We start from the raw sequence: 72,089 nt of genomic DNA, 5'->3' as shown, positions 1-72,089 counted from the left end.
GCACCATCCTAAATCAAGTTCTATCCTCCCAGAATGCTTTATGTGCAGGGAGTTACAGTATATAGTCGAGTATGAAATCCCTGATCTCTGAGTGAAGAGGCTGTGCTCACACTGGCAGGCTCTGATTAATAATCACTCATTATTCACACCCACTACACTAAAATTACTCCTGAGGGGGAAACAGTATTTGTTCCCCCGGCAGGGTGCCCAATCCAGCCTCTCCCCCCCACTCACCCCCTACAGCCAATCACGCAGCAGAGCCCAGCCCCTTCCAACTACACGCTGAGAAGGTGCTCCTAATCTACAAAGAAAACAATGGAGACTAAATAACACGTTTGTGTCTGCAATCTCGTCTTTGAGTGTAAATACACCACAAGGAGGCACCACAGGAAGGACAAGGGGTGTTCCAACAGTCCAATGTCAAAAGCACTCAAAAGGACACTAATGAGTACACTAATCTTCCAAGCGTTATACAGACATACCTGGACCTTGGATTAAAAACACTGTTAATACGCATTTCCATGCGATAAATACACTGTGTAGGAGTCTACAGCAAAACGTCACAGTACGCTGACATTCTAACAAAAGGACACAAAAAAATCGCATATTTAAAAAATGACACATATCCCCCCTATAGTCTTCCCATACTTCTGCCCTTTTGTTGTTTTTCTTCATTCTAATCATTAACTCACATCAGTCAATAGCTTTATTATCTGGTAGCCTGGGAGCCTCTATCTTGCTATCGCCCTGTAGAGTAATTGCATTGTGACAGGGGATGATGGAGCCTGAAGAGCCTTTCATTTGCAGGTTAGCGTTTATCAGTCAGAGCCATCATGCAGCTCTGTCACTCTGCCATGGGCTTGCTTGTCCTGCCTACCTCATGTCCTTCACGTAACTTTGGGCTATGTCATTTTTACATTTTGGCCTTTAATATATCAGTGTTAATCTCCATGAAAACGGATTATGAAAAGGCAACCCTATCTTATTCAGTACCTATAGCTGACTTACAGTTTTAGGTCTCTATCTCTCTCTGATCTGTCTGTACAGAATTTTGAGTTTATTGTAATACTTGTGGCCAAAAATGCTTGATTTTGCGGAGGCTTTTTTAAAAATTTGCAATTAAATTTTTTTTGAGAGTTTTTTGTGTGTTTTGTGGAAAACTACATGAATTGGCGAAATTGCAATTGCACTAAATTGTTTTGCATAGTCTTACGCAGTGATGTTTGTTGGGAAATGAGACCTGTACTCATGTTCAATGCACGTGAATTGAAGAGGGCTTTTGCTGAATGTGTGTTGTGATGTCACATGACGCATCTTGACATGGCCCAAATCTGCGGAAAATTTTTAAAAATCGCAAGCACCTCTGAATATTGTGGTGTTTGCTTGGTTGTGTGTTAATTTATGTGATCGCAAAATCGCTAAATCCTGGAGGGATTGTGATTACATGTTTGAGAAGTCTGAAAGGATGAGGTCTGCAGACATCTCAAATAGTCAAGGCACATGTTCATGTTAATATCCACCGGTACAATTTATTCACATCATCAAAAAGCATCCAGTCTTTCCTATTCAACTCAAACCTACCTGTTTACAACCCTCAGTGATGGAGGAGCTTTGAACCATGAACATAACTCTGAAACTGTATTGTTTATGTGACATTAACACTACTAAATAAATGTCCAAAATCCCTTTAAATGATTAATTTGCAAGTATAGAGTCCTGGAGTAAATGGACTGTATATTGGCATCTAGTAGACACACTTATTGCTTTAAATGCCTGGCTTTAATCAAATCTCAAAGACACTATGTACACTGGTTTCCTCTTCTTCTCCATCCCTGGGGGAAGCACAACATGCAGCCACAAGTGAAATAGAAGTGCAAGTGAAAAGCTTTGATTTTGTGGGTTTCATTCTTTAGACAGTAGTTAATTCCAGGGCTTATGAAGAGAAGTAATTGATTTCCAGACTTCCACCTGTGTGCATCTTTCCCTTCTGTGAATCCTTTCGATAGTCTACACTTCTTTTTTTTTTTTTTTGTATTAGTGCCCTTTAACTGTGCCAGGGTTCAAAAGAATTAACCTTGATTGGGATAATTGAGCCCAGGCCAGAGTGGATTGATTATGTTTTATAAACCTATTCTTGTCCTGTCAGCACCCTCCCCTTGCCCATCCTCAGCCTTTCTCCACATCTCTCCCCTGCTGACAATTTCGCTGCCCCCTCTTCCATGGTCATCAACGTTCCTTACATTTCGACTCCTTCCTTTTGCATACAGTTGGAACAATTCAGTGGCAACAGAAGCAGCCGTAAAGAAGACATCACTGTTAATATGGATAAGGCTTCTGGTTAGGGTTAGGGTTACAGGTATCCACTTGATTTAACGGTAAGGATAATATCAATACAGTAGAATAACACCTCCGACACAAGCCGAATTACCCCGAGTGCTCAGCTGACTGCCAGCTGATAGCATTAATCAATAGTCAATGCAGTTCACTTGACAGCATAAGAGAAGAGAGCAAGCTCTCTGTCAGCCCTCTTAACTTCCAGAGGCACTCTGTCGAAGGGTTGGGGGACAGATTGCCTCATGAGGAAGGTTTTAAGGATGTGTGTGTATGTGTGCGTGTGTGTGCGCCCATCAGCAGCTGAGCCACACTGAAAAGGAGAGGAGGCAAGCAGTCAATATCATAAGCGGCTTACAAGGAGGCGTCCACTGCTTCTCACAACAGATAGAGACTGACTTGTATAGCAGCCCTCTCTGTCAGCTCAAGATTAGCTGCAGCGAGAGGGATTTCATCACCTTTATTCAGAGCGGAAAAAGGACGGGAAGATTGCCACTCGGGAAATGTGCATGCACAAGCTACTGTAACACCCGAGAAAAACTGCAGGCTTTTCAACACTCTGGCCCTATCCTTCCTCCACAGAAGCTGATGATTGCTCCACACTCCACTGGACTCGGTGTGTGTGTTAAAGCCGACAGCATAATAACCTCCAGCAGATACATTAAAGGCCCTCTAACATGGCACAGGTGACTGGCAGATGAGTCTCTGATAGCAGAGAGAGGAAATGGGTGAAGACAACTTTACTGCATATATGTGATTACGGCGTTCGCTGCCTACCTCAGACACACTTACAAAGCTTCGAGAGGTCTGGAGTGATTTGGATTAGAGATGGCGTCGAGGCAGAGCTATAAACAGTATCCGCCACACACAGCATTCAAATCAAGGTCAACAAAAAGAGTGGGTGGTCAGCTTTATGAAATATAAGTAGCGTTAAAATGTAAATTTTTTTTTTTTTTTTTTGCCTGGTTAAGAAAAAAGCTTAGCTTTTGAAAAACTTCATCCAGTCTGCTTGGCAAAGCACATCCTCAAACACTGGCAGGCTGAAATCATTTCAGCTTTGATAAGCTACACACATGCACACACCACCATCTGAGAGAAGCCAAAGGGATTGTTCACATCAGCTTGGGTTAAAGCAGCGAGGTGTGAGTGTGTGAGGCCTGGAGCTCTCTGTGCTAAACACAGACACGGCCCTCTGTGTACCAGAGCTGACGGCCACCATATGCCCAGCTGCCCCCGTCTTCACAAGCCTCTCGCCATTTTGAACACAACACTCTCTAATCTACACCAAGTTCCCCAGCCCTGCAGGTTCCAATTTCTCACAACTGCTTTGTCCACTCATTTTAACAGTGCTAATCTTCTTAAAAGGTTAAATGTCAAAACATTTTACAACCTGTTACCGGATCACACAGTGCACATCCTCAGTCCAAAAAAAAATAAATAATGGAAAAATAAATAAATAAATAAATAAATAAATAAATAAATAAAAAGAGACAGCACATTTTCTTGGACCTCTCTGGTTAGACCGTGTCCTGATATTCTGAACATTTCATGACAGAGGGGCAAAGATCAGCATATTTAAATGGGATACATTCTAATCATAAAACCCATCATGTACTCTCTCCTCTATTCTCTTCCTTTCCATTCAGGTTAATTTCTTGTTAACCCTCCACTTACTGTAATTACTGTCCCCAATTATCTTTTAACAACAGTGTAGGATGATTTAATTAGAACATCTATGTTTATTCTGACTTGCCTTTTTTTTTTTTTTTAACTTTGACTTTTACACTTTTGACTTTTGTCTGACAAACGTTCCTACACATCTCATACACTCAGCACACCAGCAGTTTAATTTCTTGTTCAAATAGTTAAGAAAAGCAGCATAGTAACTATTTTACAGCTGAACATTTGGTGCTAGAGCATTACATTTTCATCATGGTTTAAAAAAAACAAACAAAAAAAAACAAATATTAATAGTAATCCACCTTGCCATATGATTCATCCTATAGTGCAATACACATTAGATCTTTAGCATAATCTATAAGAAAATATTTTTAAAAAGTATGGTTTATATATAAATATATATAACCCCAATTCCAAAAAACTTGGAACAGCATGGAAAATGCTAATAAAAACAAAGAGGAGTGATTTGAAAATGCACAAGTTATCTGATGTTTTACCTAATCAAATGCACAGTTTTTCTGAAAGTAAACCTTTATTTGGAAATTGATGCATGCAACAAATTCCAAAAAAGTTGGGACTTTAAATTTTAAATTTAGGACTAATAGTGATGTGTTGAAATAAGAATGTGATGTGAAACAGGTGAGGCAATCGTCTTGTCATAGTACAGTTGCAATCAAAATTATTTCAACCCCCATTCCAAATCAGGTTTATTGTCAAATTTTCAACTGTTTGCAGTGAACAAATCAATCAAAAGCAATTGAAATAGTTCAACACAACGAATGCTTCAAGTGGTTTCCCCAAATTCAACTGAAAATGCAACTTCTAATGATTTCTCCAGTCTCAAATCTATTTAATCCCCTGAATAGAATCCGTCACAACAGCACAAATATGCAAAACAGGTGTTGTCTCAAGCACACCTGATGTATTTAATCAAGAGCTTCATTAGTTGCATCAGGTGTGCTTCAGCTGGAACACATGAAATACCTGAACTGGCTAGGGGTAGAAAACATATGAAATACCTGGATGGGGCAGAAAAATGAAGTCATCAACGGCTGGAACCAGATTTCTGAGAAGGCAGGTTGTGAGAAACCCTCGAGTGAGTGCAAAAGACCTGCAGCAAGACTTGGTGGCAACAGGCACTGAGGTTTCAGTGTGCAGTAAGGCGCGTACTAAATGCAGAAGGTTTCCATGCCAGAACTCCAAGACGTAAGCCACTACTGACCCAAAAAGCACAAGAAAAGTCAGCTCAAAATCATATCAATAAGCCACAGAAGTTTTGGGATTCTGTTCTGTGGAGCGATGAAACAAAACTGGAACTTTTCGGCATGATGGTCCTTCCAACAGGACAATGATCCCAAGCATACCTCAAATTCCACCAAGGCTTGGTTGCAGAAGAAGTCCTGGAAGATTCTATAGGGCCATCACAGTCACCTGACTTGAACCCCATAGAAAATCTCTGGTGGGATTTGAAGAAGGCAGTTACAGCACACGAACCCAAGAATATTACTGAACTGGAGGCCATTGCTCATGTGAAATGGGCTAAGATTCCTCAGGAACACTGCCAGAAACTATGCATCTTGTTTGCAGCAGTTCATAACAGCAAATGGGTGCTCTAGTAAGTACTAAAGATGCTTGCCATGAAGGGGTTGAATAATTTTGAAATGGAGAAGTCATTAGAAGTTGCATTTTCAGTTGAATTTGGGGAAACCACTTGAAGCATTCGTTGTGTTGAACTATTTCAATTGCTTTTGTTTGATTTCTTCATTGCAAACAGCTGAAAGTCTGTAAATTTTGACTCGCCAATCTGCCAACAGATGCGAAAGCAAATAATCCAACATTTTGACAACATCATTCCAAAAAAAAAAATCAGTGGGATTTTGGGCATTTCACCTTCTACAGTGCACAATATAATTAAAAGATTCAAGAAATCCAGTCAAATCTGATCTCTGTGCATAAAGGGAAAGGCCAAAAATGACTTCTTAATGCGCATGATCTCTGCCATGAAAAACCGTCATGAGTCTGTAATGGATATCCTGACATGGGCTCGGGGATACTTTAGTAAACCTTTGAGAGTCGACACTATTCGCTGCTGCATCCACATATGCAAGTTAAGGCTTTACTATGCAAAGCAGAAGTCATATATCAACACTGTCCAGAAGCACCGGTGACTTCTCTGATCTCTGTCTCATATGAGCTGGACAGTAGCACAGTGAAATCGTGTTTTCTGGTCCGACGAGTCAACGTTTCAAATAGTTTTTGGACAAAACAGTCATTTTGTTCTCTGGGCCAAAGAGGAAAAGGACCATCCAAGCTGTTATCAGCGTCAGGTCCAAAAGCCAGCATCTGTCATGGTATGGGGGTGTGTCAGTGCTCATGGCATGGGTAACTTGCACATCTCTGACGGCCCCATTAATGCAGAAAGATATGTACACATTTTGGAGCAACATATGCTGCCATCCAGAGCAGGACAACGCCAAACCACATTCTGCCCGGATTACAAGAGCATGATTGCGTAAGCAGAGAGTGCGGTTGCTAGCATGGCCTGCCTGCAGTCCTGAACTGTCTCCAACTGAGAATGTGTGGCACATTATGAAGTGCAAAATAAGGCAACGAATGCTCCTTACAGTTGTGCAGTTGAAGAACTGTATAATGGATGAATGGGGGAAAATTCTGCTTGCTAAACTTAACCAACTGGTGTCTTCAGTGCCCGAACACTTAAGTGTTATTAAAAGAAAAGGTGATGTTACACAGTGACAAATAGTCAACTGTCCCAGTGTGTTTGAAGTGTGTTGCGGTCATCAGATTTGAAATGAATGTATATTTTCAAAAATAAATTAAATTCATAAAGTAAAACATCAAATAATGTGTTAATAATTCATTTTTAATATAGTACAGGGTGAACTGAATTTTAAGATTTATTTTTTTTTTTGCATTTTCTATACTGTCCCAACTTTTTCAGAATTGGGGTACAATTAATATGATTTTTTTCATTGACTTCCAGGCAAAACTGTAGTACGTAGTACAAAGTCCATTTAAACCCTCATGTTCATGTGTGCTGTCTGCATCACCTGACTCGATTTGTTCATTACTGCAGTTACACCTTGATGTTGTGGCCTTGCTGTCCATCTGTGCTTTTTATAATAAAGTAAAGCTCAAAGCAGAAGGCAGGAGCAGTGAGGGGGAAAAAAGCAAGCTGTGGTAACACAAGTGAAAGCAGCTAAAGAAATGTGTACAGAGATGAAAATATTATATGAACCTGAGGGGACAAAAACACAAAAGTTCCCAAGTGTTTACTCTGACATTAAAAAGACTCTATAGAGAATATACGGTTTGTGATTTAAAGCAAAAAATATGCTCTTTAAAATTTTTTTATATTTTTTTACATTATTTGTAAAAGTACTCAAAATGGCCCGCAGGGACCCTGAAGCACTTTACCTTATCCTGGCTGCTATTCCCTACAGATTCCTGCCACTTCTGTTTGACAGGTCCAAATATCTGAATCTCCCACCTGCATTATTTCTAATTATCACAGAAAAAAAATATTTAAAAGCCTTAAAGGAATAGTCCAGCAATTCTTTTTCAACATAATCTCTATCTGCACCTTTAGCACACTGTATGTGTGATTACAACCGGCAAGAATTTGAACATGTTTCCCTGTACTGAGGGAAGAACAAAAAGAAAAGAACAAAAAAAAAAAAGAAAAAGAAAAAAAAAAAACCCTGCTTACTCCAAACTCAGTTATAAGAGTAGTTGTTGAGCACGGTCAAAAATTATTTATGTCAATGAAGTTTTGAACCTGTATAATCCTTTCAGAGATGGGACTGCTTTTTCAGAGGGAAAACTTGTGGTTATTGTGAATAATCTAATAGTAGTAGTAGTTTGGAATTTATAGTTGTATATTTTATCATGTTTATTGATGAAATTCAACAGCTGCCTCTAGATTTCCATTAGACGTGAGCTTCCAGTAATCAGGTTTGACACACAATAAATCAAATAATAATCTAATAAGCAAATCATAATAATTTGATAGTTGTAATACATTTTGGTTTCTACACTAACATCTAATTCACAGGTTCTGAAATGGCAGACACTCAGAGTATCGAAGAATAATTATAAATCATTTAGAATAACTTAATAAATGTGCTGTTATTTAACAGGAAAAATGGATAATCATTGATATGGTGAAGACTTTTATTGAAGGAAACGTTTATGGAAGGAGTCTCCAGTGTCAGTCAATATATTTTCCAAACATAGGAAAGACTTTGTGTTCTCCGGTTTTCCAGTTTCTCTCCAACATGACAGTTTTTTCCTCCTTTTTTTGGTGTTATTATAAACAACTGTTTACAGCTTCTATAACAGGTGTTACACAACTTTAAATGGACCTACACCAATCAGCCATAACATTAAAACCACCTGCCTAATATTGTGTAGGTCCCACATTTGCTGCAAAAACAGCTCTGACACATCGAGGCATGGACTCCACAAGACCTCTGAAGGTGTGCTGTGGTATCTGGCAGCACACCAAGACGTTAGCAGCAGATCCTTTAAGCCTGTGAGTTTGAGGTGGGGCCTCCATGGAGCAGACTTTTTTGTCCACATCCAACAAATGCTCAACTGGATTGAGATCTGGGGAATTTGGAGGCCAACAAGTTGAACTCTGTCACGTTCCTCAACCATTCCTGGTCAATTTTTGCAGTGTAGCAGGGTACATTATCCTGCTGAAAGAGGCCACTGCCATAAGGGAATAACGTTGCAATGAAGGGGTGTACTTGTTTGCAACAATGTTTAGGTACATGTCAAAGTAGCATGAATGCCAGGACCCAAGGTTTCCCAGCAGAACATTGCCCAGAGCATCACACTGCCTCTGCAGGCTGGCCTTCTTCCCATAGTGCATCCTGGGGCCATTCTTCCATTGCTCCATGGTCCAGTTCTGATACGAACGTATCCATTGTAGGCGCTTTCGGCAATGAACAGGGGTCAGCATGGGTACTCTGGCCAGTCTGCGGCTATGCAGCTCCACACACAGCAAGCTGCGATGCATTGTGTGTTCTGACACCTTTCAATCATAGCCAACATGAACCTTCTCAGTAATTTATTCTACAGTAGCTCTTCTGTAGGATCAGGCCAGACAGGTTAGCCTTCGCTCCCCATGCACATCATTGAGCCTTAGGTGCCCATGACCCTGTTGCCGGTTCACTGGTTGTCCTTCCTTGGACCAGTTTTGGTAGGTACTTACCACTGCATACCGAGAACCCCCCACAAGACCTGCTGTTTTGGAGAAACTCTGACCATCAGAATTTATCCCTGTCAAAGTCTCTCAGATCCTTATGCTTGCCCATTTTTCCTGCTTCCAACACATCAACTTTGAGACATGACTGTCTAATATATTCCACCCTTTTACAGAGGTGTCATTGTAACGATATAATCAATGTTGTTCACTTCACCCATCAGTGGTTTTAATGTTATGGCTGATCTGTGTACAAACTAATAAAATCATATGATGTATTCTTTAATTCCTGAAAAATTTAACTGATAAGACATTTTTGTGGTCTAAGTGGAATAAAACATTCGGGGAAGTGCTGTTATAGAAAAATAAAAATTTTAGGGTGGTAACACTAACTCTACTTCGCATCCTTCCTCAATCACACGAGACCACCAATTATTCTCCTAGAACAGCGCAGCCCATTGTATTTAATTTCTTATCAGTTTATTCATCATCCAACACTAAATAACACAGAGATAACTCCCCCAACAGTAAATAGCAAAAAGCATTTCTGAAACCAATGGTTGTGTGTCATACCCTTGTGCTGTGTTTAATAGCCATGGAGGAAAACGTCAAATTTAACTTCAGTTAAATCAGTCTAAGATTCTCTATTATTATTAGATTTTAGATCCATTGCCAAAGTGACAGCATTTCCCAAAACCTCACACAAGCTTAATGGAGTTGCATTTATCTGACCCTCTTAACAAGACTCCTATTGCCAACTGTTTATCGAGTCAACTGCCTATGCAGTACAGCTTTTACCAGACCAGAGCAATATGTACTCAGTAGCCGTCTCATTTTGGCTTTCTGTGACTTTTAGCTGCCTCAAATTGCTGTCGCTTTATCCATATGCATTTTATGCTGGTGAGAATGAAAGGCTGGAGCTCTCCATCAAATGCATTACAGTGCTCTTCTTTTGCCCTCAGTGCTGAATGAGTCCAGTTTCCAAAGAGCTCTGCTAAATTTTTTTTTAAAAAAGGCACACTGTTAACAGGTTTCCTTTAATTCTGTAGCTGCACTTTGTGGGGTAGTTCTCTAGAATGAATTCTCAGTCCACAAATACATAACTCTGTTTGTGTAACGAAGAAAAGAAAGCCTCAAAGCTGGTGAATGACCATATGCACATGTCATCTGTGTGACACACACACACACCCCAATCAACATCCAGCAGCTTTCTGTGCCCTCCCTCCTAGTTCAAAGGCAATTGCACCTGCAGTGGTGAATATGAAAAACAAACAAACACTCAAATCACTTCCAGCAGTAAATTACCTGCGTTCCGATTGCATCTGACCCTTAACCCTACCTGTCAGCACTTAATTATAAACCCTCTCACAGCTATGTGTACTCCTCTGAGATTGTCCGGTAAGTGACAGTCACCTGGATTTACAAAATTTAAGAGTGTTGCTTAAACAATGTAGGGACTATTAGCTCTATCTGGCATCTTCTCTAGCAATCAAGGGAATTGTTCAGACCAAGGCCCATGTATGTGCTTATGACTGGTGAATTTTCCTACAGCCTTTACGTTAACACACTCAGTCATATGTCAACGGTCATATCTACTATATAATCTCTGACTTCATGCGACTGTCATCAGTAAAACAAAACAATTAACCTCCTCAACATCTTCATCCCCCCCCATCCCCTTCTGGCACTAAAGTGATGCATTAATCATCTTAAGTCTCTGGTCAATATTCAGACAGCGAGGAAAGCAGCTCAGCACTCTGCTTATTTAACGGCTCACTGCTTTCGCACCTCTGTGGATTAGAGAACAACCTGCATTTACGTATTTATTCCCTCCGCCGAGACCTGCTCATCCTCCACTCTCCACTATCAGACAGACAGAGGCAGCAAGAGAAAGAGAGTGGGAGAGAGGCGAGCGACCTCGCTGGTCTTCCATGTCCACCTGAAAACCATGTTCTCCTGCTTCAATGCACCTGTGCATGTTTGTATATACACTTCAATTGATACTGCATGAGAAGTCAGTGGATTGAAACCACAGTGTATTAAAGTGCTCGGCTATGAAATTGCCATAAAACCCATAAGATGAGCAGCTAAGCAAGAGACATAATAGCAGATTGATGGACAGCAAAGCTCTTAAAACATAAGAGGCACTTAAGAGAAATAACCGAGTAATGTCTTCAGGCTTAGTCTTTTTGATGAGCTTCAACTGGCACATCACTTTAACAATGTGGGGAACTTTTTTGCATGACAGCTTCATTTTCTAATTGGGTGACACTTTATTGCTTTATTGTCCACATTGCAGCAACTAGGAATGATTTCTGAATGATGAATTTAGAACTTCAGCACCTATAATGATGGTCATATGTTTTAAAACTAAGCACATCAGCCATGCTTTAAAATGCCATGGACCAATTTTCCAAGTTGAAATTCTTTTCTCAAATACAGGACAAGATTAATTCATGTTGGGGGGCGGGGGGGGGGGGGGGGAGGGAAAGCTATAAAATGTACACAAGTATGGACTGTCACATTGATGTCAGTACTGGGTCATCAGTAGGTTATAGCATGTGAAGGTAAAGGTGTCTTTTCAATTGAGGCATGAAAAGAAGCGGGGTCAGCAGTCAGGCCTGTGTGCTGACCCCCAGGAATAGAGTTCAGTTCAACCCAGGAAAATGGACCAGCTGAGGCAGTGAAGGCCAAGGAAGATGGAGGGTGATGGGGCAACACTGGGCATAGCAAAGAGCTTTAAGCTGAATGGAGGGGTCAGTTACTGAGGCCATTTCTATGAATAGAGCTGCCATAGAGACTGTCATGAATGGCGAATGGCAGGAGAAGAGCTGGCACACAAAACCAGATGAGGCACAATCACCAACAAGAATTGACATAAGGTTCTGTCAAGGGCCATTTCAACTAACGGCTTCACTGTGTCACAATTCTCCAAGCTTTTACATTCTATACAGAAAGGGGAATGGAATGGACCTGGTACATTTTGTTCATAAGAGGTCAAGATTTCAATGCAATCTCAATGGGTTTTTTCCCCCTTTACATAGTTTGAGTGCCCAGAAAGTGCATAAGCTCAATCAGAAGCGCTAAACAGTCTGGTGAATAATGAACAATATTGGTGCTCTCCAAATTAAAACCCCATTACTCACATGTAATATTCAGAGGCTCTAATCCAAGCTTTTAGCGAGTGGCTAGATGGCTTTGTACATTCACCGGGTGCCCCAGGGCAAGGGCAATCTGTTCAGAGGAAAGGCAGAGACAAGTCCTACTTTAAAACTATCCCAAGTCTCTAGACACATCATCCACGTGCATCATGCGCACAGTGTTACATCGCATGCAAAGGTGAGATCAGACACTGCATTAGTAATCTGATTCATTTTGGTGGCAGGTGTCTGTAAATACTGCGATGAAATATTGTAAGTTACATACACTCATTTAATGGGATGACCTGTATTAACTCATATGGTAGTTCTCCCTGCCAATGATGAGGGTTGAAGGAGCTTTGCTTAATCCTGCCCCATTACAATATGAAATTCATCACAAAAAAAGGACACAATTATATCAATATGGTCTTTTTGTCATTAAAAGGGGCCACACCTGCAGCAAACCTAGCCAGGGTGACCTACAGAAATGGACCAGTCCTTCATAACCAAATTACACTGAAAATAATGGGTGGTAACAATAATAGCATAATCTCTAAATCCACAATACTGATTGAGAACACCTTTCAGTCATGATTGCATTATGATGGACAGGCTGGCAGGAAGCTTATGGAGACGGCTCAGAAGTTTAAACATAGCCGAAAGAGGACATCGTTTGCCGGATCAATCAATCCCACAGAATTTCTACTAACAATTGCATGTCATTAAAGAATGAATAACATCCTGACTCTTGTCCGTACTGTATCCTTGATCTATGGCCATGATCTGACCCAAAATCTCCAGCTAGGCCCAGACACACCTTCCACTCCAATTAAGAGCTACATCCGATCACTAGAAAATCAGGGATAATCCTATAAAACCATACCAACAAAGCCAGGCCTATGATTATACAAGGAGGTGGATAGCAAAAGACTTGAATCAGAGGTGTTTTTTGAGTCATGAAAAGGTGATTGAGAAAAAGTAAGAGGGAACAGACCCTGTCTTCTGTTACTATTATCCACAAAGCGGTGGTATAAATAAAGTGTATTAAGACTAGGCCTTGTATGAGTGCTACTATTCACCTATGCATTAGTTCCCATCTTCTGTGCTACACTCATTACCATCATTACAGTCATTAGTGTCAGACATGCATCAGAACTACTGCACTCACGTTTACACACAAATTACATTAATTACATCCAATGCTTCCAGAACACTCACCTTTCACCCATGTCTTTTGCATTTTGAGACTCAAGTGCTTCTACAGCAACTGTTGCTTTTGTTCTTTAAACTGATTGCACTGGCTTCAAAGCTACAGGAGACATCTGGAGCCGTCATGCCCTCCTGAAATTAGAGCATTGCATAGTTACACAGCTGAACTTTCAGCTTCTCAGAGTCAAAGGACGTTTAGAAGGACGCCTCATGAAAAGTGTGGAGATTGCTGCCACCCACTGGTAGACCAGACTCTGCTAAGTTCTGTTTATGATAACACTTGCTTTCCTTCACTACCAGTCTAAACATAGAGTGGCTCGGTGCATTCTCTTTTAGCTGTAGAAAACATGTTTCACAGCCACACAGAAAGCAAAACTGTTTTGCATGACTATTCAGTCAAGATCAAGGTCAGTGGTTGTTTTTCAGTTTTAATTCCAAAACATTTCATTCTATTCAATTTGAACTCATTTTGAACAATTGACCAAGTCAACAAACAGATCTAAATCCCTGATGAACAAGCCAGAGATGGCAGGAAAAAAACCCTGAGATGGAATATAGGAGAAACCATGGCAGAAACCGGACTAGCAAGGGAAAGTAAAAAGAATAAAAGGACGAAATGCACTGGAAATTTGCAGAATTTAGGTACAAGCATATTGGAAAGTCCTACAATATTCATAAATGAGAGTATACAATAATAAATGATAAAAGCTGCAGCAAACACCCCCCACACACTTTTAAAAAAAAAAAAAAACAATCAAAGACATTAAAGACCTATTGGTCAAAACAACAATCGTTGTAAAATTGAGGAAAGAACTAATATTGTGAGGAATGACATTGCATAATTTTCTGACAGTATCACAAATGATTGTTGGTAACTCTGATTACACGTTAAAATATTTTTTTGAGCCTAATCTTTTCTTGCACCTTATTAGCAAACCTTAATATACTTATATTCATATAGTGAGACAATATTTTGGCCATATCACCCACCACTACTTGGCATAATTAAACTCTGGTCGATTTACAGTGGGGGAAATAAGTATTGAACGTGTCATCTCCTCTTTCCACTGAGGCTATTCACATGAAATTTTCACCAGACTTTGGTATCAACTCAAGAAATCCACACATAAAGAAATCCAAACATTAAAGTCCATAAATGAAGTTTTGTGTAATAAAGCAGAAAGACAGGGGAAAAAAAGTATTGAACACGCTAACTGCACTTTCTTTTATACTTAGTGGAGAAGCTTTTGTTTGTAATGACAGCTTTAAGACTCTTTAAGACTCTTTAAGGAATTAAATAGCCACAGTATCCAAGTGTGATTTTGGCCCATTCTTCTAAACATATTGTCTTTAAATCTTGTTCAATTGGATTCAAGTCAGGTGATTGACTGGGCCATTTTAACGCCTTGATTTTTTTCCCCCTCTGAAACCAATTGAGAGTTTCGTTTGCTATATGCTTAGGATCGTTATCCTGCCGGAAGCTCCACCCACGTGTTCATCATCCTGGTGGATGGCAGCAGAATCTTTTCAAGAATAAAGGTAAAGGGCTCCATTCATCGTTCCTTCAATTATATGAAGGCTGCCACTACCATGCGATGAAAAACAGGCCCACACCATGATGCTCCCACCTCCAAACTTCACTGTTGGTATAGTGTTTTAAGGGTGATGTGCAGCGCCATTTCTTCTCCAAACATGGTTTGTAGTATGACAGCCAAAAAGTTAAATTTTGCTCTCGTCTGACCAGACTACACTCTCCCAGTATTTCATAGGCTTGTCCAAATGAGTTGTAGCAAACTTTAAACGAGCTTCAACATGCCTTTTCTTTAGCAATGGAGTCTTGCGGAGTGAATGTGAGCAGTGGAGTGCATTGCCTATTGTTTTCTCTGTGATGATGGCACCTGCTACCTCCAAGTGTTTCTGGAGCACTTTCCGAGTGGTCCTTGGCTCTTGGACTATTCATCTGACTCGCTGGTCAGAAATCTTGCAAGAAGCTTCTGTGCATGGCCTGTTGATGATGGAGTGATGTTGCTTCCACTTGTGGATAATGGCCCCCAATGATGTTCGTGGAAGATTCAGAAGTTTTCAAATATGTCTGTATCGGATTACATCAATATGTTTTGCAACAATAAGGTTGCAAAGGTCTTGGGAGAGCTCTATGCTTTTACCCATCATGAGATGTTTCTTGTGTGAGACCTTGGTAACGAAAAGCCTTTTTATAGACCATCAATTTACTAACCCCGCTGATATTAATTTGCACAGACAGAAGGTATAATTACTTTCTAACTACTTATGGATTTCAGCTGGTTCCTTGCCTTACCCTGCCTTGAAGAACTGCTCTATCTTAGTGTGTTCAATACTTTTTTTTCCTGTGTCATTCAACTTTATTACACATAACTTCATTTATGGAAGTTAATATTATGAATTCTTTATATTTCCAGATTTCCTGGGTGAATACTGATGTCTGATGAAAATTTCATGTGAATAGCCTCATTGGAAATATATTTACTGAAAAAAATGTTCAATGTTGACGCGTTCAATACTTATTTCCCCCACTGTACACCAACATAAGGTTATATTACTTCTCTAAATAGATAACAATGCGTGTTGTCACCCTGCATAAAAGCCTATTGATGTTAATGCAAATGCACATGTAAAGGAATGCTCTGTGACCTTGGAATGAACCTGGACCTTGACTTGCTCCAAAGCTGGAATTAGTACAAGTTTATATACATATAAATATACAGTTAATTCATCTAAATGGTTTTTAATGCTGTTCATGTTTAACCCTGTTTAACACCAATTTGTTGTATTTGTGCAATCATTTTATCTAGAGGACTGCGCATCAGTCAGCTTCCTTTCTTTTTACATGCAGCCATATCTACAATGTTGCACCAGGTGCATGCAGTTCTGTCTCTAAACGTCCTCCACAAGTAGCTGAAGCTGCTCAAAGAACATCCCCTCTCACTGATCCTGCGATCATTCTCTCCTAGACTCTCATCCACCAATCTCCCAATGACACCCATGAGCTGCTGCAATCTCTCTCTACCCCCCCCCCCCAATAAGTTAAATGGTCTTGTCTCAACGCTCGACTGTCGGTGTCTAAATCATACTGCTCAAAGAAGATAGGGTGCATTGTGCTTCACAACAACTTCCCAAAGGAGCACACATTGAGTCCAGATAATGCACATACACAATTGGGCAATGTGTATTACAACAGTGGATTAAGAGTATTCACAGAAATGGCCTGAGGGGAACTCCAGAATTAAATGCTTCACTTGATCTGAATCAAAACTCTTCTTATAGCCCTGACCTTGTGGTGTTTCTCCTCTCTTCAGCTGGGTGCACTCAAAATGATTGAGGGACAACTTATAGCACTTTTGATAAACAAGAATCAAGATATCAAACCAAAAACTAATCCCAGAGATCTGTCACTGGAGATGAACCATTTCAGCTGAAATTCGTCAGGAAGCACGTGTGTTTGTGGTAGTGTGTTGTCCTAGTCCACATTGATCCAGCAGTAATCTGCTCCACTCAGCATAGAGAGAGAGAGTGAAGCAGGGAGAGGTGGCCCCAAGCTGTGATTACTCCACTTAATTCAACAAGGTTTCTGAGGCATGAAACATGCTCAGGCCGTAAATGACTTCTTCCTCTCCTGCACTTTACTCCACTCTGCTGCATTGCCTGCAGTCTCAGGATCCTGCACCTGATCCTACCCCACTCATGTTCCTTGCTTACAAAAGAGGAGGCATAATCTGGAGAGAGATATTAGGATAACACGAGTCTTTCTCCTCAGGGCAATGTACTTCTGTCAAAGGGAATGTGAAGGAGAAAAAGTTTTACTATTGTGATCCCACATTTAACACTATAGAACTAATATTGCTGGAGGCTTTCTGAACCATATAAACATGTCCTTTACATGTCCTATACATGCAAAAAGTAGTGTGTGTGTGTGTGTGTGTGTGTGTGTGTGTATTTTATATATATATATATATATATATATATATATATATATATATATATATATATATATATATATATATATATATATATACACACACACATACATACACACACACACACACACACTACTTTTTGCATGTATAGGGCTTCTTGGTGCCACAAAGAATTACAAAAGAACTTATAATTACAACAAAATTGCTGACCAACTAGAAGAGCTAGACATGCTGAGGTACAAAGCTGCATCTTAATAGGCAGGCTTGTAATTGAAGCCTGCTATACATGTAGGGCTTAACCTGATGTCCTGAACTCCAAAGCCCAGCCATGGCCTCCTGGGGGCTCTGAGGTGTCATGTTCTTAGCCGTTCACACAGACATTCCTGCTCTTTTCACTCGACTTGACAGTGTTTTGTAGTGAATTGCATAATTAACACAAGGATCTCCAGAACTCAGTGACTAAACATAATTACTTCTCCCCTCCTCTCCTCCTTTAATTCCTTCCTGTGGCCAGGCTTTTCGGCCTGGCTGCACAAACACAAAGAGCCGTCATGTCAGGACAGCGCCGGCTGGTGGGCCGGTGGCTAAGAGAGAGAGGACGTTCAGAGATGACGTCTCACGCTGAGAAATGTAACATGTATACACTTGCATAATTAAAATGAAGTGTTAATTTGGAGGTCTATAACGGGATTTGTGGCTACAGATTGCCATCACTTGGGCCTGTTCAAACTTAAGTTTCCTTCTGCTCAAAACAAAACAAGCATACAATCAGAAATCTGTTACAAACCAAACACTGGCATTTGAAAATACATGGAATAACATTATGAGCAAATATTGACAAATAAGAGGAAAGGTTGGGAGGAAAGCATGCAGGTTGGTGTGTTTAATTAGAGATGTATTACCTGACTTTAGGTCCCCTGCTCTGTCCTCTCATTTCCTCTGTAATCCTGCCACTCGGCCTGTGCTTAAGCTCCGGCCCCCAGGACGCACAGCGGTTCCACCCGTGTGCATTCTTTCAGCAGCTAATTCTGCAGTGTAACCAAGGTTTTGGAAAGGGGAGTAAATCCCTAACCCCCTGCTCAGTATACCTGCTAATCAAAGCAGCACTGCCACTTCCACACTCACAAAAAGACAGATTTTAAAAACTAGAAACTGTTAAAAAAAAAAAAAACCAAACAAACAAACAAAAAAAAACCTACTTAGATTACAAAAATCACAAAGTTACACCTCACTCATGAAGCTCTCTGAAGTTTTACAACCCCAATTCCAAAAATGTTGGGACACCATGTAAAATGTAAATAAAAAGAATGCAGTGATTTGTAAATCTCATGAACCCATATGTTATTCACAATAGAACACAGAAATCATATCAACTGTTTAATGTGAGTAAATGTACTATTTAAAAAAAAAACAAAAAACAGGTAACTTTGAATTTGATGGCTGCAACACATCTCAAAAGAGTTTGGACAGGGGCAACAAAAGGCTGGAAAAGTAAGTACTGCTAAAAAGAAACAGCTGGAGGTTAATTGGCAAGAGGTCAGTGACATGATTGGGTATAAAGTATACCTTAGCGAGTCTTTCAGAAGTAAAGATGGGCAGAGGTTCACCAATCTGCAAAAAACTGGGTCTACAATTTGTGGAACAATTTCAGAATAATGTTCCTCAACATAAAATTGCGAAGACTATGAATATATCATTGTCTACAGTACATGATATCAACAAAAGACTCTGGAGAATCTGGAGAAATCTCTGTGCACAAGGGAAAAGGGTGAAACTCAATATTGCATGCCCGTGATCCTCGGGCCCTTAGGTGGCACTGCATTAAAAACAGGTGTGATTCTGTAATGGAAATCACTGCATGGGCTCAGAAACACCTCCAGAACTCATTGGCTGTGAACACAGTTCACCGTGCCATCCACAAACCACTGCTTAAAGCTCTATCATGTAAAGAAGAAGCCATATGTGAACAGGATCCAGAAACAATACAGTCGTCTCTGGGCCAAAGCTCATTTAAAATGGACTGAGGCAAAGTGGAAAAACTGTTCTGTGGTCAGACGAATCGAAATTTTTTATTCTTTTAAGCATCCACAGAGGCCGCGTCCTCTAAACTAACGGACCGTCCGGCTTTTCATCAGTGCTCCGTTCAATAGCCTGCATCTTTGATGGTATGGGGTGCATTATTGCCTATGGAATGGGCAGCTTGCACATCTGGAAAGGCACCATCAATGCTGAAAGGTATATACAGGTTTTAGAGCAACATATGCTCCCATCCAGATTGCATCCCATCTTTACTTCTCAAAAGACTCTCCAAGATACTCCTTTCATACCCAATCAAGTTACTGACCTGTTGCTAGTTAACCTAATTAGTTGCAAAATGTTCCTCCAGCTGTTTCTTTTTAGTAACACTTATCTCTTATATGTCTTAGGTAAACAGCTTGTTTCACTGAACATCTGCAGCACATTGGTGAAATGTTTACTTTTCTAATAAGGACTTGTTCAAGTGAGAGCTTGTGGACAGAATGCATAAACAGTCACAAGGGCTAGGATTCTGAGTTAAAGCTCTGAGTCACAAGCCAGCCAACTCTTTAAAAAACAAAAACAAAAAAAAAAAAACCAATTCGTGGCCATGTAATTAACTCTGCCGAGTCCTGTAAGAATTGAGCAGAATTCTGAATTTAATGGAGTCATGAACTGCTATGTGGCAATTTTAGGCATAATCAGCAAGCATTTTCACCCCTCTTCATTTACCCTCCTACTTTACAAAGCATTATGCAGTGTTCAATAGTTTATCCTCCCAATCCACAAACTTGAGGATGTGTGCAATCTAATCAGTTGCCCCCTACTGTTCCAGCCTGAAAAGTGAGGATTACCTTAATCCACACATTTGCCATTGTGATCCAAGGAAAACAAGATAGAACTGCCAATACAGGAAAGTTTTTTTTTTTTTTTTAAGGAAACACTGACTTGACCATTAGCAGGATTTGGCCTCTGCTGGGGTGGGGGATCTGTAATGAGGAGCAGAAGTAAAAAGCTCAGACCTGGCTCACCAAGGTGACAAATTGCAGCACAGCCTGTTATGCAAATTTCTCATTTCAATAACCTTTTAGCAGATCAGACATATTGACTGTCCATAGGAGGTGATGCACTGACAGAATTCTTAAAAATCAGGTCAATTTTCCAACAATCTACACATACATGTACAGGGCCCTCCACTAATATTGGCACCCTTGGTAATTATGTGCAAAGAAGGCTATGAAAATTTGTTTTTATTGTTCAACCTTTTGTTAAATTTATTTATTTATTTTTTTCAATCACAACATACTCTGCTCTCATGGATATCAAACACTTTCAAACAAAACACAGGTTTATCAAAACAATATATATTTATTAAATGTAGGTGTGCAAAAAATTATTGGCACCCTTTGTGTCAATACTTTGTGCTACCTCCCTTTGCCAAGATAACAGCTCTGAGTTTTCTCCTATAATGCCTGATGAGGTTGGAGAATACATGGCAAGGGATCTGAGACGGTTCCTCCATACAGAATCTCTCCAAATTTCGAGGTCCAAGCTGGTAGACTCTCCTCTTCAGATCACCCCACAAATTTTCTATGGGTTACAAGTCAGGGGACTGGGATGGCCACGACAGGACCTTGATTTTGTGGTCAGTAAACCATGTTTTGTGTTGATTTTGATGGATGTTTTGGATCGTCATGCTGGAAGACCCAACCACGGCCCATTCAAATCTTTCCAATTAATATCTGTTGATATTTGATAGAGTCCATAATGCCATGTATCCTAACAAAATGTCCAGGTCCTCTGGCAGAAAAACAGACCCAAAACATGAGAGCCACCACCATATTTAACCGTGGGCATGAGGTACTTTTCCATATGCCTACCTCTCTGTATGCGCCTACCTCTCTGTATGCGCCAAAGCCATCTCTGGTGTTAATTGCCAAAAAGCTCTATTTTGGTTTCATCTGACCATAGAACCCGATCCCATTTGAAGTTCCAGTAGTGTCTGGAAAACTGAAGATGCTTGAGTTTGTTTTTGGATGAGAGTAGAGGCTTTTTTCTTGAAACCCATCCAAACAACTTGTGGTGATGTATGTGACTTTGGATCATAGTTTTGGAGACTTTCTGACCCCAAGACACAACTAACCTCTGCAATTCCCCAGCTGTGATCCTTGGAGATTTTTTTGGCCACTCGAATCATCTTCACAGTGCGCTGAGACAATATAGACACATCCAATTTCAGGTTGATTACAGTTGACTGAAAACTCCTTAATTATTGCCCTGATGGTGGAAATGGGCATTTTCAATGCTTGTGCTATTTTCTTATAGCCGCTTCACATTTTGTGAATCTCAACAATCTTTTGTCGCACATCACAGCTATATTCCTTGGTCTTCCCCATTGTAATGAATGACTAAGGGAAGTTAGGCTGTGTGTTACCTCATATTTACAACACTGTGAAACAGGATAAACCTGTGCTTGAAATTGTTTGATATCCATGAGAGCAGAGAATTTTTGTGAATTTTTTTTTAACAAAAGATCAAAAGGTTAAGACAATTTTTCACAGCCTTCTTTGCTCATATCTACCAAAGGTGCCAATATTAGCAGAGGGCACTGTAATCTCAGAAGAACCAGAACTTTGAGAACATTTGAGCAGCTGGAATTTGATCACAGATTTTCATTCTCTTGCAACAAAAACCTGAGAGGATTATGCTAAATGTTAATAATAAAAAAAAAAAAAATGCATTGACATCAAACACAGCACTGAACAGTTGGGCTCCTCGGCCACCCACCTCCTGATGAGTGCAATTAAGCTTCAACAAATCTCAGTGCAGTTACAGTACCCTCTTGTGTCTCAAAATTGACATAACAAACTGGAACATCAAGACCCAAGACATCTTAAATTTGTCCTACATTCCAGAATTTGGCTTGAAGTAAACTGTTTAAGAGGAAAAATAGTCCAAATGGAATTACCATCAAAAACAAACTTCACACAATCATATAGCCCTAACATAAAAGTCAATTTCTGAAAGGATTTTGGAAAAGAAAAGAAAAAAATCCAGTCACAGTATTAACAAACCTTTAACAATCCTTTATTGATAACAGATCATGTTCACTGAATCCTAATGAAACACAACATTGTACTGGGGACTATAATTACACGGATGTTAGCAGGTGGATAGAGAGGGTCAGAGAGATAGAGCGAGGGAGGAAGAGAGAATGTGGTAGCAAGAAAGAGTGCAAGAGATTAATAGACTGAGGAAATAAAAAAAGCTAGACAGTCCTCCAACACATCTCAAAAACAGATTGGGCCAGCAATCTCCCCCCTCCCAACTCCTCTCAAACCCTCCTCCCTCTCACAAAGCACATCTCATAAAGCCACGTCTTCTGAATAAATAAAATCTGTCGCAACAATCAATCTAGTCATCAACCATTTTAGATATACAAAAAAATAAAATAAAAATAAAAATATGATCGGGTGCATGTCCACGAGCACCCACAGCACAAAATATATATCTTTTGCCATTTCAATTCAGTTCATTTAGTAAATTTATTTCCTAGTTCTAACCATCATAAAATTAAGCTTTCCAGCATATAGCTACAATTTATTTGTACCAGTGGGAATTAAAACTGCAAATATATATATATATATATATATATATATATATATATAAATACACACACACACACACACATATTAACAATAATCTCAAATTGAGCGACACATTTTAAAGCTGCACACCAGATCAGGTGAGGTCAGTGAAAAATCAGTAGGGAGGGGAAAGAAAACATCTTTTAAGAAAGGCCTTGAATGCAAATCATAGTTTCGGTAGATTGGACATACATTTAGCTCAAATGAGCATAAATGACAAGTGTGTATCAAGATCGACTGATTATCACACAGACAAGTGACAAATTAAAGGTACCAAATATTTTAGGAAGATGTTAGGCCACCTCAATCTGCCAGAAGAGCTCATATAGGCTTTGGCACAGATTCACCAAGTCTCTGAAACTGTACAGATGAACATTCTTACAAAATATATTACCTCAATCAGTGTTTTATGATGATGATGGTGGTGCAGAGTGATGTCTAGAACATGATTCCAGTCTCCCATACGTGTGCAAATGGGTTGAGATGTGGTCACTGTGATGGCACAGTGAGTACTTATGGGCTATGGATGGGGCGGAGTCATTCCTGAAGTAACCACTCCCATACGAACAGAAATGTTTCATACCAGCAAAATGCCCTCCACGGTACAAGTCTATAATTTGTCACCCGTGTGTGTGTTGATACACTTGAACATATTTGAACACATGCATGAGAGGCATAAGCAACATGTAAGTTGTTCAACACTACACATGCATGTTTGCATGTATGTGTAAACAAGGGGTACATTCATCCATAGCAAAGTGTCCTGCAAGCAAACCCTTAATGCCAAGGATCTTCCAGTCATTCTCACAGGCACAAATTAACATGTGAAACCAAAAATACTGTTAAGTTAAATAACCATCAATTCACTGCCAGACACAAAAAGGGGGTGCTAGAAATTAGAGGTGTGGAGAGGAGGGGGGAAAAATGATTCACCCATGAAAAATTCCAGTACCTACTGGAGCATTACTGGAGTAGTGTTTGCTTGCTGTTGTCTTAGCAAACATGACGATATTATATGCATGCATGCAGTTCAGCAGTTTCGCTGTAGAAATATTTTACCAACCTCAACCGTCACAATTACTTTATTTAGGTCATGATATTCCCCTGTAACCAAATCTAGCTGCAAACAATACCAATTATACCATTGATCATAATGAATAAAAAAAGCTTTAATAAAAAGCTTAAAAATGCAGAATTGTTTAAAAATTAAGTTAAAATGTTGTGTGTTAAATGGTTCTACATAGTACACTGTTTTTAGAGAAAAAAAATCAGAAGGCAAGCCACAAGTCAGGACCACAAGTAGAGAAATGAGAGGACGAGCAAAGGTAAAAGATTTGGAGGTTTTAAAGGAGAGGTTTTGCAGCCGGTTCTTCTCGATCCCCAACTTGTTCTAAATCATCTACTGCACAAAAATAGATTTCACTTAGTAAAACAGATTTAAATCAAAGGCTGCAGAACATGATAAAAATTCTGAATTCGTCTGAGGGTCCTTTAGAACTGGATTGTGAAGCTCAGTTTCATCATGAGTGCCACAGGAAGTGGAAGGTCAGCGCACAAGGCCACCCAAAACCCAAACGCTCACTATATTTACACTCCCTACAGTAGTTCATTTTCCCTCGAGTTGCTGAGTGCACATGTCCTAGTTAATGCTAGTACTAATGAGTGCTACTACTTTTTTTGTTTGTTTGTTTTACTACAAGCACCAAAACTAGCATCTGACAAAATATAACCGCTAACAAAATGCAAAAGGATATATAAGGCTATTCAAGCAGCAGGATGACAAACAAGAGAAAAATCAGAAGAGTGTAAATGCAGGGTTTAAATAGAGTTGGTGGCATTTGGTGGCTGAACATGGTGAACACTCTGAAATAAGTAATGCCTATCGGTCATGTCTCTGGAAAGCTATGCATGCGTAGAGTGAGGAGGAGAGCCATGTATGAGACAGGTGAGGACGTGCAGGGGAAGCTCATCATGCTAGAGCACTCTGCACCATTGACGGAGGTCCAAACACCTTGCCTCTCCCTCTCAGAGCTCTCGCTGGTGCTGCAGTCTGTCCACCAGCCATCAAGTCCAGAGTCTCTCCTACAGCTTAAGAAGCCACAAATCCTCAGTCTCATCATCACTCTTAACTTACAGTGGGAAAGGGGGAAAAAAAAAAAAAAAAAAATATTCATAGAACAAAAAGTGAAATTATTTCTCTCTACCATACAATGGTGCAGTTCTAAAAAAAAAAAATCTTGCCATTTCTGTAGATTCCTCATCGTCGAAAAGAAGTGTTTTGATGCATTTGTGTTTTCGTTCCAGGCTTTGAATATTTCCTATGAATCTCTCGGAATCAAAACCAAAAATTGTGAGTAAAGATTTTCGTTTTGTGTGAACTGAGGACATTCTCGTGTGAAGACTGCAGTCAGGGGTGTCTCTGGCTACCACGGGTCATCCAGGTCACCTCCACTCTGCGACAAGGAGAAAACAAGAGAGGAGAAGAAATAAGATATCTGAAAGAAAAAAAAAAATAATTATGGAGAAATAGCTGCCTAGGAAGAAGCAAGGAAACAGCAGTATGGGCAAAGCATGTGGATAGGACCAAAAATTTAAAATAAATAAAGAAATATTATTTTATAAAATGCAAAATGGAAGTTCTGCAACTTAAGCAAGGGTTATATTTCAAAAGCACTCCAATCATTCTAGCAGTTGATGACTTATAAAGCCTCCCCAGAGGAACACCCAATCAGAAGACTATCATATCAGGGCCATAAAATATTGAGGAACATGGTTTAAAAAACAAACAAACAAACAAACAAAAAACCTCAAACTGCCCAGGCATAGTTTCAATACAACCAGGTACCTCAAAGGAAATGTGACAGAACCTGCTTCAGTGGAAACAAAGTGGAAAGAGAAACAGACAATTACACTGAAACAGTGCTGATGAAAACAAAACATCTCCCCCATAAATTTAAATGCACTGCTGGTTCAAAATATGGTAAAATGTGTTAAGTTCATCGATCATATTTATATTTCTCAAATTGTAGTTTGTGATGTCCAAATGTTCCACGAATGTATTTAACATACCTACCTGTCCAATGAAAGCATAAAGAAAAGAAAATGGTGCCAGTATAGCAGAAGTTTCACAACCACTTACCATATACAGTCATTGTGTTTTCACCAAGAAACCAAGCAACAACAAACAAAAGAAAACAATACAGATAAATTGTTCAATGCAATTTATTTAGAAAATAACTGCAGAATCAAACAAACTGAACTAACACATTGTCTTGCTAAAGCACAAACCCAAACCATAAAAATAATTGTACTGATTATGGAGGGATGGGAAGTCAAAAGATTAAAGGGGTTAAAAAAACAAAAACAACAACAAAAAAAACCCAACAAAAACAAAAAACCAAAGCAATTATTACACATGCAGTTATGCTCACTTTTAGGAGTACTACAGCGTGTATTATGCATTGATTTCAGTATGCAATTAACTCAAATGTCAACATTTCCACAAATTATTTCCATATTCCCCTTTTACATCAGAGAAAAATAATAAGAGAAGGCAGAAGCAATAGTATCTTTGGTCATGACACGTAATCTTTGTAGACAGGATCACAAAATATCCAGTTCACATACTGATATAAGCATTTATGTGCAAACTATGCAAAAGACAGGTATCTTTGTAATAGTAACGGTCTGTCCGTTAACCTGAGGATTGTGATGTGATGAAGAAGCTCATCCTCCTCTAGAGGTCCTGTCATCTGTGTTTTTATATGAATGCATGACCATGTACTTGAATTAAAAGACAAGTTTTTCCATTATTATTATTATTCCATTTAGAGCTTTTAATAGTGTGACTGCATTTACGATGATGTGCTTTTAATGGCAACTCCCTGGAAAGTCCTTCTTCCTCCCCAAACACTCAGAGACAACAGCAAACAAATGAGACTTTGATCATACACACATGTAGGCAATGAAACAGACAGACATGTGTACGCAACCCAATACAAACTGATATACTGTTCAAAACCATACCCAACAATGTCCATACTTGTTTTGTTTTTGTCTTTTGCTAGACAAACTAATTAAACCTCATATCCAGCATCATAATGAAGCAAAACCTATGAATTCTAATTCTATGCACACAGACACACTTCCTACAAACAAAATGCAACATACACATGCAGTGCATGGCAAGCTGCGTGTGCTGTTGTGCACAAGAGCAAAATGCGACCAATGTCCTTGGCAAGCTCCAGTTTGTATAATCCATTTTTATCTTGTCCAATAGTGTAAACACAGAAATAACACATCCAAAAGGGTTGCAAGGTTTTTTTTTTGGGGGGAGAGGAGGTTGTATTTAGATCACAAAGGGTCGATTCCATGGCACCGCTGAAATTCTCACTTATGGCTAAATATAGATTCCACAAGGTCAAGATTAGATCAATTCTAAGTGCTGCACATCAGAAAAGTACTGACTTGTAGACAGTGCTGGAATATGCCAAGGATATCATTTACAGTTACTGGGCAGGTTTTCAGTTACAAGAATAGTGATCTAACCTTTCCCTTTATTGACATTCCTACTGAGGAATGACTGACCCTGATTTCGGGCCATCAAATTCTCTCTCCTCATTAATACTTAAATACAGCCAAATAATGAACCAAAAACCTGCACTGGAACTGTGCTGGAAGGGAGACGTGCCATGGGGTATCCAGGACGCTAACTAATGCCCTGAGCCAGGGAGGAAGAGGGAATTTGGGGTCTGAAATGACTAAATTGGTATCAAGGGTTATGCGACAGGAGGATTGGAAAGCTCGTCAAGTGCTGCCGGCATGGCTGCCTCCTCTGCGCCGTCATCAGAGTTTAGAGGCTCGCTGGGAGTGGATGGCGGGTGTAATGGACGCTCCTCCTGAGCACTGGACAGCCGATAGGTGGAGAGGGCTTGTTCCAGCGTGTGGCGATACTCGCCCCGGTGACTGAGGCGGAACTGCCGGAGCACCTCCACGAGATGGGCAGCAGCACTGCTCTTTTCATCCTCGCCGGCCGCACCTCCCTGGTCGTCCTGGTGCAAGATGCCAGCGTCAGTGGACAGAGCAGGTTAAGATAATCGGACCTGATTAGCACAGTCCACCTGCCCGAAATCTTACACTGCCCTCATCTTGGCTCATATTAAATGACTCAGAATAGGGTTCAGCAACAAAGTTGTGACAGAACCAATTCTGAGAAAGCTGACAGCTGCAGTATGTGTGCGAGTGTAGGAGTGCGAGGATATGTTCTGAACACAACATGTGCAAGCCTCTGTTCAATAGCAAAAACAAACTCTCAAACTCTCAAGCAACCCAAATTTCCTGGCATTCTGAATTTAAACCAAGTATCTGACAGATGAAATGCACAAACAAAATATTTACAGGCAACACGGGAACATTGAAATAAAAGAAGAGACAAGAAAAGGACAAGGACTGTCAGGGAGGACATTATGAATTCAAGCTATTTTGAACTGGCCTGTCTTAAAGAGGGTATACACTCTACTTTCCTCAAATCACATACTCCTATTTTGAAAACATCCCATCACCAAATCCTCACTGTAAGTGTAAATTCATATACACGTGCTTCGCTGATAATGTCTGAACTTGACAGATGATCTCATATCTGTACTGACAGCCAAGTCTAAAGCACCTAAACACAAGCCTATGCATCATGATGTATTTGAAGTGTTTTAAGATTAAGACTAAAAAGACCTACTCACCCCATCATCTTCTCTATGTGGGTTAAGCCTGTTGTACACGGCCTCAATTACACTGCGTCTGGGAAGTGAAAACCAAAATGTGCTTCATTAGTATCGTAAATGATGAGGGAAAAAAAAAAGTTCTAATCACTAACTAAACACTGCTAATCACTTCCAAAAAGATAACACAAGAACATTCAAAGATCACCTCAATGATCTGTGGCATGACATAATATTGAGCAATACTAATATTTAGTAGAAGTTCTCCTACTTGCTCGCAAGACCACCTCCTGGTGGTAAGTTTGGGATGTTCTCAGCAGAGAGGTTGCGCATGACACAAGCCAGGTCCGGGACGCCTTCCTCTCCTGACTTCTCCATGACCTCTGAAGGGTCAGACAGGCAACAAGATTGTTACACAGACAGGCACTGCCAGCGACCCATATTAACAGATAATTTTATACACTCGGAATGGAAACACACCCGGATGCACACTTGAACCAATCTCACCATTCCTGCAGACACAGCACTTGACATTAAAATGTTTCCAGTGTTGTGTTAACAGAGCTGAAGATGACAGAATACTGCTCCTAGCAGAACAGAGTGATGAATGCAATGCATCACTGATCCTCCACTAATGTCTCCAGTGTCTGGGCAACATCTGCGAACTGGTGAGGAACTGATGACAGGATCATAAACCTCCACATCCAAGAGACTTTCTATGACTTCTGGGGTAACTCAGAATTTCTTCAACTTGCCAAAGATTAAAATTGAGAAAAGGCAGAGAGGGGAAAGAAGGGTCTCATGTAAAAGGAATGCAATCTAACCCTAATTTACGTGGACCATCAGAGGAAGATTGTAAAATGTTTACATTACCAGGCCATGAAGAATTGTCCTGGACGCTACGTTACTATAATGTATACTATACTTCTTTACTCCACTTCTCACATCTAAAGACATCTGACCGTAGACAGAGTAATACTTTCTTGAGTTTATTGAATCTCACAGATGAGCCTGGCAAGGTAAGCATCTTTACATGCAACATCCTTGTGCAGTGGTGGCTCAGCGGTTAAGGCTGATCAGAAGGTCAGGGGTTCAAGCCTCAGCACCGCCAAGCTGCCACTGTTGGGCCCTTGAGGAAGGCCCTCTCTGCTCCAGGGGCACCATATCATGGCTGAACCTGCACTCTGACCCCAACTGCCTAACAAGCTGGGATACGTGAAGAAAAGAATTCTATTGTGCTGTGATGTATGTGTGACAAATAAAGGCTGCTGCTTCTTCTTTTGACAGGACATAACAGTATGATATACAATGGCTTAGTGAGAGATTTCATTATGATGGTCAGTAGTCATGCTTACTGATTTAGCAAAACTCAATAATAGCAATTAATATTTGTGTTTAGATAGAATGCTTAAATCACAAATGTAAGCAAAACTAAAGCAAAATATGGAATATCACATAGGTGTTTGATTTAATCAATTAGAGATCATTAGCTTCAGTTAACGGCAAGGGGAAAGGAAAAGACGTGTCTTAATTATGCAGTTTTTAAATTTGTTTTTACTGCAATTACACATTTCTACTGTCTGATGCATATAGCATTATATCAGCACCTACTTTGGTGTTGATCAAAATCGTACAAATTTGTGAATGTTATAATGACCACGGAGTTTAAAAGGTATAATATTGTATTAAATAACTTTTTATGATTACAGTTGTAATGCATGTTTATAATAAGCATGCTTCACTTCTGGTTTAAAAGGGCTTTGGTGTCTTTTGATGTTTAAGACTAAGACTATCTCTCTCTTGTCCCACAAGCTTCACTATTGGCCCGTTCACATGAAAGTGGAAACTGCCCACTCCTGAGGTGCTGTTAGTCCTGATGTACACCTCTGACAGTACTGCTCTCTGCAACAAAATACTTCCATATACGACTTTTCTTTTTCGTATATTCTCACTGACTCCATGTCAAAACACGACATAATCATACAGTAATAGTACTGTGATTTCAGTATTTGTATAAGGTTGCCTTAAACAATTAACCAGGCCTTCGAAAGTCTGGACTAATCCCTGCTTCAATCATAGATGTTTTGGTGATTGGTCATACGTTTGAAAGACCTGCCACTACAGGCTGGAGTGCAGCTGTTAAATTAGTCATGAATAATTAAAACAAGCCAATGCACCAGTCAAAAACAGATTTTGTCAGAGCCACCCTTCCAATTTAGGGTGCAAGGGACGGTTATGAGGAACCAAGTGACCATCTTATTTCAAATCACATGCAGAGCCGTGAGCAAATAATTTGTTCGACATTAAATGTTACTTATAGGTAATCTGCAAAACTGCTCACCTGTATTAACATGTTAATCCTAAAAGAGTGAGGAGTTTCTCTTACCCTCAACACGAGACTCCAGAAACTTGTCCAGCTCTGCCTCTCTCTTCACTGCCTCCTCCGATATCTTGGGTGCATTGGGCAAACACACCAGCACAACACTCATGTTGTCACGACTGCCCTGGATAGAAAAAAAACAGAGCGGGAAAAGTCAAAACTAAACTAAAGTGTAAACTACTGTAAATCTCTGTTGCCTCCATTTGGCAGTATTTACTCTGCATGGAAATGCATGACATCTATTTATACTGAGACACTAACCAGAATATTTGAGAGAGAAAAAAAAAAGATTTTCCAAAATGAATGAGAGGGGAAAAAACAAGCCTTCAGACAAAACAGAGGGAACAATGGCTAGCTTGACCATCTATTCTTAGAAAGTGATGAGGAAAGAGGAACAGCTACATAAAACCGGATGAAAAACAATTTTTTATTAACTAATGCATTCATGCACTGCAAAAGCTCCTTTGGTGACATTTAAGCAAAACAATTACTAAAAAAAAAAAAAACCCTCCACTCTTACTTTGTGTAGACACGTGTCCACTACAGAGTTGCAGACTTTCTCCAGGTCATCACACACCTCCAGCCGGGAGTGCACAAATTCACACAGCTCCTCATTGCTCATGACGTCCCAGATGCCATCACAAGCCAGCACCACAAACTCATCCTCATCTGGAACACGAGGAATCTCGAACACCTCAGGCTCAGGCGACACCAGCTGCTCCGTGGGTCCCTTTCCATCCACGCACTTGTAGTCGTAGTCGCCGAGGGCACGCGACACTGCAAGGGAGCCATTGACACGCTGGATCATAACAGAGCCGCCAGCATTCTGGATGCGCTCCTTCTCACGAGGGTTGCAGGGCTTGTGGTCCTGAGTGGAGAAGCGCACTTGACCAGCACGGCACAACACGGCACGAGAGTCGCCGCAGTTGATGAAATAGAGGTGCTCGGGTGAGAGCAGCACGCCCACAGCCGTCGACCCACTACGGTCCATACCATTACGCAGCTCAGAAAAGTTGCGCATGTACTCGTCTATCTTCAGAAAGCCAGAGCGGATTCCGCTCTTCACACCCTCCACAGAGTCACGACCAGGCCGGAAGTCCTCGTTGCTGCTGATAATGTGCTCCAGTAGGTGTTTTGAGCAGTAGTTGGCCACACGTGAACCGGCATGCCCATCATAAACGGCAAAGAAAGACCAGTCATCCAGGCCATGAGGGAGGCCCACCACTGCTGTGTGAGCGTCCTCCATCTCCACTCGCCAGCCCTGCATGCTGCTCAGGCCAAAACGCAGGCCGTTACCTGCACCGTGGGCATTGTGCTTCTCCGTTTTCGGCTTGTCCAAAAATGCCCCCATGGCTTAGGACACAATCTGCAAAGAGAGAGGAAATTATATAATATAATTTTATATATATATATATATATATATATATATATATATATATATATATATATATATATATATATATATATATATTCCCCCCCCAAAGGAAATTTTATTCAATTGCAATTAAGGCTTGTATGGCAAACAAATAATTTACATTTAACTTAGAAAATTTACCCAAAAATGTTTGAACATTTTTACAATATGCTCCTAATATTTTAGTTATTTCATCATTACTTGTTTCCAGTGTCTTAACAACCCACTGAACTGAATGTCAAGGGTAGGGATGTGATGGTGAGGAAATTTTCCCACCGGTTAATCGACGTGCGACAACACCGGTAATACCGGTATCTTCTGAATGCCCGTGCGTCAGTGCGCATTTCACTTTCACTTTTAAATTATCTGCAATTACTTGAATGGTGGGTTCATTATTATTCTTAATGAAAAACACAACAACTACAAAACAGTACAATGAAAAACGCTCATATTAAAGCATAGAACTTTTGAAACCAAATCTTCTGCCAACGCCTTGTCAGTCAGCTCGCCTCAGTCTCGTCACGTGCTAAATGAAATCTGACTCCTGCTGATCTGTGTTGTGACTGGGACTCGTTCGGCTCATGTTGAATTGAGCAGAAGCGTTCCGTTTTTAATTGTAGCGTCTGTTCCCTAAGAGAATTAAATGATTTTTATTACTATAAAACGGCAAACTGATGGCGGGGGCGGTGCCGCAGTGGACGAGTGATTTAATCGGTGTGCGGCCCCAATGCCGGAAACACCGGTAACACCAGCTATCGCAGCAAGCCTAGTCAAAGTTGATACTGCTTTGCTTGAATGAGCAACAGGTATTACATGAGCCTTACATACATGTCGGATGAAGATGCAGCGTGGCAAAACAGCAAGCAATGATGTTCCTATTCAACTTCTTCCGACCTCAGGAGTATTTGGATGGAATGCTGTTATTAACAGGATCAATGTGTATGAATTAGTTATTATATCTTAGGCAACAGTTTAAAAAAAAAAGAAGGCTAATCTAGGTGAACATTTACAAGACAGACAGGTCTAAAAGAGCTCACTAAAAGCAATCAAAACTGCAGCACTGAGCAAAAACCATTACCTGAAAGAACCTCGCGTCATTTGAAACATCTAACAGAAGTAAGTCAAAGCCATTGGACGTCTCAATTTATAATCTACTCTGTGAACGGTCTTTAAATATTTGGTCTAAGTTAAGGTGACTAATATAATTTTGAATATGATAAAGTCAAATGACCTGTATAAAAACCTTCATGGACACCTTGTCCAGACTGACTGCTGGTCTGACAGCTTTGCCAAAAAAAAAAAAAAACCCCAAAAATATAAAATAATTTATATTTATATATATATATATATATATATATATATATATATATATATATATATATATATATATATATATATATAAGAGCTGCAACAACTAATCTATAAAATTGATGATAATCAATTATGAAAATTGTTGTCAACAAATCCCATTATCCATTAGCTGGTCTGCGCCACTTCTGTTCCGGAAACACGCTTCGGAGAGTAAATACTAAAGTTGTGTTCCAAATGACGTACGATACACTTACACTATGCACTAGTGTGTGGATTTTAGAAAGGTAATATCATCTCAAATTATAAATAACACTAGGGTTTTTTTTTTTTTTTACTAACCGGAAGTATAAGCCACTTCCTAGGCGACAGCGCATGATGTCATATGCATGCTAGCATTAGCAGACACCCGAGTCACAGACAATGGCTTTCTTCAGTTAACTTTCTGTCAGCATTAACTTTTATTCCCAACATGACCTCAGTCTCCATCAGACGGACGCGAAATAGTCACGTGACTGAGGAAGAAAGTCCTCTAAAGCAAGGGAGCATTTTATATTAAACACTGCAGAGATCAAACAGTGCTGCATGAGCACAAACATGTTTATATCCAAAATGCTCCACTGTGTGTAAGGGGCAGGGGAAAGTGGTGCAAGCTGCTTAAAAGGTTTAGTTTAAATTAAGTTTATTGTGATTATATGCAGTATTTGCGTGCTTGCAGTGTAACTTCTGTCATTTATTATAACGGAAGTGATGTGTTAGTAATGAGGCCGCGTTGCTGATCACGTGCAGTGTAGAGTGTGGGAGCGCGAGTAAGATCTGTAATGTCTAATTAAAACATGATCAAAAGTAAACACAAATAAAATAATATTCCTAAAGGCAGCGAGTTACAGAAATCACAAGGTGCAGTGAAAGTGAGTTTTTATTATTAATTTAGGACTGTAGTTTAATTCGGTAATTTTTGTGCATCCATAAAAGAATTATGTGTGTGTGTGTATGTATGTTTATATATATATATATATATATATATATATATATATATATATATATATATATATATATATATATATATATATATATACATACACACACACACACACACACACAAATATATACATACATACACACATTTATTTCATTCATGTATTTTAGTTTCTATTGTACATAAGTATTTATGCATTATTTTTTATGGACGCATAAAAAGCACTGAATTAAACTACAGTCCTAAATTAATAATATATATTCTGGTGTGTGTAGAGTTATTTTCTGTTTTGGACAAAAAGTTGTGTAAAGTTTTAGTCTGAAGTTTATATCTGTAACACTCAGTTTGCGGATTTTATTATAAATAAACAAAAAAAAGGTACTGAAAGTTCGCCCCGCCCCATCCGATTAATCGAAAAAGTAATCGGCCAACTAATTGATTATGAAAATAATCGTTAGTTGCAGCCTTATATATATATATATATATATATATATATATATATATATATATATATATATATATATATATATATATATATATATATATATATATATATACATACACACATACATATACATATATACACACATACACACACATATATACACACATACACACACACATACACACACACATACACACACACATATACACACATACACACACACATATATATATATATATATATAAAAATAATGGCTAAAAGTTTGTAGACACCTGACCAAATCACAACCATATGCGCTTTCTGAACATCCCATTCGAGATTTAATCCAACCCTTGCTGCTCTAATAAACTCCTTTCTTTGGTACCCCAAGAAAGTTATCCCAACTTTGGCAAACCATGTCTTCATGGACCTTTCTGCACAGGGGCATTGTCATGCTGGAGCAGGTTTGGTCCTCTTAGTTCCAGTGAATGAATTTAAAATAAATAAATAAATAAATAAATAAATAATTCTACAGCATACAAAAGACATTCTAGGCAACTGTATGACCCTATATTAATTTGTGGCAATGGTTTGGGGAAGGTAAAATTGGTAATATTTGGACATTTCTCAGTAAACACATACAACACTTAAATAGTTTAATGAAAATACATAAATGACTGATTTTTAAACCCCATTTAAAAGGGGCAAGATATACATTATACCTAAATACTCTTACACAACTTCGCACCACATGATGTGAAAAAAGCCATAGCTACACAACATGACAATAACTTGCTCAACAAAGACAGCAGCAGTGGATTTGCGGAATAAAATCAGCTACATTCAAAAACTTTTATGTAATCTTGAGCTTTTTCCAGCTCAAGAGCAAGGCTCATTAAATAAACAGTTATTCATACCATTTGTTGCTCAACAAGAACCAAAAAACTCAAGCAATGGACAAGAACACCTGATGACAACTGAATGAACCATACTAAAAGAGATTGCAATCAAACTGAAATTCGATTGAAGCTTAATTTTCTAATGCTTCCAGGATGCTTAGAAAATGATTTAGCCTTTTTACAGCAAGGTCCTTCATGTAAGAATTGATTACATAATATAATGTCCAATTTAAAACACTGATATTAAGGAGGACACTCGCTTATGTATTACTCGTTAATACCAAATTAGTCAACATGACATTAAAAACCTGGATTAATGCATTATGTATTTAGAAACATCAGTGACAAAAGCATCTAATGCTCCATTTCATTTGCATATAAAAATAAAATAACACTGCTAAAACAAAAACACACAATACTCAATAATACCAGGCCAAAGCTGCAATTAATTCACTAATCAGACTGGTTGTTTTTTTTTTGCTCATGAGTTTGATCCAGCACCTAAACTTGGTATTACACATTAGAGTAGCTTTAAGCTGCTTTGCGCAAACATAACCTCTAAGTCCATTACATGCTTCCACAAATAGCTACTGAAATATATTACTAAGCCATTAGACAAATGGGCCTGAGGCTGGAGCACGAGCTATGCAATAACTGTCCTAGGTATCGACATAGCAGCCGAAAACGTTTTATCAGTTCATGAAATAGGTCTCTTTTGGCACTGATCCACCCAATCCGGCTCCCTGGACGCTGTACTGCACAAGCCAGTGTGGCTGATCGTTTCAGTAAGAAAATGAAAGTGGTCAGCAGGATCTAGTGCCACTGTAAACACCAGTATACATGAGATCCAAGTTATTAGCTAACGTCTACAATCAGTGCCTGCAGTCCCCAAGGGCAAGCCCAGAACTGCACAGAAGGAGGGGGGCTTCTCTGGCTGGTGGTTGCTACCATTGCACACTGTTACGCAAACACCAGGCATGGTATGCATGCACCCAAAAAAGGCTGTTAAGTGTTAAAATAAGGCTGTTAAGGCAGCCACATGGTTGAGGCTGGTTCTCTAGAGGAGGTAGTGACTGTTGTGCATCGTCATGGCTGGGACTGCCAAGGCTGTCTGCTTGGCCACCCCCACCTGTTTAGAGGACCACACTATTTATAACCCCTACAAATGCAGCTTGGGTTACAAACTGCAGCAGTCAGATGGGGGAAAGATGATGCACTAGGGATGGGCAATGCCTAAAAATAATCCTATTTTATAAATAAACAAATAGAGCAAGTAGAACTCAACTATGTCACCGGGGATGCCTCCACCACAAACAAGTCTAGTCTGAAATATTGTTAAAATCTACAGGCTATTGAAGAAAAACTATTTCAGACATTTTACCTTGCTGTGACCTTGGCCCTGTTTTGATCAGTTCCAAAATCTAATCAGTTCATCTGCTTGTTAGACAGATAACACCATATGAATCCAAACATACATGCAACCACTTGTTCTTGAGATATCACTCTAACAATAATCTCGGACAGACGCATGGAAAGAATCAACCCAAAAACATAACGCCACCACCTAGCGGCAAAGGTATATAAATAAATAATTGCATCACCTCTAAAGTGCACCATATATACACCTCCCACCCCACGCCAAAGTGTTAGCATGTTTACAGCCAGGTTCTCTCATTAGCCATTCCCTGCACCTGGACACATCTTCTATGGTTCACCTCATCCTTCAGACAACTACATCCATCCATCCATTTTCTACCTCGCTTTTCCTATGCAGGGTCACAGGGAGCCTGGAGCCTATCCGAGGGAACTCTGGGCACAAGGCAGGGGACACCCTTGAACAGGGTACCAATCTATCGCAGGGCACAACTGCACAAAATCACACCCATTCACACACCACAGACAATTTGGAAATGCCAATCAGCCTACAACGTATGTCTTTGGACTAGGGGAGGAAACCGGAGTACCAGGAGAAAACCCCCAAAGCACGGGAAGAACATGCAAACTCTGCACACACAAGGCAGAGGAGAGATTCAAACTTCCAAAATGTGCTAACCACTAAGCCACCGTGCCCCGCTAGATCACCACATCACTAAATCTCAGAAATGCACTATATGGCCGAAGTTTTGTGGACACCTGATCTTCACACCCATATGTGCTTGTTGAAAATCCCATTCCAGATTTAGTCCCCCCCGCCGCCGTTATAATAACCTCCACTCTTCTGAGAAGGCTTTCAACTAGATTTTGGAGCGTGGCTATGGTGCTCATTCAGCCACAAAGGCATTAGTGAGGTCAGGCACTGATGTCAAGTGAGGAGTCGTGGGCAGCAATCAGTGTTCCAGTTCTTCCCAAAGGTGTTCAGTGGGGTAGAGATCAGGTCTCTGTGAAGGCCACTCGTGTTCTTCTATTCCAAACTGGGCAAACCATGTCTTTACGATTTACACCGAGTAGCAATTTTCACAATTTAAACGAACAAAAAACAGATCAGTCACATGGAAAAAGTAAGTGCACCCCTATGTTTCACACACCTTCAATTCCAAAAAAATTGAATAAGGTGTTCAAGAATGGGTGCCAGTGATTAGAACCTGCTTAGGGAGTGCAGGTGGAACCCGCCTTATTTATACCCCTCTCATATCTAGTGTCTGGTGTTCCCTTTGTTACTGAGGTGTGTGGAGTCATTATGCCAAGATCTAAAAAGTTATGTAAGGCCTCAGAAAAAAGGGTGTGGATGAAATACATCATTCCATTGTAAGGAAATCAATCAATAAATTGCACAGATTTGGACAGGACACGCAAATCAAAAGAGTTGTTTGGGAACAGAAACAACAGGCATTTTTGGCACAGACCAAAGCACCGTGAAGCACGGTGGTGGAAATTTTATGGATTTGGGGTTGCTTCAGGGCCTGGACAGCTTGCACTCATTGATTCAACTATGAATTCCGCATCACTGTTGCAAAGATGATCAAAGGTTTGCTTGTCCAAACATGTCAAAATAAGCCAACAATTTCCAATTACTTATTTTTTCACATGACCGTATTTGGCAATATAGCGTACATCACCCTGCCCTATAGTACACCCCATAAATCTCTCTCTATTTTTATATATATATGGAGTTGAATGTCTTCCACCAGCATTCCCTAAATAGTTCCATGTCAGTTTTGTACCATTGGTTAATATAGAATCATTTATATTAATAATGTATTCAAGGCAATAAAGTTGCCACACCATTACATTCATAATATTTCAGCTAGAACCAATACAACTAGCATTTATCTCAATATAAAAAACACAACACTGACTCTCAATCTTCATCGGATCAACGTTTGGTGCTTCAAGGGAGATTCTGGTGAATTGAATAATCAACCGTGTTTTGGAAAAAGTCAAAGTAATGTTATCAAATCTATTAGCTCAACAACTGACCTTCAGAACTCTGGCCACTGGATTTATATAGGGATTATTGAGCTGAGTGTTGATATGATGCCGACACAATAAGCCTGGTGTCACCATGCCAACACACTGATTTAATAATGCGAGTCAAGTGGACAGAAACACTGGATATAGGATTACCCCAAAGAATTTGAAAGGCAAGATAATGATCCCCTCCTTATAGAACGGTTAACACACTGTGGCCTAGACTTGTAGGATATGACCGTTTTAAATAGACCCTACACGATATTACACTGCCATGACATCCAGTGCCATTTACTCAGATTATATTACCAGACCTGCCAAACTTTTACCGTACATTTCACGTACGGAGCCCTGCAATTTAACATGCAAGTACTCATGCAAGAAGAGTAACCTTTTCTCCCCATTTAAATGGGAGATGATCCACAGACATATGAATCTGGAATAATCTACATACTACTCTTCAAATTGTAGCTGCAACATCTAATCAATAAAATCAACAATAATTGATTATGAAAATCATTGTCAACAAATCTCTATCAATCAGTCAGTCTGCGAACGGCACGGGGAACATTTATTCGATGCATTACTACTGATCCGAAAACATGCATCAGAAATACGGCAGAGAGCACAAACCAAAGTTGTGTCCCAAATGACGTACGACACACTATCCACTATGTAGTCTACGGTCTAGTGTATGAATTTTAGAAGAATGGCATCATCTCAAATGGAACACTAGCATTTTTACTAACCAGAAGTATAGGTCATTTCCTAGTCGAAGACACATGACGTCAAATGCATGTAATGCGACGCTGCTAGCTTTAGCAGAATACTCAGAGTCCACAACAATGAATTTCTTCAGCTTATAGTTTATGTGAACGTTACCTTTTATGCCCAACACGACCTCAGTCACCATTAGATGGAGGCGTAATTGTCAAGGGACAGTGGGAAAAAAAGGCGACCCGAGTCCCCTAAAGCAGGGAAGCATTTTATATTAAATGCTGCGAAGAAGACTGTAACTTGCAAACTTTACAAAGCAGAGCTTGTGTAGCACAGAAGCACGACAGTGACGCACGAGCACAAACTCATGTTTATTTTCAAAATGCTCCACTGTTGATTATCGATTAGTATATTAGGGCTAAAACTAATTTCTATGAATAAAGCCCATCCGAAAAACAGCAGAGGTCACAGAGTGAGCTGCTGGGGGAAAAGTGCACGATCCAGGTCATCCAAAACATGAAAATGTTTTAAATCAAGTGCTTCAAACAAACTCGTAAGTGTATTAACGTGGCTTTTCATATCAGATGCTGTGACAGACGCGTGTGGTGTTTAATGGGTTCCAGATGTGTTTTCTTCAGTGCAGAAATGACATTTTTACCATTATATCCTTATCTGTAAATAAGGACGACATCTGTTATCCTTTATATCTCTTATCTGTTAGAAATTCATGCTAGTATTTCTATTTTACATAAAGGTTCGTCCTGATAGCGACTGAGTCTCCATTAAACTTCACCGAATGAGCACGAGTCCGCACATGTGCGTCAAACAGTGTGCAATAGAAATGAAGCACAATAACACTGACTAAAATATTAATTTTGATCAAATGTGCTGTTTGATGCGATATTTAGAAACAAAAGTAATTGTTTATGAGAGCAGTAACTGTAATGGTGTTATAACATGTAATTGTATAGAAATCTAAGAAGTGTTATACATTTACAGAATAAACTAACAGGTTACTGTGTTCAAATGAGTGAATTGTGAGTGATACTGAAGAACATTCAACCTCTTAGCAGTTAACACTTAGTTTGTGCTTTTGTTTTTCTTTATCATTTTTAATATAGTGATTTAATTTCTGCTTTAAAGCTTGTGGACAATCAGTTGTTTTCAAAATATAATCTTAATATTTAAAAAAAAATCCTTTAAACAATATACAGCAAGGACCATTACAAAGTATATAATATACAGAATATAAGATAAAATACATACACACAAAATATTGGACAAACAGTTGTGTTAATGCAAAGTTTTAGTCTGAAGTTTATATTTGTAACACTCAGTTTGTGGATTTTATTTAAAATAAACAATAAAATTGTCTTGAATTTATTTGTTTTAAATCTGATAATCGAAATATATAATCGGCCCGATTGATCAATTATAAAAATAATCATTACTTGCAGCCCTACTTCACCTTAGTGAACATAGTGTTTAATTTTATTTCACATTAATTAACTGGAAACATTCAACATGTTTCTAGTTAATTAATGTGAAATAAAATTAAACACCTGGCTAACAAACAAGTATATATTTAACACGAGCTAATTATATCTATTAGAGAAGAGAGAAAAAAAATTGGCCAAAAATAATCAAATGGTACTTTCAGGAAAAAACAACTACAAAAACAAAAATACTTTTCACACATAAAAAAAGATGAAAAAAAATACAAGACAGTAAAATGAGCATTTCCACCATTTTATGTTTAAGTTCAGTACAGATGAACATAATACTACCAGCTGTGCATTCAGGAACTGTGGGACGGCAGCGGCAATCGCAAAAATCACAGTAATTTGGAGAAAACCATAAAAAAAATTAAAAAAAACCACTGCATAACAGCAAATTATCAGTATAATCCTTTTACAAAACAGTCAAATTAGATTTGACACCTTGTTGTAGGACTACTAGATTTTTTTTATTTATTTTTTATTTTTTAGATTATATACTTTTTGGCCTTTCACTTTCAACTTTTCGGTGACACCCCTAATAAATATATTTAGGTGAGCTTTACTAGATACTTAAAGTTAGATAAGTTGAACTTATGCACTGACGGATCTGATTTCATATTAATGCAACATTTCTATTCATCACAACAGAAACCAAGGACTCCCCAGAGGTATAGCTGAGCGCACTACAAATATGTGGAAGGGGCGGAGCTTCCAGACAGTGTCGGTTTACATCAGAGCATTCAAAACAACTGTGCAACTGTCAATCATTTTGTTTTTCAATGTATTTTAAATTTGTGGGTCTCTTTCCATGCAAACAGACAAAAGCATGGTCTTGTATGGCTGGAAATAACCACCTGGGAGTGTTGTCAAAGCAGATTTATTTTGACAAATGACAATCCCCATATACCCTCTTCTACCAAAAACATAAGTAAGTGTATGAGCTTCACCCTTCCGACTGCTTCAGTAGGTGACAATTAACACACAGCTAACAAAGCTGAAAGATTTCCCTTCATTACAAACAAGGTATCTGCAGGAATCAGCACCTCAAATCTAATACTTTTTAATACCATATTCAATAGCATATTCAAGACATTTTTAAGATCTGGACATCACTTCAATCATGCTACATGATACATCAGCTATAATGGATTGTGTTCATGCATAAACATCCACTTCTGGGTTTAAGTAAACAATAGCAGGGTAAACTTCTAGAGAGGTATATGGGAGACCAGAGAAAATATCCTTTTTGCATTACCATTTGCTCCAACAGTGAAAGAAAAAAAAAAAAATCCAGTCTTTCCTTCCCATGACTTTCCAAGAGAAGAAAAAAATTATAGAGGGAGACGGATTACGGCAGTCAGGAGAGGAAAAAGATGTAAAATTTACAAATCACTACCTCAGCAGCTGTACTAGACTTCCTCTCACAAGTGTTTACTAGTTTGTTTGTTTTTTGTACTTTAATGTCAGTAGTGTTATAAAATGCACAAAGATTTGTAAAGAAGAAAATATATTTTTTTAAAAACTTTGCTATTTTGTAATATCACTATTGCACTGAATAATACTTAACATTTTTATTTGGGGTATAAATAGTAATATAGCAATAGTAATATATTTCTGACTTAATTCACTTGTGTTAGACCTTGTGGATTTTATTTTGGCAGAAAACTGCAGGAAGACCTCCTTTTAGTTGGCAACAACATTTTTTAAAAAATTCACTTCTCATTTGCACTCAGGTGAAATGCTGTAAACCTCTGGCCGCAGAGATGTGAGGTTATGCTAACGTAAAACCAAAGTCAATCTGGCGCGTGTTGCGTCTAAACGCAGGTTATAAGCGAGTCACAGCACAGACAGAGGTGAAGTTGGTGTGGAGCGGCAGTTACCGTGACCCGAGCCGCTCTAAAACACAGATGAGCCGCGCACACACACTCAGAGTGCAACACGGTCACACGGGTTTACCATCTCACACACCAAACAGCCAAAATAACATTGAAATCTGCTTTACGCTGTTGGTTCGGTTTTAAGACCTTTGACACGTGAAATTAAGACATTTTAATGCTAATTAAGGCCTTATTTTTTTTTACAGGAATTTAAGACATTTTAAAGACCCACAGACACCTTGTACAACTGGAGACGCAAATGAACTTCATATTGTACTGCAACTCATTATGTGCCTGGATTCCAAAATAAAAGCATGCGACTTGTACAACAAATTGACATTCAGTATTTTCACATACGTCCAAGGCAGTTAATTAGCAACAAGTTAAACTCATTTAAAATCTCATTTCACAATACTGCAGAAAACCTTCATGATCAAAATCATGATATAATTTTGTTGAGTTGGCAAACGATCTATTTATAAACTTCCTGTCAAAACACATCCGAAAGCCCTGACACAGTATTGACAATCACTGTAATGGGATTGTCTGGGTGGCTCACAGTAGAATTTCTATCATATTATAAATTTTGTCCATCCGCTGACTCAATTATGTTTCTTTAATTAAATAATTTGCAGAAAAAAGTAAGCAACACGAACAGTAAACCAACCGGCTACAACATGCAAAGGGCACGATCATTCTTGTCATTCAATTCTTTAATAAGGTTACAAGTAACAGTTTCATTTTGTCTAAGAAAAACAAATTTTGCCAGCTCCATATCCTCACACATGTTGAATACAGTGCTACAGAGAATTCACATTAAAGTTCTCACACCAGGCCACACCTCCAAGTATCACAAGATGTGCTGAATCACTTAGGCATCAAAACAAAAGATGAACAAGGCCCTTTATGGAGAGGCTATATCTGTACAGCACCGTTCGGCTGAGTAAACACAGCCTGTAGCCACAGGCCAGCTTTTACACTCAATACCTCTTACTACACCTTGCACTAGAATTTCAAGACCACACTCCTAAACGCACAAGGCTACTACACACGCAAAGCCATCGATCTTGCTCGAAACCACAAAACCCTCGACCTCCTGCCCCTGAAACTGTTGTCACTGACCAGTCATTCATTGCAAACCACAGAGCGAAACTAGAAATGTAGGTCTCCTGTGCAAACATGCTGCCAAGAAACACAGTAACAGTGAAAAGGGGAAGTGGAAATCATACTTACAAAACACTGCGGCTATGAGTTTCGACAGACTCCTAACTAAGACTTACGACCATCATCTTAATATATAAGAGCTTATCAGCATCGATACTCTAATTCAGGCCATGCGAATGACAGGAGAATAAGCAAAGACTTGCTCGAACAATGTGTCCAAAAGAGTCAGCCTTAGCAATTGTTAGCTTCTGTAAAATGCTTGGTACAGCCTGTGCTTAGACTTATGCAAGTCTAAACACAGGCTGCAACCAGAGAACACATCAGCTAGCAGGAATCAGCAGGTACACCTTTATTTTATCCACAGCTTTCTACACACTTTGCCCTAAATGCAAGGCTCCCTTGCTCTCGTCAAGGAATATCTGCTAATTACTTTCTGATGATAACCCCTAGCCCTCTGCTAGCAGCTAATATTAGCTGTCTGTTTAGACACACTTAAAATGGAAATGCTCACTTGTACTGTAAAAAACTAAAATGGAATAAAATAGTGAGGGCTGAGCAGCAGAGTTCTATAACATTTCAGTGCTGACGTCCAGACTAGGGTTAACTCCATACTATTCTATAAACTACACACAAATTTTAAATAATAAATGACACGTTTCTGAGGACTAGTATTTAATAGCATTCACAAGAGCGGTGCTGTGTTAACACGACAGGGAGCAACACTGCAATTCGCTGCAAGTTTACATGCTTCAAAACATAAAAACATTTCTCTATTTAGGACAAAAAGGCAGGGGAAGGCTTGTGAGATTGTGTGTACAATGGAGTCATCCTATCGTGCCCCCTATGGGGGGGAGAGGGCGTGGTCAGATGTGCATAGATGTGTTGTATACAAGTTACATGATCACAGTGGAAAAAGTTACGGACGCTGGTTATGAATCAGATGCTACCGCAACCGCTAGCATTAAAGTTTAGTTTTCTTTTTTAATTAATTAATTGTTAACAAGATCAGGAATGTCGCGAAACTGAAGTTAGGGCTGAAATTAAAAACCTCTACATTTATTTGGGCGGCTATGGCTCAGATGGTAGAGCAGGATGTCCACTAATCAGAAGGTTGGCGGTTCAATTCCCGGCCCACATGACTGCACATGCCAAAGTGTCCTTGGGTGCCAGCTCTGCTACCATTAGAGTGTGTGTGTGTGTGTGTGTGTGTGTGATTGAGTGAGAGCGAGAGAGAATGGGTGAATAAGACACAGTGTAAAGCGCTTTGGAACCACTAAGGTTAAAAAAGCACTGTCTAAGTGCAGACCATTTACATTTATTCACTTAGCAGACGCTTTTAACCAAAGCGACTTACAAATGAGGAAATACAAGCAAAGCGATAGATCAAGCGGAGAACAATACAAGTAGTGCAATCATGCAAGATTTATAATTGAGTTCTAGAGAAGCAAAGTGTACAGAGTAGAGGTATAAGGGTTACAAAGTTGTTTTTTTTTTTGGTCAGAAAGATATCGGTCCTGCCTGTTGTTGATAAGCTATTAGCTGTAACTAAGCAACAAAAAACTGTGATATAAACTACATGTGCATGGTGGTGAACAGCAGCGGAGATACTTTAATGAATTCTTGTATAGTGAAGACACCCTGATAAACGACACAATAGGTGTGTCTCAATCAGCTCCCTATTCCTATTTCTCCCTATCCCCAAGTTCAGCACTCGCTACACATTGGGACACTGATGATTCAATCATCCGGTGACATGACTACATACATGCATTATAATGTATATAATGCATACATTAGATGCATCACCACTGGCATTTATTAACAGGTAGGACCGATCTCTTTCTGACATGTCGCTCATAAATTTGTGAGTTTAATCACATGCATTTCTGTAATGGTATTTCAAGCAAGATCATAGGCCGTATAAGCTGAAGAAAGTTTTCAGTTTTCTTCAGAAAACTGACGAAATAAATCTGCTAAAGCTAGCGGCATCACATTACATGCGTATGATGTCATGTGCCACTGACTGGGAAACAGCTTATATTTTCGGTTAGTGAAAAGAAAAAAAAAAACGCTAGTGTTACATTTGAGATGATATTACCTTTCTAAAATTCATACACTTGACCAGTGTTTTTCAAAGTGGGGGCCCTCAACAATTGGTGTGCCCATCCCTCCCACTTGTATGTTCTCTCTTTCTCACTCTCAGACAACCACGCACACACAATCAATTCTTAATGTAATGTAATATAAAGATGTAAGATGTAATTATTAATAAAAAAAATTTAAAAAAGGGGGGGATATATTCAGAAGTCTGTATTTTTAAGGTGTTTTAAAGACATCTTGCAAAAGGGGGGCCTCAGTCAAATGTTAATGCCATTTGGGGGGCCTTGCCCTGGAAAAGTTTGGGAACCTCTGCACTAGACGGTAGAGGACACGGTGCATAGTGAAAGTGTATAGTACGGCATTTGGGACACAACTTTAGTATTTACTCTCCGAAGTGTGTTTTCGGAACAGAAGTAACATAGTGAATAAATGCACCCCCTGCCGCAAGCAGACCAACTAATCGATAATGAGATTCATTGCCAACGATTTTCATAATCGATTATTACCAATTTTATCAATTAGTTTTTTGCAGCTCTAAAGATATGTCAAATAATGAGGTTTTGTTGATCTTGCTCTACTGTTAAGGTTAATATAGGTTACAAAACTGACTAAAGGAAACATGTATTACAAGATACAACACACTTTCAGACATGTTTTCCAAGTGACATTTAAATCGTCCGCTGACAGACATCGCGACAGTTGGACTCTATTGATGATTTCCGAAACCCATCATCAATCGTCCCAAGCATTTGTTAGCATATCATGGATAAGGGTCTCATCACTAACAAGTCACTGCACAATATTTTTAGCTCAGTGTCACAGTAAATGTGTGAATGACTCAGTTCTGTGAAATGAACAGCTTTTTTCACCCCTTCCATGCCTGTACAAACTGACACTTTCACTGATTTATCTCAGTGGCTGAACTGTGAAAGCTAACTGGTAAATCAGGACAAATTTGCATTTGATTAAACTTTAATAGCACATGCGAGGTGTAAAATCCCAAAGCAGACCACTCCAATTCTCGCCACAGGAAAATGGTGGTTTATCGGGTTCAAAGTGATTTTGTCGCTCATCATTAGGATGAAGCCAAAGAAGTGTGTGGACACAGTTTAATTAGCCAGTTCAACATGCTGCAAGTTAACTCAGTGCTTCGTGTTGTTTGTTTAAGATGTTGTACAACTGCATTAAGATTCCAAGTGTAAATTGATGGAGTGTTTTAGCCAAAGAGAGTTTAAACTGGCACTCAGTGTACTTTACAACTCGCACACTGCACAGCGGACAGAGGCTTTTGTCTTGTGCATATGTTTAAGCTTACGTTTTGTGCATATGCGCCCACCCACAGTTTCTACCAGCTCAATACCTTCAACTGTTTTAGACTAAAGATAATTCTACAAAATGAAGAACTTCTATCCATTAGGCAGCAAACCTTTTCAGACCACATTGAATTTTTAATTCCTGCTAAATTAATAATGACATTCAATAAAGGTTAAGCTGTCCATTAGTGACTGTCCATTATAGCTTTATTACAAACGGTTGGAGAGTTTGTTTCTGTTGTTGGAGTAAACTTCGGCAATGCAAGAAATAGCAAACAGTACCAGCAACTGGGGTTAATTTCAGGAAGAGGGTTAAAGAGTGCCAGGATATATATTTGTACTGTAACTAGGGCTGCAACAACTAATCGATAATTAAAATAACCGACAACGAATTTGATAATGGATTAGTTGGGTCTGTGGCGTCAATGTAGATAACCCCGTCAGTGACGTCACTCCACAATGGTGAAAAACGCATTTCTATGAATAAAACACATATGAAACACAGCGGAGGTCACAGAGCGAGCTGCTGGGTGAAAGTGCATGATCCAGGTTGTCCAAAATATGAGAATGTTTTATATTAAGCGCTTCAAACAAAATCGTAAGTGTATTAACGTGACTTGTCGTGTCAGATGCTGCGACAAATGCGTGTGGTGTTTAATGGGTTCCAGACACGTTTTCTTCAGCACAGAAATGACATTTATACCTTTATATCCTTATCTGTAAGCGTTAGAAAGTCACGCTAGTATTTCCATTTTACATAAAGACTCGTCCTGATAGCAAGTGAGTCTCCATTAAACTTCACTGAATGAACGCGAGTCCACGCATGCGTGTCAAACAGTGCAAAATAGAAAGGAAGCGCAATAACACTGACTACAAAATTCACTTTGATCAAATGTTGTTCGATGCTATATTTAGCGATATATCCGATATGCCACACGCAGATCAACTAAATCGATAATGAGATTCGTTGACAACGATTTTCATCAATTTTATCAATTAGCTGTTGCAGCGCTAGTTATAACATAACTGTATAAAAATGTAAGACGTGTTATATATTTACAGAATAAAGTAACGTTACTGTGTTCAGATGAGTGAATGTGTGTTACTGCAGAACTTTCAACCTCTTACCACTTAACATTTATTTTGTGCTTTTGTTTTTCTTTTTTAGCGCTTTTAATAGTGATTTAACTTCTGCTTTAAAGCTTGTGGACAATCTTTTTTTTTTGTTTTCAAAGTATAACATTAATAGTTTTTTTTTTATTAAATCCTTTGCACAATGTATAGCATAGCCCACTGATAACGTTTTTTTGTTTGTGTTTTTTTTTTTTTTAACAGAAAAAAAATTGGCCTTTTAATCAAACTAAACGATTATTCAAAGAAATAAGACAGATTAATATTATCATCAAAATAATTGTTAGGTGCAGCCCGAACTGTAACTACTAAGCATGAAATACACTAAATCCACGATACGAGACATCCCAATACAAGCTTCATGAGACAATTTTGACACGAGACGATACTGACAAATAAAATATTACATTTTTTTTTTTTTACACTTATATTGAAATGACAAACAAATCGAACCACTGCAATATCAAAACATTGGATTGTGTGAAAAGATCAGGATTTATAAAAGGTGTAATTTTACCCTATTATTAAAATGTCCTTTTTAATCTTTTTCAGTGTCATATAAATATATTTATTTCATGGCAACGATATTAATATGGAAAGATCGCTTGATGGTAGATTGTACCTTAAATAATTATGTTAAACAACAACAAAAAAAAAAGTGTGTACCATTACCATACCATTACCTACTGCTGCCTGGCATCCACCTGAAATGCACACGCACATCACACTCAATAATTCTCAACCCAAGTACGACTTACATTAAGCGCAGCACACAGCCATGGATTTTAACCCGCATTTCAGACCACACTCAAGCCAGCTGAGATAGAAACAGGAGTGTTTGTATATACAGCGGATTATGGTAACTACCTTCGGACTTTATACTGTATACTGTGGATCTGCTGTGAATTCTGGACAGTCTAGCTCTAACTTCTGCATTTTTTTTAACCACGTAGGGGGGATTCTTAAGCATTAGACAAAAAATATTTTCAAAGCAATTTACAAGATATGTGCCTAGAGCAGTGTTTCCCAAACCATCTCAGACAGTCCACATTTTTTCCCCTCCCACAACAACTCTGGACCAGTTATTCAGGTTCTTGACTGGTTAGTCTCAGCACAATGGGAGCTGAGAGAAAGCAAAAAAGCACATCATTAAGAGTAAGTGAAAATCAGTTTGAGAACCCCTGGATGCTACCCCATCTAATCTGTTATTGAGGTTTTGTTTCCATTTATTTCTTGTGCAATAAAACCCAGAGTGGCCCTTGGGTGATAAGGAAGCAGCAGCAAGAGAGCAGAGACACCTGCTTCAGCCATGTTGCTCTGGTGATGGATTAGGGGTTGTTGCAGTTTAAAATTTTCATGGTATAATAACCTAGTCTAAATATATCACGTATAAAAAGATTGAATCTCCTAGCTCAACACTGTTCAGTACCAAAGATAAGCTATTTTGTCAGGATTGCCATGTTCTTCAGTGTATTTGATAGCCAACATGTGTGACAGCAGAGGTAGCAACATACCATGTTTACAACTGCAGAGGATTACACAGCCAAAGGGTTTTCAGGTCAGTCTGAGACTCCTCTGTAGTGTAATTTAGGGGGAGTCCAGAAGGATCAGGTGCTACATTTAACAAACGAATGCACTCTCTTTTACCAAAGTCAGCAAGAAGTTTTTGTTTCTCTATTTGGAGGACAAGTGAGTTAAAAAGACACTGGTGACTAATAACGGATACTGAGAATGATTTGTCCATCCCTGGGCATATCTGAACACAAATTTGTCAGTCTTATTTAATTGGGAGTACATTTCACTGAGACAGAATTTTGTCTGTCGATAAATAAAGTTTAAAAAAAAAAAAAAAAAAATATACACCAGTTATTTGTTAACCACTGACAGGACTCAGATGCATGTTACACGGAGACTATGGTACATGGTGCATCTCAAAAATTTTGAATAATCATGGAAAATTTTATTTCTTTCCATAATTTAACACAAAAAGTGGAACTTTCATATATTCTAAAATCATAACAAAGTGAAGTATTTCACGCCTTGTATTTCGAGCTAACGGCTAAGGGAAATCAAAAATCCAGTATCTCAAAATATTAGAATAAAGAATTTATAATACAGAAATGTCGACCTGAGAAGAGCTCTAATCAGCTAATTAACTCAAAACACCTGCAAAGGTTTCCTGAGCCTTTAATCTCCGTCTGGTTCAGTACACACAACCACAATCATGGGGAAGATGAACGTAAATTTTGCATTTCATTTGGAAATCAAGGTCCCAGAGTCTGGAGGAAGAGTGGAGAGGAACAGAATCCAAGATGCTTGAAGTCCAGTGTGAAGTTTCCACAGTCAGTGATGATTTGGGGTGCCATGTGATCTGCTGGTGTTGGTCCACTGTGCTTTCTCAAGTCTAGTGTTGATGCAGCGTCTACCAGGAGATTTTAGACCACTTCCTGCTTCCATCTGCTGGCAAGCTTTATGAAGATGCTGATTTCCTTTTCCAGCAGCACTGTGAACCTGCCCACAGTGCCAAAACTACTAGTAACTGGTTTGCTGACCATGGTATTACTGTGCTTGATTGGCCAGCCAACTCGCCTGACCTGAAGGCCACAATCAAAGCAACTTGGACTTCCATAACACCTCAGCTGTGCCACAGGCTGATTGCTTCCATGCCATTCGTGAAAAGGAGCCCAGACCAAGTACTGAGTGCATAAATTAAAATACTTTTCAGAAGGTCGACATTTCTGTATTATAAAGTTTTTATTCTAATATTTTGAGATACTGGATTTTTGATTTCCATGAGCTGTAAGTCGTAATCAAGATTAAAACAAAAAAAGGCTTGAAATATTTCACTTTGTGTAATGACTCTAGAATATATGAAAGTTCCACTTTTTGAATTAAATTACGGGGGGGAAAAACGAACGTTTGCACGATATAGTATTTTTTTTTTTTTTTTTTAGATGCACCTGTATATGGTAATTAACACTGGCATGTCAACACTTCATTCAGGATCAGCAATGAATGGGAATTCACTCAGCATGATGAAAATCTTTTAGCCATTGAGTCATCCTTTTGACATTCATGTGTGCCAAAATGAGTCTCTGTAGCAGGTGTCCTGGGACTTTCTAATCTAGTTCAGAGGCTCACCAACATCAAGAGTGAGAACCATTAATAATTTTCCCACACCAGAAGCCTTAGCTTTAAAATACTCAAGCCTTGGACGTGCTCTACCTTGGAACCAATCAAAGATAACTCGCCTATACAGAATGCTGACACTTCAGCAACCCCCATCCGTTAGCATGCAGCCCCAGTCAGCAGTTTGCAAAGCACCACTGCCTGCTTTAGAGGTCAAAAGTTTCACACACTGGTTAGTGTCAGACATGACTGTTACTTAAGCCTCACAGTATGACTTGAGCCAATGGCATCATATTTATCACAGTGCAGTCTTAGTGAATCTATACATGTAACTACATTTCCTATATTTCCCATAATTCTCTACAACTTCAGAGAAAAAGGGGAAGGATTACTTAAATAGTCCTTTACTACTTAATTTTAGGATGTTTAAATAGGTATTCTGCCAATGGCATATGGACCATGAGTTACTGTTTTTTTTATTTATTTAAATAAACCTTTAAATAAACTATATGACAAACAACAAAAATCAGTATTCTGAAAGAGTTGGTGAGAATATTAATTTCCATCCAGTTTTGTAATCAGATTGTGTTTTATCACATGAATTATGTCAAACCTACACCTTAGTCTTACAACAAGGCATGTCAAATAAATCTACTGTGCGGCAGATGTAGAAATATCCTGCAACACTGACATATTCATCCCCAATTTTCAGGCCCTACACAATTGAGCATGTGCTGGAATTCCCAACAAAACTACCAGACCTGTTATTTTCAGTATTTATTCAGTAATACAGGTAGAATTGCCTCCTCCCAGTTCCAAGGTTACCAGTTTGATCCTGAACTTGGAGTTATTGTCTGGAGTTTCACATGTTCTCCCTGTGTCTGTGTGGGATTCCTCTGGGTTCACTCCCACCTCCGAAAAAAAAAGCCAGTAGATGATGAATTGGCTACGTTAATTGCTCCAGTGTGTGTGTGTAGGTGTGGGTGTACATACACTCACACATACATATACACATTTTTTATATATATATATAAAATATATATTATATACACACACATACATACACACATACACCACACACAAATATATATGTTTGAGGCAGCTGGCATTGTGGCCGTAAAACCAGCTAATATTATGCTCCATGAAATGTCTGCGATAGCCAAATATCTGTTAACGACGCTAACGCATTGCAACATTATAGACTAACTCCTAATGGGCCACCATGAATCGCCCCTGTCCTGTCAACTAAATGTAGAATAAGGACACTAATAATTATTCAAATGTTAATGGTTTTAATAATTTTTTTTGGCCTGCCACCATATCAGTGAATTTAAACTAATGCTTGCATTCAGAGTATAAGGTGTGTGTGTGTGTGCGTGCGCACATGCATTTAGGAGTGCACCACTGTTTTATTAGTCATTGTCAGACAGAGTTTATAAACTAAAATATCACCCTCTCTCTCTTTTTGCCAGTATCAGCCAGAGGAGGCTGTCCACCAGGGGAGTTTTAATTTTTTTTTTTTTTTTAAAACCACACCGTGGTATCGCGTATCGTGTACTTTGTTAGTATAGGTACTGACTGCTAGATTTTTGGTATCGTGACATCCCTAATCAGGATAAACAGTTACTGAAGACGAATGAATACATTTTAAGGAATAAATTCAGCCAATATCTGCCCAGTGCAATTTATCTGTACAGCCTACAAAACAAATGGGAATTTAACTTTTGCAAAATGACTAACACAACCCAATCATTAATCAAATAATGAGAACGGCTTCAACAAACACATACGTATACTCATGTGAAGAGCTTTCCCACGTACTAAAATGTAAAATGTAATCAACTTTATAAACCATGCAAGAAATCGACTTGGGATGCAATATTTTTATGAACAAAAATAAGATATTCGAAATGGTGGTTGGATATTGCAATGACAATATGAGAGGTGATAAATGAAATATTTTATAGTTTATATAATAAAGCAAATATAAAAAGTCAAGTAGTTTTTTTATTGTCATTCCTCTATATAGCTTGTACAGTTTGGAATGAAATGTCGTTTCTGCAGGATCATGGTGCAGCACAACAGTAACAGTAAACAAGACTACATATAGTACAAATACCGAACAGTGTGAGATGAGCGCAGGACAATAAATACGCAGAACATGGACTGTAAACTATTGTGTAGTGTAGCAGCAAATAAGTGTAGCAGCAGTACTGGTGGCAGAGTGGTGTCAAAGTCTGCCGCCATAAATATAAAGTAAACCAATAAATGTTTACACAGCATTCACGCATTTTTATTTGTAGATGCCCAAAACAGCAGGGATAATTAACCTACAGTCCTAAATTAATTATTTTTTTGTTTTTAACCCTAACCCATTTACACTGCACCTTACGGGATCTGTGACATACTGCCTTTAGGCATTTTATTTTACTCATGTTTACTTTGATTCCCACTGTTTATCACTGCGTCTACATTGCGAGAGAGAGAAGCAACGCGGCGGCGTGACAGATAGATCCCTTACAGATCTATGACAGAATTTACACTGCAAGTGTGCAATCACAGCATATAGTGACAATTAATTAAAAAAAACTAAGCCAGTCCAGTAACCAAAATGTTCACGCTCCCAAAAAAATTCATAAAGGCATCATAAAAGTAAATCCATGTGACTCCAGTAATTTAATCCCAACCAATTTAATCCCAGACCAACTAATTGTTAATGAGATTCGTTAACAACGATTTTCAAAATCAATTATCGAATCTAAATAGGGCTTTAAAAAAAAAAAAAAAAAAATCCACTTAGGCCTTAGCTTGTGCCATCATCAACTAGTCTTCCTATTCACTAGTTAGGTGTTCTAACTAGGGTATAACAATTGTCTTTCATGGTGTAAATAGTGCATGGTGTTTATTGCACGCAATTTTGAGATTCAGCCACAGAAAGAAATGCGGCACAAGAACAGTTCCGGATGTGACAGTAAAAGTGCATCCCATGTCTACATTTTAACTTGAGTGTGATTAAAACGAAATCCCCACTAGAACTACTCTGAAAAGTGTAAAGATTGCATTTAAATCACATTTTCCTTTGCCATCGCCACTTTTTTTTTTAAACAAACAATTTTTTTCTTACGTAGCTAAACTCTCAGAACAGAGTAGACAAAAAGCCCTATTCGGATTGGATAAGTACATCGGAGGACATCTGTAGTAATTTTTTTTTTTTACATGGCTTCTCAGTGATCCCTCTGCATTCACATCACATCCAAGCAGCTGTAAAGGTGCTTGAGTAAAGAAGAGACTCTTATTTCACTTTAAGGCAAGCCAAAGTTCCAGCAACAATTTTAAAATACAATAAAAACAGCAATCACAAAGTATGCAAGAAGCATTCATGTTTCGTTTCATGACTCAGGAAGTGTTTAATATCTGGGGGAGGGACTCTGATCCATGCAATACTTAACTAAATATGGCACATGGCAACAGTAGAACATCCTTCTTTCCAACTCAAAGCAACATCTGCATAGACAATCATGGACATGCATATTCAGATAGGAGTAAAATAATCAGTAGACAGAGGAGGACGGAGAAAATCCCTGACGTGGCCGATCCAGAAATAAAGTCAAAGAGGAGCATCTATAAAACAGGAAATAACCCCAGGACCCCATGTAAATTGAATCCCTTCCAGATAGGGCTCAAGAAGTTTCATGGCTAAAACAGTGACTGGGAGGAAGCACAAAATATTTTCAAACTGTTGCTCATGCTGCATCACAGAGCAGCGCAACACCCTCGGAGAACAGTGCTATCTGCCCTCTTCCACATTCACAGATGCCAATGATTGGCTAGGGTCACTGTGATTGACAGGGGAAAGAAAGCATGCCATCCCTCCCACTCAGAGCATTGTCAAGATTCGAATTTGCGATTTCCTGATGATATGGTGAATGCTGTCCTGTTGCACCACTCAGGACCCCCTCACCGTATTTTTTAATCAATCATATTCTGCATTTATCATTAGTTGACTAGAAGGAAAATTGACTCAAATGCCACGTTTCCACTGCAGGAACTTTCCCCAGAAGCTAGGGAATTTTGGAAGTACTCCACCAGAGGGACCAGGGTCTAAATTAAGTTCCGAGTAAAATATTTCCCCCTGAGAAAGTCCCTACTCGGGAGGTGGTACTTTTTTCAAAGTTCAGGACCTTTGGGGGGTGGGACTTGGGAACTGAACATGCTGATAGGTTGAGCACACGCAACATTTTTTTTCAACCACCATTTTTAAACATCTGTTGTGGTGCGTACAGTAACTGTTGTTTATTGCAACACAAACTGGAGTTTCTTAAGAAATACGACCGATGCACCGACGACGAGGTTCAGGCCTTAATAAGTATTTATGCAGAGAATGAAATACAGCGGCAACTGGAAATGACGACCAGCAACGAAAAAGTATACTTAAAAATCTCAAGTGGGTTAGCCAAGCTGGGCATTGTTCACACAGGGAAACAGTGCAGGAAGAAGCTCGTGCATGCGTGTTCGTCTCGGTCATCGCAGCAATAGCTGATAAAATCCATTTGCTTAGCATTACCAGCATTCTGAATTCGCTTTACTACCACTGCTCGTCATTTTCAGGGTTTTATCAATGACCTTTTAGCAAAGCAATACGTTACAATCAACAGCAGCACAGCATGAATCTCCTCCATGCTTGTTGTTGTTGCAGTGTCGTTATCAGATTTCAGAAAATAGACTGTCCATTTTTAACACACTAACTTTTATCCAGAGAGAGAAGAAAATTTTATTCCGTGACCGGGAATCAAACTCCGGCCGTGGCAGTGAGAGCGCCGAATCCCAACCACTACACCACCAGTTTGGTTACAGCAAACGTCTTGCATCATTAAAATCAGCTTACTTTGTGTCAATAATTAGTTTGATTGTAACATACTTCGAGGCTTCATATCCTCGCCAAGGGCTTGTCGTGCGCAGTCATTCTGTACGTCAACGGACTAATTTGCCCAATCTTCACGGTACTTTGGGCCGCGATAGAAAAGCAGAAAAAGGTCTGGAGGAACCAAACGGTCCCTTGCAAAAATTCCTGGGACTATCTGTTCCAGGTAATTTCATTGGAAATGCAGCTAAAGCTACTAACTGCTAACAAAAGCTGGCTCTTGAGTTGCTTTACTGGTCATTATTTGTTTAGGAGTTTGTATGGTTGCAAGTTGCACATAGCATGGCCCTTCTTCAAACTGGACACAGATTGGCTTTTCTTTTTCCTCGCTTTCCAGTTGTGCGCGTACATCATGCTTGCAAACACACAATCAGTGACAGCTTAGCCAATGAGTCGAAGCAAGGATTTTCTGTGTTGAGGTGTTAACATGATGGAAGATATTGACTGAACTCACATTGTCCAATAAATCAGCAGGTTAAAAATCTGGTCACGGACTGGACAATCTCATCGCACACAAACACACACAGATAAGAACATGCTTGACCATTCCAATCCTGACAATCTTGTCAAGTCGAGATTTAAACACAGTTATGTCATGTCCAAGAAATTTCACACTACCATATCAAATACTATTTCAAATATATTTTTTTATATATATATATATATATATATATATATATTTTTTTTTTATTATATATATATATATATATATATATATATATATATATATTTTTTTTTATTATATATATATATATATAGATAGATAGATAGATAGATAGATATTTCGTAACATGTTTTGTTAAAACATCATGTTTTAGTGAGAAATCCAGACGATCCATCGCAAGGAAGCCTGGAGCCTATCCCAGGGAACTCATGGCACAAGGCAAGGGACACCCTGGTGGTGTGTCAACCCATCGCACAAGTTAGAAACAATCAGCCTACAACGCATGTCTTTGGACTGGGGGAGGAAAATAGAGGACCCTGAGGAAACCCCCCGAAGCACGGAGAGATCATGCAAACTCCACGCACACAGGGAGAAGGCAGGATTCGTACCCCCAACCCTGGAAATGCGAGGCAAACGTGTTAACTGCTAAGCCACCATGCTCCCCTGTATATTCAGCCAATTACTTAAAATATAATTAGGGCTGCAATTTATTTTTTTTATGGATGCACACAAAAAAAAACAAAAAAAAAAAAACACAGAAACTACAGTCCTACATTAATAATAAAATCTCACTTTCACTGCACCTTGTGGTTTCTGTTACTCACTGCTTTTTAGACATATTGTTTTAATTGTGTTTACTTTGATCATAATGATTTAATTAGACATTACAGATCTTACTTGCAGTCCCACTGTGAATCACCGCGTCTGCACCGCGAGTGAGGCGCAACACAGCCTCGTTATTAACAGATCACTCCTATTATAATAAACGACGGAAGTTACACTGTAAGTGCGCAAATGGAACATATAATGACAAACTTGAATTAAACTAAACCTTTTAAGAAACTTGCACCAGTTTCCCATGCCCCTTGCACACATTGGAGCATTTTGGACATAAACATAAGTTTGTGCTTATGCATCACTGTCGTGTGTCCACGCTACACAAACTCCGCTTCGTAAAGTTTGATCTACTTCATGGTGTTTAATATAAAATGCTCCACTGCCTTAGAGGACTTGGACATCGCACACGTTCTTCCTCAGTCACTTGACGATTACGCCTCCGTCTGATGGTGACCGAGGTCATGTTGGGAATAAAAGGTAACGCTGACAAATGGTAAGCTAAAGAAATGCATCTTCATTGACTCTGGGTATCTGCTAAAGTTAGCAGCGTCACATTATGTGCATTACATACTTCCGGTTAGTGAAGATACTGTAGTAGAGACAATACAACCTTTCCAAAATTCATACACTAGACGGTAGACGAGATAATGCATAGTGTAAGTGTATCGTACGTCATTTGGGACACAACTTTAGTGTTTACTCTCCGAAGCATGTTTTCTGTTCAGAAGTAACGTAGTAAGTAAACACACCTCATGCAGTGCGCAGACCAACTAATTGATAGAGATTTGTTGACAACGATTTTCATAATCGATTGGTTGTCACAGCTCCAAATATAACACCAAACATTATTTTCATTTACAATTCATATACAAATATGAAATATTTATGTTCATGAGACTGACTGGTGCCTGCTAAAAACAGGCTAGACCTGGGTTGGGGGGAATACTACATTAGGCCTATATTTATCTGTATAATTATAATAAAGTCTCACACTAGTTATCGATGGTCAGTAACCTAACAGAAAGGTAAAAAAAAAGTAAAAATCTGACTCAGTCAACCCTAAACGTGCCTATAACTGAAACTTTCACAGTCCTCAAACAAGAGGTAGAAAATTCCCATCACACCCTAACCTTATGATTTTAAAATGACTCTCGTTTCTGTTTTCAGGGTCATTTGTAGAGCGAGATCATACAGGTGAATAAACACACCCATAAACACAGTGTGATGAATGTCTGATAAGGTTTTTTGGGGCCACAGTACTGTTTTGATATCTTGGACTGTGATATTACACCTGGTATTAGTGTTGAAGTTACAAATGTATAGTACGCATGTGGAAAAACTGAATGGTCTTGAATCTTGTCTAAACAGAACAAATGGCCAAAAAACATACATTCGAGATGTACTGTGTTAAAACCAATGTGTGAACATAACTGACGGATGCGTAAAGCAGAGAAACAAACCCGTAAATAAAAAAACTACACAAATCCACACTAGCGCACTCGAACACTCAGCAGTACGCGTGCCTGAGAGTGAAGGCCTCGCGGGCCTGGACTCGTCATAAACACCGGGAAATCTTACTTCAACACTTTTACTGAACATTTCTGTAATAAAAATGTTCAGCAAACTTCCTATACAATACAACACAAATGCAAGGGGGGAGGGGGACCAGCTAAAGTGACGCAAGCAAACCACCAGAAGTGAAATATCGTGTACTGTATAATATAATGTGTACTAACTAGCCTAGTATAAAAGCACCGAATGCGTCTTTTAAAAAGTAATAAAAAAATATATATAGGTCGAGATAAAAGCTCAAATTCATTTTAAAACAGACAATTTCTTAGTAAAGAGTCCTGATAAATATTCCTTCAATGCCGAGTTTGAGCAGTTTGAGGATTATTTCTGACGGGCGTTTGACAACATACACAATAAACACCTCATTAATGTACAAAATTGTCTCTTATTTCACATGACGTGATGTGTTTACAGATAAATACACAAACTGTTTGATTTAGACCCGAATAAACAATAAACAAGCTGCCCCATCAATATCCGTTGTTACACAACACCTCCTCTTGCTAACGCTTTTACACACCACCAGTGAGAGAGAGAGAGAGAGAGAGACTGACTCTCCGTGTGTGTGTGTGTGTGTGTGTGTGTGTGTGTTAGCTAGCACCCCAGCTAACTGGCTAACCTGTTTAGGTAATGCTGAAAACCAGGCCGTGTTAGCGTCAGCGCTAAATAAACTGACAGAGCCAGCTAGCGTTCATGCTAACCGAGCTAATGAGTCACACACAGCTAGCTAACGTTACTTACCTTATAAAATACCACGGATACACTGACTCCGTTCCGACTTCTGTTTATAACCTCTGGATATTTTATCCCAAATTCTTCAATTCGCTTCTTTAAAAAAAAACAAACAAACAATCAAACAGATATTACTTTACATGAGAGCCGATAATTCCGTTTTCGGTGTTTCACAGCGTGAATTCTTTGGCATTTTAGGGCCAGTTTTTTTGCGCCCCTGAACAACTCACCGCCCTAAACATGAAATAACTGAAAGTCTCGCATGAATACAGGTTCCCGGTATGAAACAAACAACTGTGCGGATACTGAAAATGATCTTTCTCCCATAGAGAGGGCCAAGCTCTTCATCGGGTCAGAGTCTTGTGAAGAGGTGGGAGCTTGTGATGGAGCTCTCTGATTGGCGGGACATCTTCAAACTCAGCTCTCTCATTGGATTATTTTACTGACAAACAACGCGCATGATGGGAAATCTTGTGATGCTATTGGCTAAGACATTGTCAATTATCCGAATCATACAAATCAAGTTTAGATCGAGTTATTCGGAGGGGTTCTCAAACTTTCTAGACCCAGGAGAGTAGTTCAGTGTTAAAAATGTAATAGGCCGGATTTGTTTTATGAACACAATCTAACTATTCACATGTACCATCATATTTATTTATTGAAGCCGTGTGAGCTTTTTTAAATTATTGATCATAGAACTTTGCAACCACAAGACCCAAACCAGTTACACATGTTAAAATTGCAGCATATTAACAGCACTATTTCCTTGTTAAATTTAAAATATCACTTGATGAATGTGTATGCTAGTATAATAATAAAAAAATTATAAATCCATTTTGTATACTGCTTTTCCTTCGGGGTCTCGGGGAACCAGGAGCCTATCCCAGAGAGCATGGGGCACAAGGCAGGGTACACCCTGGATGGGGTGCCAATCCATCACAGAGCACAATCACATACACATTCACACACACCCATTCATACACTACGGACACTATGGACATGCCAATCCGCCTACCGTGCATCTCTTTGGACTGCATGGGGGAGGAAACTGGAGTACCCGGAGGAAATCCCCACAGCACGGGGAGAACATGCACACTCCACACACACAGGGCAGCGGCTGGAATTGAACCCCTAATCCTGGCAATGTGTGGCCAATGAGCTAACCACTAAGCCATCATACACCCTATTATTACTATTATTATTATTATTATTATTAAATTCAAGTGACCAGTAAATAAAGGATATAAGAACTTTAGAATAATGAACAACTAAGAAGAAGAAGAAGAAGAAGAAGAAGAAGAATGACCAACTATAAGTACTCTGATACTGGTTGCTCATTGCTCACAGACCCTTGGGGGTCCTTTGAGTACCATGGGTGTATTTTGTGTGAAAAAAATGTCCCACAAACGAGCATTTTCTTGAGTAGAGTTGCCTAATGCTTTTTTTTTTTAACCTAAATTAAACACACACTGAATTGTCAGTTTATTAGATACATCTATCTAATAACGTACTACATACTGGATATTATATGTCTGAAATTTGTACCATGGAGAAAGCACCATGCGCAGTTGCTGCTCTTTGGAAAGTTGCACAGAATTGTTGTGAACAATCTTTTCTACCTCATCACAAAGATGCCTAATGCCTAATAGGGTTGAGACTGCATAGGTGACTGAAAGTTAGTTTCATGTTCCTGGCACAATGCAGTGATGTTGTGTGCCTTATGAATGTAAAACTGCTGTAGTTCTGAAGAAATTTCCCATGCCATCACAGCAATCAGGATGGATCCTGGGAATCATGCTGCTCACACCAAACTCTGACCATAAGATTCCTGGGTTGGTCCAACTGGCACCTTTTTTCTATTCCTCAACAGTAGAAGATGTTATATAGTTATGTGGTTCAGCGTCACAAAATTTTGCAAATTTCCTCTGGGTTCTTGATTTTCCTCCCACCTTCCAAAAATAGGTTACTGGTGGATTCCACGGTGTGTTCCCACCTCATGTGCAGTATTCCTGGGATAGGCTCCATGATCCACTGCGACCCTGAGCAGGACAAAGTGCTTACTGAAGATGAATGAAAGAATGAATAATAAAATGCATACTATAATAGATAATGGAATATAGTAACAGATCAGCATGTACTCACATAGTAAAGTTTTGAATGACAGATTAATTTAGTCTTTACATTTGTCTCAAACACTGTGTCATCTGTATCTCATTTATTTATAGCTATAAATGTAGAAATTGACAAAGCAGTATAAATGTGGATTTTCTTTGCTTATCAAAAGTCAGAGCTCTGAGTGGACAGTCATTGACTGCTTGACAGCACCATCAAGTGGTCACCAGAAGTTTAGAGCAGTTTGCTCTCTGACCCCACACTGTACACTGAATTGATTAAACATTGAACGGTATTCACTGTCTGGCAAAAGGTTTAGATCACTTTTATTGATTCAGTTGTTCTATTGCATTCTCTGTTTTAGTTACAATTCAGCCAGTTACAATATATCAGAAATCATTTGATGCAAAACAGCAATGAAAAAGTTTTTATCTATGACAAATACAGTACCAGAAAGATCAATCCTAATGAGCACTGATTGACCAGAGACATCCATTAAGACCTGACTGTCTTAACTTGGCCCATGTCTTTGGTCTACCTTTGGCCATGGTATGTCTCGATTTGACCAGTAATGATATGATTTTTATTCATATTTGACAGCTTGGATACAGAACAGCCATATTCGTAGACTGGTTTTCTTTTTTTCTTTCTTTCCAAAAACACATTTTAAAACCTTCCCTCTGGCTGAACTATAGATATCCAATTAATATCGACAAAGACATAATTTCGATAACTTTAGATGTCTTTCTGCTCGCTGGGATTAAATTATTGATGTTCTTGCTTAGGTATTAAATGACTTCATCCTAGTAAAGCAGATGAAAACATCTTATTTTCGTCACTTTCTGTCACCTTGCCTTTATATGCAGCAGAGTATTTTAGCTAGTGGCAATGTGGAATTAAAATACAAAGAACACACAAAACATATGCAGATCCTATGTTAATAACTAATCACTATGGCAAAAATGGAGGTATAATAAAAACATATATTTACTAATAGTGTTTTTAACTGTTGTTACAATAATTGAAATTGGGGTCACATTTAAAGGAGCACACCAGCAGTTTTCCAGCTGATCTCTATCCACTGTGTCTATAATTGTATCAGCAGTTACCACTGATTAGAATTTCGACGTTTTCCAGAGGAACAGAAAACATGTTCATCTGTAATTCACTTATGATGGAAGTGTAATCATAGTCATAGAGGATAGTCAATAAATGTTTACACATAAATGAAACACATTGTTGTAGAACACTTTCATTAATTCTTCCACCAAATGTATTTGTAAATTAAGGTCCAAACTTGTAATATTTTCAAATATGGAACTGCTTGTCTAGAAGGAAAATTGTAGTCATGTTTTACTACTTAGATAAAGCATAAGAACCAAAAATGACTTTTTAAATCTTTAAAACAGAGTGCACGTAACATACATCTACATTTAAAGAACAAACAAAATACCCTATTAGCGTCCATATTTAAATAAAATAAATGATAGATTCAAATACATATGATGCATCTGTAGTGTTATACAGCATTTAATAGTTTCTTCCATGTGGATATGAGGTTAAAAACAGATATATCAAACAGTGTGAATAGTAAAAAACCTGTGATATTGGGTTATGGGATTATCACACCATGTGGTACAAAAAAAAACAAACAAGTATCAAAAATGCAATAAAATAAAATGTACATCAGTGTTTATACATCATGCTCATGATACTGTTCTATGTCTTCATTGCTGAATGCTTGCTTTAGGATGAACAGGAATAAATAATGTTGCCAGTTATAATCTGCCTTTTTTTTTTTTCCTATTGCATTCATCCTCATTTTTGCCAGTGTGATGAATGGATATACTTGAGCCCCATTGTGCTGCTCTGCTTTTCCTTGCTGTTACAGTTTGGGGCATGATATTTCTTTCCTTCTCATATATAATTCCATGTTGGCCTTGATTCCTAAGATAAGAGGACGTGATCACTAGCGCATTCTCCACCCTAACAATCCTCTGTGAAAATGTTCTTTTCTCCAGGGCTTCTCTTTTTGCAGCTCAATCTATCCAATGTCCTCAAAATGGTTTAGGTATATGTGTGTGTTCTGTGTACATATATCCATCATCATATTCAGATACTATGTGCAGGACCAGTGTGGTGTATTTAAGCTGGAGAAGAACAGACAATAATTATCTGATGTTTATGTGGTTGTCCTTATCTGTAGCAGGTGAAAACAAGTCTGTCGCTTTGTGTCCTATCCTCGCTAGGACACAATCAGAGCCATGGATTTATGAGCATCCAGATCCCTCTTGGGGCTTAGCACCGTAAACATCTGGGATCAGGACGCAGATTTAAGAACATGCACCACTTGCACTTGGTAATTTTGGTCAAGGAAGATTAGACATGACAATTTTTAATTTGTCCCTGAATCCATGTTATAAGATGATAATACCACCACCATCTTTATATATATATATATATATATATATATATATATATATATATATATATATATATATATATATAAACAGGAGCACTGATATTTTTATGAGCAGCAAACAAATCAGGTTTTAAGCAATCAGAGAAAGGAGAATCATAAGAGATAAGGATCAGAGAAAGGCTGGGCACTTTACAAAATGAAACTGATGGAAATTATGAAACCTTATGCAGTTCTGTGTATGTCTGGTGTTCAAATCCTCAGATCTGCAAGGATTTTACATGATATTTTTTAACATTTACAATACACTTTTTAAAAATTCAGAGCTGAATGATGTTCTTCATCCTGCATGGTTTACTGTTTAACTAGAAAGAACATAACTGTGAAAAGTGTGTGATGGAGACATTGTCAAATCCTTTTGTTTTAGTGTGTGTCACACTGTCCTGAGACAGCCGTGATAGCTTATCTTGTAACTAGAATATCTGATCCGTGCAGACAGCATTATTATGGGCTTGCAAACCTTTTCTACTTTGCCCTCAGTCTCATAAACATCTCTTATCCTATGAGAGCATGAACTGCCATCTGATGAGTTTTTCATAAGTCTGGACTTAATCAGACAGCAAACAGGAACACAAAAATGACAATATTAATCATATTTCAATAAAGATATGCACAGTAATCCTGATACTAGGCAGATCCCCTCCTCTCATCTTGTCTGTGAGAGCACACACTCACACAAAGTACAAAAAGTCCCATGTATGTATGTATAATGACTGATTAATGGTGACATTTTTACTGCTCCATAATTCCTAACAACTAGTAGAGGTAGAAATGTTTGTCTTTGTGTCCTTGTGTCCTGTATAGACAGAGCCATAGTATGTGTATAAAGCTGTACTGATGTCTGTTTTGGATTCAGTGATGATAGAGAAGGTCATCAAGTTGGCTGTTGAAATTTTTATATAATTTAGTATAACTTTCACTGAATAAAATGCTCTTACATTAGAAAAAAAATACAATGTTCACAAGGTTACTTGCATGTCTACCACACAAAGTCAGTAAGAGTGTTCATATATATGGTTATAGTTATATTTGTAATGAACATCAGAATGGGGACCCAATGGTGTTTCACAACATGCCTTGGTTGGAGATAAATATCTGATACAGTGGAACTGTAACTGAAAGAACTTTATGCCAAGGCTATAATCCAGAAATGTGCTGTAAATGGATGGTGGCAAGTGGTAAAGGGTGGGTGTTTGAATGACTCATGGGCCCTATAAACATACACAGGCTTTACATTTGGCTCTCCAGCCAGGGAGAGTACTTTGATTGTGGGTGGCATGCTGGCAATTCTGCACTTCTGTCTAGATCACCTGCTCTACCGTTAGGATAGTCACCAGGGTTGTCGCTTGGGATAGTAAAAGAGACTGGATCAAAGGAGAAGTCAAACTCAAGAGGTTCTGGTGTCTCAAACAGCATAGTTCCCAAAGCCATAACTCTGCACAGAACCTGGCTGACCTGTCACTGAAGATGGTGGCATAGTGGTACTCTGTGTTTACAAGGTGGATTCAAGCCCCTACTGGATTTAGTTTGGCACAAACTGCAAATCAGTCACTTCACCGCCTGTAGTCTGCTGGTATTCTGAACCAGAATTCTGCTGCATCTCCAATAACCAGGATGAGTGAGAGTCAAGCAATCTGTTGTACCTTTTCGTACCTTGTTTAGTCTCTGTGGTCTTGTTCACTGCTTTCTCCAAATTAAAGCAGTGCTACAGCTGCTGACCAAAAGACATCGGATGGCCTCCTTAACCCTTTCTCAATCATGATTTGAGACTGAAAACAGGGGCATCATTACAGGGGTAATAGTGGAACTGACTCTCCCTAGGTGGAGAAGGACTATAAAGGTTGGCAATTTTGATGATTTGGCAAATTTGTAAAACTCTGCTGAAAAGTTTACAGGTGTGCTGGGTACCCCTGTCTCCATCCTTCTAGTCAGTCAAAACAAAAAGAAAGGAGTACTTTGCTCATACACACAAATGTTTTCTTGTTTTGTAGTTCTGTGCAAAAAATATTGTGTTGTGTTAGTGTTTTGAAGGGAGTGAAATCTGTAATGCTCATCTGTAAATGAGCATTAGATTATTCTAAAGATAATTTACATGGCACTAAAACAAACAATGTATTTAGCTACAATGAGCAGCACCCTTTCTAGCTATTACAAGGATAAAGCATAGAACAATGACAGAGGGCACAGACAGGAGCATAAACTGGGCATTTCTGGCTTTTTCAAGGACTTCTCTTTGTTTAAAGCTGGGTACTGTTTAGTTCCCCCAGAAGGGTCATTATACAGTAAAGTAGGGCATCTGAAGGCCCTGGGGCAATCAGGCCTGAGAGTTTTCCAATGCTTCATCAGGAGCAAGCAGAAGCTCACTGAATTCAACACAGACTCAATTAAAGAGAAGTGCATCACACATTGTGATCCATTCCTCTTAGATAGTTAGTTGATCACACTGTACTGGCCAACATACCTGACGTCACAGGATGGCAAAGATGTTACTTGTAAAAGGAGACAGACTTACACCATTAACCATCCACCTGTAAGAATGCACTAACGTTGCTGTGAAATGCCAATCAAACATGTACAACACAGTGAAGTACTGCATTTGAAAAAGGGAGGACCACATGAGTTGTCGGGGGGGGGGGGATAGCTCATAAGTTGTAAGTCATTAATTTTCTTTTTCATGTAGGTTACCACTGAAATCACTGCTATGCCTTTTTTTCTTTATCTTTCAGTTCATTTCCAGTCACCAGTGTGTGGCTTTCTGAACACGAGCCAGATGAGATTATTAAGATTCTTAACAATTGTGCCACAGTGCTCTAATATTTAAATGTGCTGTAAGTGGTTTACATTTCAGGGTCAGATGTGACATCAAAGGATTTAAATAGATAGATTTGACTAGCTTTGTTTCTTTCTTTTCCCCGCTGCCAAGAGCAAAGCATTATTCCTTTGAATTTAACATCGATGAGTAGATGACATATGTTCAAATTGGGTAATATGAACAGAATACTTTGTGGATGAGTATCTTGCTTGAAATGTCAGTGACATTAATTATAATAATCACTTCCTAACAAGGGGATCAGTGAACAAGAAACCAGTGAGTACAGATCAGATGTGTCAGTGCTCCTTGTGCTAACTCAATGACAGCTGGTGTTTGATGTCTTGTAACCTAAATTAGGGAAGGGCTGTATATCTGCATATTTAGTAGTTTCTGTACCCTGTGAAAATCCAGCCTTTAACAATCTTTTGCAAATGCAAATGCTTTCTTTCCATGGGTCTTTCCATGGGTCATGTGTGCTTCCAAACGCCTGACTTGTCTATAACGACATGAAGAGGTAGCAATGTGACTTACTCATTTCTGTCCTGTGTGTTGCAGTAGTCATGACTGTTGTTAGTCCGTTGATCAAGTTCTTCCACACCAGTCTTGGTGATCCATGTCTTCATGAACCTTGCTTTGTGCACAGGGACATTGTTGTGCTGGAACAGGTTTGGGCCTCTTAGTTCCAGTGAAGGGAAATTGTAATGCTACAGCATACAAAGACATCCTACACAATTGTGTGCTTTCATCATTGTAGCAACAGTTTGGAGAAGGGTCACATAAGGGTGTGATGGTCAGGTGTTCAAAAACTTACAGTGGTGCTTGAAAGTTTGGGAATTTTCTATATAGCTGCGTAAAATCATCACCTAAAACATAATCAGATTTTCACACATGTAAAGAGAACACTGAACAACAATGGTGTGCATAGCTATGGTTGCAAGGAGAAAACCACTGCTCTCCAAAGAGAACGATCACGGACAAGCCAGCAGGCTATTGGAAAAATGTTTTGTGGACAGTTGAGACCAATTCGATTTTTTTATTTAAATGAGAAGTGTTGTGTTTGGAGAAAAGAAAATATTGCAGTCCAGCATAAGAACCTAATGCCATCTGTGAAACATGCTGGTGGTAGTATCATGGTTTGGTCCTGTTTCTGGCCCAGGACAGCTTGCCATTGTTGATGAACCAATGAATTCTGAATTATTCTAGCGAATTCTAAAGGAAATTGTCTGTCCATGATCTGAATCTGAAGAGAAAGTGGGTCATGCAGCAAGACAATGAAACTAAGCACACAACTTTGTTCTACCAAAGAATGGTTAAAGAAGAATAACGTTAATGTTTTGGAAAAGCCAAGTCAATGTCCTGACCTTAATCCAATAGAAATGTTGTGGACAGACCTGAAGCAAGCAGTTCATATGAGGAAAACCACCAACATCCCAGAGTTGAAGCTGTTCTGTATTGAGGAACGGGCTAAAATTCCTCCAAGCCGATGTGCAGGACTGATCAACAGTTACCGCAAAAACGTTTAGTTACACTTATTGTTGTATAAAAGAGTCACACCAGATACTGAAAGCAAAAGTTCACATACTTTTGGCACTCACAGATATGTAATACTGGATCATTTTCCTCGATAAGCAAATGACCACGTATAATATTTTTGTCTCATTTGTTTAATTTAGTTCTCTTTGTCTACTTTTAGGACATCTGATGATGTTTTAGGTCATATTTGTGCAAACATATAGAAAAGGGTTCACAAACTTTCAAGCATCACTGTATATAGTGTATAGATCTGGGGTATTTTGTATTATGTATAAAATATTTTGATTTATGCTCATCCATCTTAAAGTAAAAGCGAAACATGCAAACTCAGTGATTGGATGCACTTTTTGTATCACAATCATTTAATTGTAAGACACACGTTGTTAGACCATCATCAGTTACAGAGAAATGAGCATTATGAGCATTCTCTTAATAGTTGTAAACATAATGTATGCTAATTATCTTCACAGCAATCTACTCAAATCCTTTACCTCCTCACATTATTGAAAATACACACAGCAGGCTTGAATCTTAATTGGTCAATCAGTATTCATGCATGAAGCACATTTATTATATAAGCCTCAGGGTAAGTGGAGTAACCTCCCAGGCTAAGAAGCATGCTTGACCATGTCTTCATTAGAATGCTGGCATGCTTGTTCACTCCATTAAGCCTCCTTTGGTCAAAGGCAGGATTGGTACTAAAGCCTAAAAGGTCACCATCAGCTCAGACCTGGACCTGGACCATCTCTGAACAGAGTGGATACATGAAACAAATAAGCAGCCTAACTGAGTGCTACATTAAAGAGCTTTCAGTCTCCCCTGCTTATTCAATCCCAGACCTCATCAAAATGCATTTTCCAAGTCGCCACGCTCTGGCTGCCAACTCCACCTGTGGCGGAAATAATTATTCAAACAAAACGGCTCCAGCACTTAATATTTAATGCTGTGTAGACCAGCCAGCATGATTAATTTGAAGTGAAGCCCCTCCAAGCGTTCACATTTACAAGGTATTGCATCACTGCTCATCTATTAAAGCAGACTACAGAGCAAGAAAGCAAGAGGTTCTGTCTTTCTACTAGTAAAAAGCAGGTTATTAATAATATATATTTTTAAATCCTCATATTTCCTGATAATAATAATTGCAAGCATTGTACACCAATAATGTTGAATGAAAGATTTTAGAATTTAGTTTAGCACATGATCTGCAATTTGTTACATTAAAGTATAATAATACATAGAGATGATATTTAATAATGTAAAAATCACCAAAACTATAACATAATGTTTTAGTGTAATGCTTACAGTAATGATCAATTTTATTACTACATTACAGCATTATGATTAATAAACTGTGTTCCTTCAAAATAAATCCAGAAATCTGCAGCCCAAACATCCTCTATACCCTCAGCTTTTTATCGTCTTTTATACAGTTCCAAACTTGTAAAAATGTAAAAACATACAACTCACATTGTTTTTATTTTTGTGTTAGCTATGCAGTTGGTTTCTGATTTCACAGTGCATACATTAAATATGTTTCCCATATGTTTTCATACTACACGGTTCCCACACATTAAATATTTCTTCTTTTTTTTTTTTGTATACGGTTTGACCTTTCATTCTTGTATACTTTATGCTTTCAGTGACTCCAGTTGATATGTTGTCATAGTGACAGCTTCCTCTTTACTTGTGGTTAAAGTTGTGAGCTTCAACCTCAATTGCTACTCCTCCAGCTGTGTTCTGGGCCCTCTGTGTGATCCTTGTGCAGTATATTGAGTATCTCAGAACATATAAATCTCATATTTACTTGGAATCCTATGCATTAGGAAATTACAATACATGGAATTCTGGATTTTGTGATAATAGAAAAGGTTTATTGTCTCCTTTAGGCATTATTGTATTTACATTTACAGCCTTATTCAGAGTGACTAAGAATACTATCATGCTAGATCCTGTAATGGGCAGTTTAGTACAGCATTATTGGAAACAA

The 72,089-nt window shown here is 38.8% G+C and overlaps 1 protein-coding gene across 5 annotated transcripts; it reads right to left on the bottom strand.

Moving 5' to 3' along the window:
* Positions 1 to 22,627: 22,627 nt before the first annotated feature.
* On the bottom strand, positions 22,628 to 61,560 carry ppm1bb (protein phosphatase, Mg2+/Mn2+ dependent, 1Bb). Of its 5 annotated transcripts, none has more exons than XM_053639342.1 (7): positions 61,176 to 61,560; positions 33,540 to 33,628; positions 31,818 to 32,663; positions 31,304 to 31,421; positions 29,189 to 29,300; positions 28,939 to 28,996; positions 22,628 to 28,254 (listed from the first exon to the last, which is right to left on the bottom strand). In XM_053639342.1, the coding sequence occupies exons 3-7, from the start codon at positions 32,646 to 32,648 to the stop codon at positions 27,982 to 27,984; spliced, it is 1,392 nt and encodes a 463-aa protein (XP_053495317.1). In that variant the 5' UTR covers positions 32,649 to 32,663; positions 33,540 to 33,628; positions 61,176 to 61,560; the 3' UTR covers positions 22,628 to 27,981. The 5 variants fall into 5 exon arrangements, with proteins under 5 accessions (XP_053495317.1, XP_053495316.1, XP_053495315.1 ...); XM_053639341.1 differs by lacking the exon at positions 33,540 to 33,628 and having other exon boundaries at positions 61,176 to 61,262; positions 61,397 to 61,560; XM_053639340.1 differs by lacking the exon at positions 33,540 to 33,628.
* Between the last annotated feature and the right edge of the window lie 10,529 nt (positions 61,561 to 72,089).

This window comes from Ictalurus furcatus, chromosome 13, assembly GCF_023375685.1.
Source record: "Ictalurus furcatus strain D&B chromosome 13, Billie_1.0, whole genome shotgun sequence".
Taxonomy (NCBI): Eukaryota; Metazoa; Chordata; class Actinopteri; order Siluriformes; family Ictaluridae; genus Ictalurus; species Ictalurus furcatus.
Note: the sequence above shows the minus strand (reverse complement) of the source record. Positions and strands in the feature narration are given on the sequence as shown.

Bases quoted from the DNA above. Each gene is read 5' to 3' on its own strand.
- ppm1bb (XM_053639342.1), bottom strand. From the start codon at position 32,648: ATGGGGGCATTTTTGGACAAGCCGAAAACGGAGAAGCACAATGCCCAC. The intron at 31,422-31,817 runs GTAAGAGTGGAG...TTTTCTATCCAG, and splicing joins TGGACACGTGTCTACACAAA to GGCAGTCGTGACAACATGAG. The intron at 29,301-31,303 runs GTAAGAGAAACT...CTGACCCTTCAG, and splicing joins TCTGGAGTCTCGTGTTGAGG to AGGTCATGGAGAAGTCAGGA.